Source organism: Lathyrus oleraceus, chromosome 1, assembly GCF_024323335.1.
Source record: "Lathyrus oleraceus cultivar Zhongwan6 chromosome 1, CAAS_Psat_ZW6_1.0, whole genome shotgun sequence".
NCBI lineage: Eukaryota > Viridiplantae > Streptophyta > Magnoliopsida > Fabales > Fabaceae > Lathyrus > Lathyrus oleraceus.
Window position 1 is genome coordinate 392,115,922 of NC_066579.1, and position 72,089 is coordinate 392,188,010.

The 72,089-nt window shown below is 39.2% G+C and overlaps 1 protein-coding gene and 1 pseudogene across 1 annotated transcript; both read left to right on the forward strand.

The window, feature by feature from the left end:
* Nucleotides 1-23,079: 23,079 nt before the first annotated feature.
* Nucleotides 23,080-25,358, forward strand: LOC127073991 (protein MAIN-LIKE 2-like). The gene is made up of 3 exons (XM_051015248.1): nt 23,080-23,972; nt 24,057-24,147; nt 24,232-25,358. Exons 1-3 carry the CDS (start codon nt 23,305-23,307, stop codon nt 25,303-25,305), a joined length of 1,833 nt encoding a protein of 610 aa, XP_050871205.1. The 5' UTR covers nt 23,080-23,304; the 3' UTR covers nt 25,306-25,358.
* A 22,397-nt stretch (nt 25,359-47,755) lies between these two features.
* On the forward strand, nt 47,756-48,511 carry LOC127109854 (VAMP-like protein YKT61; annotated as a pseudogene).
* The last annotated feature ends 23,578 nt before the right edge of the window (nt 48,512-72,089 follow it).

A 72,089-nucleotide genomic window follows, 5' to 3' on the forward strand; every position in this document is an offset into this window, starting at 1 on the left:
CACCTAATAAAATTGATATCTATTTTCTTGGGATTTTTATTAATTAGTGTTTTTGGTATTTTGTAATTTTAGTTTTTTTTTATAGATTTTTGTGACAAATTAGCTACCCTAATAAAAGGTAAAAGAGACAATCTTGTATTTTTATTTTGATAATAATCTAAAATAATTAATCCAAGCTAAATAAAATGAAAATGGAAAAAAATATAACAACCTTAAATTAATTAACTAAACAAATTAAATAAAACATATTTTTGTACTTTTTGCAATTATATAAATATGCTAAAGAAAATAAATTAAATATTAATCTAAAATAAACCTAATGGAAAACTAAATAAAATAAACAACCTTAAATTAAATAAGTAAACCAATTAAATAAAACCTATTTTTGTACTTTTTGAAATTATATGAATATGCTAAAGAAAATAAAGTAAACACTAATCTAAAATAAACCTAATGGAAAACTAAATTAAATAGAGATTTAAAAAAAAAACTATTTTTGAGTATTTTATTTAAATCCTATTGTTAATCTAAATTTACTTAGAAAACAAATATATACGACCTTATAACAAATACATACTAAAACAAATACTGCATATTAGACCCACCTTATAATAATAGAGAAAATGAAGATAATAAAATGAATATTAGATTGAACTTGACGAACTTTAACAATATCTGTGTCTCTCTTTTCTAATCCATTTAATATGATATTGAGGTCATTTGTTTTGACTTTTTTTTAAATTGATTTTTATAATATTATATATTTTAATGTAAAAAAAATATAAAAAAACTTTTCACAAAATCTTTAAATAAAATTTTTATTTGAATAGTTATTTTTAAAATATTATTTTAGGTATTTTATCAGGTTATTTCAAATAATTTTTTTTAAAAATCATTTTTAAGATATAGTTTTTTAGAAATTATGATTTTGATTATGTTTTTATATTCAATAATATATATTTATGTTATATAATGAATAATTTAATCTTTTAATTTATAAAAAATAAATTAAAAAAATTTATAATATTTTAAAAAGTATTTTTATAAAATTCATTTTTAAAAATATAAAGAAAAAATTTATTTTTTAAAAGCTAAAATAGAATTTTTTTTTTAAATATCCAGAAATTTAAAAAAAAATTCAAAAATACACCATTTTTCAAAAAAATTACACAAATGGCCATTTTTGGCCCTAAATTACACTAAGGCGCCACCCTAGTTGGCGCCTACCCTTAATGGGTAGGGCAAGTCGCCACTAGGAGTGACGCCTACATCCATTCCCTTTTTTTTTATTTTTAATATGTTATATTTTTTTTTTAATTTTTTTTAATTTATAAATTTATATTTTTTATTAATTATATTAATTTATATTAACACATATATATGAATAAAATTATTTACAAGATATATATATATATATATATATATATATATATATATATATATATATATTAATTTATATATATATATATTAATTTATATATATATATATTAATTTAATTTATAAGTAATTAATATTATTTGTAAATTTTTGGAAAAAAAATTAATTTATATACGTGTAAATAAATATTTATACCCATGTAAATTAATATATATATATATATATATATATATATATATATATATATATATATATATATATATATATATATTATATATATATATATATATATATATATATTATATATATATATATATATATATATATATATATATATATATATGATAGACAATATCTTTAAAGATAAAGATAAAGATATAAAGATAATAAACAGAAAATATTTTTATTTAAATAATAGACAAGACAAATATTACAAAGATATGATTAATCACATATGATGCGGTCCCTGGTACGATCCGCACGGGGGAGGTCTAATTACTCGCCTAGACGGTTCACGTGGTGGTGGTGCTTCCCTATTACCACCCCTTGCCCTAACGCGTCCCCTTGCCGTTTGCCGTTGTGGTTGGGTCGAAGTCCCTTCAGTGCTGTAGGAAAGACGGGTCCCCTCTGCGCCCTCAAAGCTTTGTCTCGGTGGGACAAACTGACTACTGCTGGGTGCGCCCTCGAATTGTGGTCTTTGGTAGTTTAGGGTTGAATCGGTTTGGCCAAAGTACAATGTTTGTTGTGGTGTGTAGTCGTCCTGTTGGTAGTCCTCTTGTATACCCGTGTCGGGGCTAGGTGAAGGACTGGAAGAGCTCGGGACATTGTCGTGATGGAAGTGTTGGGATTGGTGGAAGTAGGGGGATTGATATTGTGGTAGGTGTTGGGACTGTTGATGGTGGTGGAAATGTTGAGTTTGGTGTTGGTAGTCTTCATTGTATTGGGGTTGAGTTTGTGGTATGTATTGTTGATTTGGTTGGGGGGTGGACATGTGTTGTGGTGGTTGTTGTTGGTAATATGGTGGTGGTGGTTGTTGTTGGTAATAAGGTGGTGGTGGTTGTTGTTGGTAAAATGGTGGTGGTGGTTGTTGTTGGTAATAAGGTGGTGGTTGTTGTTGTTGGGAATACTGTGGTGGTTGTTGTTGTTGGAAATATGGCTGTTGCATCCGGGGATCGTCCAAATAGAACGGGTCAGACACAATCATTTCTAGATTTGTATTTGCTCTATACCAATCCACATATTCCCTTGTCGGCTTCATTTCGTTGGGCGCCACCGGAAATTGTAGAACATAGTGGGCACGGTCTTTCCACATTTTACGAAACTCCTTAGCAAATTCCTTCCAATTTTGGGCATACCACTGGTGACTGACTTTTTTTAGATGCCAAGGTTCCATAGACATTGGGGGGCCTGGGATTTCTTGATGCATTCCGAATTGCAGCTTGACACGGTCACTTTGGTGCATCTCCACAGTGGTGAACCGCATTATGGCCGTTTTTGCTGTCCAAACAGCTGCATCTTCGGGGTTGGGTTGATGTTCCAATCCCAAATATGGCCTCCAAATAAACTGCAAAGAAAAAAGCAAATATGTTATTTATCGAGAATGCATGATATTAATAAATCAGTTAGAAGCTGAGTGATTTAGTGGTAATACATCTTGTGCTCGGAGACGATCCAAGAGTTGACGATAAAATATAATTTTATTTTTGGGGGTAAGACTGTAATCCAGTCCGGTTGTAATGAACCTAAACAAAAAAAGATAAATAATATTATTTACAAATATTTATAGAATAAATATACAAAATGAAATAACATCATAAATTTACCTAGTTGCGTATGGGAAGGAGTAGTCATTAGGATTTTCTGGGGCTAGCCTCGGCAATCTCCACCACCCCCATGTTTGGAGCAAAAAAGCACATCCAGAAAATGTACAGTGCTCATTTTGTGCATTTTTACACAAAGAGCTATATAGGAATGCTAATACTGCAGAACCCCAACTATATGTGCTTATTCTATCAATGTCCCCGAGCAAACTCAAGTACATAAAGTTTATGCTATTTCCCGTCCCTTCGGGAAATAGCAAGTTCCCAAACAATAGCATAATGTAAACCCGGGTTTTTATGACTTTTTCTTGTTCGGAGGATTCCTCAGTCAAAGTTATGGAGTCGTGGTACAATTGTAGGCTAGATAATTTAATACCCTGACCCCTTGCTTTGGCAGACCCCTCACCCTCGACCAGATCTACCCCCAACATTTGAACACATATTTGGTTAGGCTGTTGAACATTTCCGGTCACAGACTTACCATCTATTCTAAGACCCAAAAGCATGTACACGTCCTCTAATGTGACGGTACATTCACCAGTTGGTAGGTGAAAAGTGTGTGTCTCAGGTCTCCAACGTTCACACAGAGCCAAAATGAATTTGACATCAATTGTGGCATTTACGACATGCATAACATGACCGAAACCCGCACACTCTATGTAAGGTACGCACCATGGGTCTGGATAAGGCATAGGGTGTGAACGTTGACGAAATTTCTTGGGATCCTTTAAAAACAAACAATATAAACAATCATTAGATTGGACTTTTAAAAAACAAATTACAAACATACGAAACAGGCAATGTTCAAGAAAAACTTACGAATGAGGCAATTTTTGCCCTAGTGCCTCTGTGTTCTTGGCCCATGGTAAGAAGAGACATGACTGCAATGTAGAACGAAGCTTGGTGGATGAGAAGTTTCGTCGGAGTTCTCTGAATAAAAGTGTTAGTGGTTGATGAAAACTTGCAAGAATGACCCTCTATTTATACTCGTTTTCAAGTAGACTGAATATGCAAAGGTGTGACAAGTGAAAGGCATGCGTGGGAATCTTGCAGAATAGGTGTAGGCTAGGTGGTAGTGTTGGCATGCATTGGTGCAGACTAGGTGGGAGTTGTCTTGTCATGGGGAAGACTTGGTGGAATCTGATGATGCAAAGGTGTGACACGTGGAAGGCATGTGTGGGAATCTTGCAGAATAGGTGCAGGCTAGGTGGTAGTGTTGGCATGCATTGGTGCAGACTAGGTTGCACTTGTCTTGTCATGGGGAAGACTTGGTGGAATCTGATGATGCAAAGGTGTGACACGTGGAAGGCATGCGTGGGAATCTTGCAGAATAGGTGCAGGCTAGGTGGTAGTGTTGGCATGCATTGGTGCAGACTAGGTGGGAGTTGTCTTGTCATGGGGAAGACTTGGTGGAATCTGATGATGCAAAGGTGTGACAAGTGGAAGGCATGCGTGGGAATCTTGCAGAATAGGTACAGGCTAGGTGGTAGTGTTGGCATGCATTGGTGCAGACTAGGTGGGAGTTGTCTTGTCATGGGGAAGACTTGGTGGAATCTGATGATGCAAAGGTGTGACACGTGGAAGGCATGCGTGGGAATCTTGCAGAATAGGTGTAGGCTAGGTGGTAGTGTTGGCATGCATTGGTGCAGACTAGGTTGCACTTGTCTTGTCATGGGGAAGACTTGGTGGAATCTGATGATGCAAAGGTGTGACACGTGGAAGGCATGCGTGGGAATCTTGCAGAATAGGTGCAAGCTAGGTGGTAGTGTTGGCATGCATTGGTGCAGACTAGGTGGGAGTTGTCTTGTCATGGGGAAGACTTGGTGGAATCTGATGATGCAAAGGTCTGACAAGTGGAAGGCATGCGTGGGAATCTTGCAGAATAGTTGCAGGCTAGGTGGTAGTGTTGGCATGCATTGGTGCAGACTAGGTGGGAGTTGTCTTGTCATGGGGAAGACTTGGTGGAATCTGATGATGCAAAGGTGTGACACGTGGAAGGCATGCGTGGGAATCTTGTAGAATAGGTGCAGGCTAGGTGGTAGTGTTGGCACGCATTGGTGCAGACTAGGTGGGAGTTGTCTTGTCATGGGGAAGACATGGTGGAATCTGATGATGCAAAGGTGTGACAAGTGGAAGGCATCCGTGGGAATCTTGCAGAATAGGTGCAGGCTAGGTGGTAGTGTTGGCATGCATTGGTGCAGACTAGGTGGGAGTTGTCTTGTCATGGGGAAGACTTGGTGGAATCTGATGATGCAAAGGTGTGACACGTGGAAGGCATGCGTGGGAATCTTGCAGAATAGGTGTAGGCTAGGTGGTATGTTGGCATGCATTGGTGCAGACTAGGTTGCACTTGTCTTGTCATGGGGAAGACTTGGTGGAATCTGATGATGCAAAGGTGTGACACGTGGAAGGCATGTGTGGGAATCTTGCAGAATAGGTGCAAGCTAGGTGGTAGTGTTGGCATGCATTGGTGCAGACTAGGTGGGAGTTGTCTTGTCATGGGGAAGACTTGGTGGAATCTAATGATGCAAAGGTGTGACAAGTGGAAGGCATGCGTGGGAATCTTGCAGAATAGGTGCAAGCTAGGTGGTAGTGTTGGCATGCATTGGTGCAGACTAGGTGGGAGTTGTCTTGTCATGGGGAAGACTTGGTGGAATCTGATGATGCAAAGGTGTGACACGTGGAAGGCATGCGTGGGAATCTTGCAGAATAGGTGCAGGCTAGGTGGTAGTGTTGGCATGCATTGGTGCAGACTAGGTTGCACTTGTCTTGTCATGGGGAAGACTTGGTGGAATCTGATGATGCAAAGGTGTGACACGTGGAAGACATGCGTGGGAATCTTGCAGAATAGGTGCAAGCTAGGTGGTAGTGTTGGCATGCATTGGTGCAGACTAGGTGGGAGTTGTCTTGTCATGGGGAAGACTTGGTGGAATCTGTTGATGCAAAGGTGTGACACGTGGAAGGCATGCGTAGGAATCTTGCAGAATAGGTGCAGGCTAGGTGGTAGTGTTGGCATGCATTGGTGCAGGCTAGGTGGGAGTTGTCTTGTCATGGGGAAGACTTGGTGGAATCTGATGATGCAAAGGTGTGACAAGTGGTAGGCATGCGTGGGAATCTTGCAGAATAGGTGCAGGCTAGGTGGTAGTGTTGGCATGCATTGGTGCAGACTAGGTGGGAGTTGTCTTGTCATGGGGAAGACTTGGTGGAATCTGATGATGCAAAGGTGTGACACGTGGAAGGCATGCGTGGGAATCTTGCAGAATAGGTGCAGGCTAGGTGGTAGTGTTGGCATGCATTGGTGCAGACTAGGTGGGAGTTGTCTTGTCATGGGGAAGACTTGGTGGAATCTGATGATGCAAAGGTGTGACAAGTGGAAGGCATGCGTGGGAATCTTGCAGAATAGGTGCAGGCTAGGTGGTAGTGTTGGCATGCATTGGTGCAGACTAGGTGGGAGTTGTCTTGTCATGGGGAAGACTTGGTGGAATCTGATGATGCAAAGGTGTGACACATGGAAGGCATGCGTGGGAATCTTGCAGAATAGGTGCAGGCAAGGTGGTAGTGTTGACATGCATTGGTGCAGACTAGGTTGCACTTGTCTTGTCATGGGGAAGACTTGGTGGAATCTGATGATGCAAAGGTGTGACACGTGGAAGGCATGCGTGGGAATCTTGCAGAATAGGTGCAGGCTAGGTGGTAGTGTTGGCATGCATTGGTGCAAACTAGGTTGCACTTGTCTTGTCATGGGGAAGACTTGGTGGAATCTGATGATGCAAAGGTGTGACACGTGGAAGGCATGCGTGGGAATCTTGCAGAATAGGTGCAGGCTAGGTGGTAGTGTTGGCATGCATTGGTGCAGACTAGGTTGCACTTGTCTTGTCATGGGGAAGACTTGGTGGAATCTGATGATGCAAAGGTGTGACACGTGGAAGACATGCGTGGGAATCTTGCAGAATAGGTGCAAGCTAGGTGGTAGTGTTGGCATGCATTGGTGCAGACTAGGTGGGAGTTGTCTTGTCATGGGGAAGACTTGGTGGAATCTGTTGATGCAAAGGTGTGACACGTGGAAGGCATGCGTGGAATCTTGCAGAATAGGTGCAGGCTAGGTGGTAGTGTTGGCATGCATTGGTGCAGACTAGGTGGGAGTTGTCTTGTCATGGGGAAGACTTGGTGGAATCTGATGATGCAAAGGTGTGACAAGTGGAAGGCATGCGTGGGAATGTTGCAGAATAGGTGCAGGCTAGGTGGTAGTGTTGGCATGCATTGGTGCAGACTAGGTGGGAGTTGTCTTGTCATGGGGAAGACTTGGTGGAATCTGATGATGCAAAGGTGTGACACGTGGAAGGCATGCGTGGGAATCTTGCAGAATAGGTGCAGGCTAGGTGGTAGTGTTGGCATGCATTGGTGCAGACTAGGTGGGAGTTGTCTTGTCATGGGGAAGACTTGGTGGAATCTGATGATGCAAAGGTGTGACACGTGGAAGGCATGCGTGGGAATCTTGCAGAATAGGTGCAGGCTAGGTGGTAGTGTTGGCATGCATTGGTGCAGACTAGGTGGGAGTTGTCTTGTCATGGGGAAGACTTGGTGGAATCTGATGATGCAAAGGTGTGACAAGTGGAAGGCATGCGTGGGAATCTTGCAGAATAGGTGCAGGCTAGGTGGTAGTGTTGGCATGCATTGGTGCAGACTAGGTGGGAGTTGTCTTGTCATGGGGAAGACTTGGTGGAATCTGATGATGCAAAGGTGTGACACGTGGAAGGCATGCGTGGGAATCTTGCAGAATAGGTGTAGGCAAGGTGGTAGTGTTGGCATGCATTGGTGCAGACTAGGTTGCACTTGTCTTGTCATGGGGAAGACTTGGTGGAATCTAATGATGCAAAGGTGTGACACGTGGAAGGCATGCGTGGGAATCTTGCAGAATAGGTGCAGGCTAGGTGGTAGTGTTGGCATGCATTGGTGCAGACTAGGTTGCACTTGTCTTGTCATGGGGAAGACTTGGTGGAATCTGATGATGCAAAGGTGTGACACGTGGAAGACATGCGTGGGAATCTTGCAGAATAGGTGCAAGCTAGGTGGTAGTGTTGGCATGCATTGGTGCAGACTAGGTGGGAGTTGTCTTGTCATGGGGAAGACTTGGTGGAATCTGTTGATGCAAAGGTGTGACACGTGGAAGGCATGCGTGGGAATCTTGCAGAATAGGTGCAGGCTAGGTGGTAGTGTTGGCATGCATTGGTGCAGACTAGGTTGCACTTGTCTTGTCATGGGGAAGACTTGGTGGAATCTGATGATGCAAAGGTGTGACACGTGGAAGACATGCGTGGGAATCTTGCAGAATAGGTGCAGGCTAGGTGGTAGTGTTGGCATGCATTGGTGCAGACTAGGTGGGAGTTGTCTTGTCATGGGGACGACTTGGTGGAATCTAATGATGCAAAGGTGTGACACGTGGAAGGCATGCGTGGGAATCTTGCATAATAGGTGCAGGCTAGGTGGTAGTGTTGGCATGCATTGGTGCAGACTAGGTGGGAGTTGTCTTATCATGGGGAAGACTTGGTGGAATCTGATGATGCAAAGGTGTGACAAGTGGAAGGCATGCGTGGGAATCTTGCAGAATAGGTGCAGGCTAGGTGGTAGTGTTGGCATGCATTGGTGCAGACTAGGTGGGAGTTGTCTTGATATGGGGAAGACTTGGTGGAATCTGATGATGCAAAGGTGTGACACGTGGAAGGCATGCGTGGGAATCTTGCAGAATAGGTGCAGGTTAGGTGGTAGTGTTGGCATGCATTGATGCAGACTAGGTTGCACTTGTCTTGTCATGGGGAAGACTTGGTGGAATCTGATGATGCAAAGGTGTGACACGTGGAAGGCATGCGTGGGAATCTTGCAGAATAGGTGCAGGCTAGGTGGTAGTGTTGGCATGCATTGGTGCAGACTAGGTGGGAGTTGTCTTGTCATGGGGAAGACTTGGTGGAATCTGATGATGCAAAGGTGTGACACGTGGAAGGCATGCGTGGGAATCTTGCAGAATAGGTGCAGGCTAGGTGGTAGTGTTGGCATGCATTGGTGCAGACTAGGTTGCACTTGTCTTGTCATGGGGAAGACTTGGGGGAATCTGATGATGCAAAGGTGTGACACGTAGAAGGCATGCGTGGGAATCTTGCAGAATAGGTGCAGGCTAGGTGGTAGTGTTGGCATGCATTGGTGCAGACTAGGTGGGAGTTGTCTTGTCATGGGGAAGACTTGGTGGAATCTGATGATGCAAAGGTGTGACACGTGGAAGGCATGCGTGAGAATATTATTTAAAATAAATAATCAGTTTGTTTAAAATAAATAATTAAGCTTAAATAAAATTGAATAAAAGAGGTTGTTTAAAATAATCAGGCATGCGTGGGAGTATTATTTAAAATAATTAATCAGGTTGTTTAAACACATAATGGAAAAAAGAGGTAGTTTAGTATTGAAAGTGTGATATTCAGTATTGGAAGTTCAAGAAGTTTAAGTTTTTGGTGGAAGCAAAGCTAAAGCTGAGACTAAGTTCAGACTATGTGGAGAATACATTTGATGGATAGGCAGTAGACGTGTCAAAATTATTACATGCATGCAGCTCCACGTTGCCTGCAAGTTCTTGCATGCTTTACACGTGTCCAAGTTTTGCATGCGTTGCTCTTGGGGAAGGCTTGGTTGAAGACATGCATGCAAAGATGTGTCGGAATCTTGCAGTATAAATATTCACACACATTTTCACAAAGGTATTCACAATATCTTCACAGCAATATTCACAAAACCTTCACAATATCATCACAAAACCTTCACAAAACCTTCACAATATCATCACAAAACCTTCACAAAACCTTCACAATATCTTCACAAAACCATCACAATATCTTCACAAAACCTTCACAAAACATGGCATCTTCATCACAATACAAAATCAAAGCTCACGTCAATGGTGAGACTTATGAATGTGATATGTCTGGCTTCCTATTTAGAAACACCAAATGCACTCGTTTTTGTCTAAATAGAGGAGCTGACTTCTCTTATCTGAAGAAAAAGATTGAGTCCAAACTAAGACAACCCGTGTCCCAAATTTTTTATCAACAACCTTTTTTTTCAGAAAACAACTCTGTCAAGTTTTATAAGTCATTGATTCAAAATGACATGGAGACAAAATACATGTTTCGTAACCATGAGTATTCTGGTTACGAATACATAGTGTTGTACATTGTGTTGGAACAATTTCAACCAACTCAGAATATTCAGTCACAGGTTATTGATCCTGTGATTGATGACGAACAAGATGTTGAGCACCACGTTGAAGACGATGTGGTTGATGATGCTGAAGACGTGGTTGATGACTTGGTGAACCGTGATTCTGAAGACGAAGACCAAGTTCAAATACCTATAGCGCAACGCTACTCACCGCCTGCGCACTTCACAACACTTAACTTGGGCGAGGATGAGCCCTCATCAGATATGTTCTACAACCCATATATGAGGTCTGATGAGGACTTAAAGAAGGGTGACCAATTTCGGACCAAGGAAGAGTGTCTGTTAGCAATAAAGAACTGGCACTTGAAAAACTGTGTTGACTACGATGTTATCAAATCAAATCCGGAAAGATACGTTATTGTATGCAAAAATACGGAGTGTGGGTATAGGTTGATGGCATCGTACAAGAAGAAACATAATGCGTGGGTGATAGGGTCCATTTCTCAAGCTCACATTTGCGTCAACACCAACATGGCACAGGATCATCGCAAACTTAGCCATGATATGATCTGCCATTCCATATTACCTCTAGTTGAGGCTGACCCGTCACTGAAGGTCAAAACAATTATCTCTCATTGCGTGGCTGTTTTCAAATATACACCGTCATACAGAAAGGCTTGGTTAGCGAAAACCAAGGCAATTGAACTGGTATACGGTAACTGGGAGGAGTCATACAAACAACTACCACGCTACCTGGCTGCACTACGATTGTATTCACCTGGGACGGTTTCTATAATGGAGACCTTGCCGGCACAATCCCCTGACGGAACTCGTCTAGAAGGTAATGGAATATTCCATAGACTTTTCTGGGCATTCCGTCCCTGCATCATCGGTTTTACATTCTGCAAACCACTTGTTCAAGTCGATGGAACTTGGCTGTATGGGAAATACAAAGGATCGTTACTGATGGCGGTCGCACAAGATGGAAATTCTAATATTTTCCCAATAGCCTTTGCATTGGTAGAAGGAGAAACGGCTGCTGCTTGGAGTTTCTTCCTTAAGAATCTCCGAACGCACGTGACTCCACAAGCCGGCATCTGTGTGATTTCTGACAGGCACGCTTCAATAGACAGTGCATATAATAATCCAGCAAATGGTTGGCATGACCCCCCGTCTACCCATGTCTACTGCATCAGGCATATTGCTCAAAATTTTATGCGGGAGTTCAAGGATAACTTCTTGAAGCAACATTTAATAAACGCGGGGTATGCATTAAACCAACCTGGATTCCAATACTACCGCCGGGAAATAGTGTTGGCAAATTCTGATGCAGGGAGGTGGATCGATAATATCGACAGAGCGAAGTGGACTAGATCATACGACGATGGGGTGAGGTGGGGCCACATGACAACAAATCTTGTGGAATCAATGAATGGCGTCTTTAAGGGCATACGTAACCTCCCGGTAACCGCATTGGTGAGTGCGACCTATTTTCGGATGGCAACGTTGTTCGCAACAAGAGGCAGGCGCTGGCATGAAGTGTTGCAGACGAGTCAGGTATATAGTGATGCCTGCATGAAGTTTATGAGGCAGGAATCTGCCAAAGCCAGCAGCCATCGGGTTACGGAATTCGACCGCCATGGCCACACTTTTAGTGTCAAGGAAACAATTGACCACAACCAAGGGCTGCCCAGACAAGAGTATAGGGTCCTAATACCAGACCGTTGGTGCGACTGTGGTCAATTTCAGGCCTATCGTATGCCTTGTTCCCATGTCATTGCAGCGTGTTCACACAGCCACTTCGATGCATTATCGCTAGTGTCTCTCATCTACAAAGTTGCAACATTGCTCAATGTATACGACAATCCCTTTCCGGTGGTAGCATTGGAGGCGTATTGGACAGAGTATGACGGGGAAATTGTTTGGCACAACGAATCAATGCGGCGGAATAAAAGTGGTCGCCCAAATAGCAGGCGCATTAGAACTGAAATGGACGTCGCAGAGAAAATGCAGAGGAAGTGTAGCATATGTAGACAACTAGGGCATAATAAGAACAAATGTCCATATCGTGGATCTAGTTCCACAACTTAGTTTTCATATTCATAAATTTGTGTACCAATGCTATTTATCATTAAAGTTTACTTTTTATTCCAAATAGAAGATGACACTTGAACAACAAACACAAACATCTAACATTACAACACCAATTACTAAAACAAAAACAAATACTGGAACAAAAACAAGTACTAAAACAAGAACAAGTACTAGAACAATAACAAATACAACAACAACATGACAAACAACCATTAAAATCTAAGAAATTACAACAGTTAACACTATGTCGTCTGATCCATGCATCATTTGGATGCAATCAATGTCGCTTTCAACTTCAACCCACCAACGTATCGTTTCTCCAGTTTCAAATGAGAACCTTGTTCTAAGCCTCTGAATCCTTCTGATGACTTCACCAGGTTGGTAATCTCCCTCTAACCAAGACATCAAGGACCTTTTTAGTTGGTCCAACGAACGGATGTTCCAAAATTTCATCTCCATTGGGGGTTTCAAAGGCGAGAAAATAACATGCCCATCCCTTTTTAAGATTACTTGTTCAGGATCCGGGCGCCTTGATGATGTTCGCTGCCATGACGACGGTCTTAGGGATGCCATGAACTCAACTTGATAGAGAAAGTGATAGGAAACAGTGGTGAAGAAAATGCAAGGAAATAACACTTTATTTATAGGAAAAGATCTGGGTTGTACACCAATCTACTTAACCCTAATTAGTGTCGCACTTGATAAATTAACCTTAACATGATTAACCTTAATTTTCCCAAAAATTTATAAATAATATTAATTACTTATAAATTTAATTAATATATATATATATATAAATAATTATATATATATATATATATATATATATATATATATATATATATATATATATTAATCTTGTAAATAATTTTATTTATATATATATATATATGTATTAATATAAATTATATAATTTATAATAAATCTAAATTCATAAATTAAAAAAAAAAAATTAAAAAAAAAACATATTAAAAAAAAAAAAAAAAGAAATTGAGTGTAGGCGCCACTCCTAGTGGCGACTTGCCCTACCCTTTAAGGGTAGGCGCCAACTAGGGTGGCGCCCATGTACAAAATTAGGGCAAAAATTGTCCAATTTTATAATTTTTTTGAAAAAATATTTATTTTTGAATTTTTTTTTTAAAAAAACTGAATATTTAAAAAAAAAATTCGCTAAAGTAAGCTGCCCCGATAAGTATCAAGTGGCATATTTTTCTTTTTAAACTGAGCTGAACACCACACACACCTTCTGGCTGACTGGAAGAAGAGGCACACGTCAAATCAAGCGGTGGTTCGCGGGCGGAGAAACGGTGTCTGGGAGGTGATTTGCGGCGGTGAACCCGAAGTTGCATGGTGGTGGTGGTTTCGTGGTTGTGCGGCGATTTAAGACGGTGTGTTTATGGATTCAAGTTATATGGCCGGAAACGGTTTTGGCGATTTTCTATCGTTTTCTCATTTAGCAAAAGGCCTCCGTCGGTAGAGAGCGGTGAGAAGATTGAGTGTGTTTCTCTAAGCCAAACAGCACGTATTAGAGAAGGGATCCTCTACGCCTATACCAACTCGTGACCATTGAATTTTAATCCCTACCCGTTCAGCCCTGCCTGAACCCTCCTTGCTAAGTGCAGAACCAGGAGTGTAACCCATGTTTTGGAGAAGCTTAAACCCAATGTTGGATTGTTGTTATTTTGGTATTGTTCTGATGTATGAACATTGATGTTGGTAATGAAATTTATAAGTTTGAGTGGTTGTTTATGGAAGTGTTTAGTGAAAGAAGATGATTGGTGAATTTGTGTGTGGAAGTGTGTATGAAGATGTTAGTGTGAAAATTAGTCTGGTGAGTGTAATTGTGGTCAACTGGCTTTGTTGTTATTTTGTGTAAAAGAAAAACTTGTATATGTGTAACAAAAGGGGGTGATAGTGGTGAACTTGTTGTGTAAGTGATAATATTTGTGATTGTATGAATTGTTGATTGGGTGTGTGAATTGGTGTGTGTTTGATCTTGTGAAGGTTTAATATTTAGAAATTGATAGCATTGAGTTTTTGCAGGTGAAATATGTACGTCTAGTGGAGTTTCTTTTAGAGTGTTACAACTAATGTGTGTATTATTTACAAAAATGTGTGAGAATTGGTCACTTGTGGATCGTGTAGAATGGGTGTTAGTGTGGATTATGATTAGTTTTTGGTGAATTCCCTTAGTTTTAGAAATTGGTCCCTATTTATATTGAAGTAATTAGGGTTTTCACTTTAAATGAAATTTAAAAACAAAATCAAGAAAAAGGGAAAGAATATAATGTGATTATTTTTGTATTAAATAGATCAGATTTTTTATTTATTGAAATAGAAAGGAAACATTTTTTTTTTTATTTTTTGGCATTTTTAGTTTTTTTAGTAAAATGAGCATAAAATAAATGAATAAAAATTATTTTAAAAAATATTTGAAAATTAAAATTAAAACTATTTTTTTAAAACTAAAAATAATGAAAATTAGTTATTTTAAAGAATAAATATTTAAATAAAACGAAAATTACATAAAAATAAATAAAAAATACTTTTTTTAGATTAAAAATGCATTAAAAATAAATAATAAAATAATTATTGAAAATAATATAGTAAAAAATTATAAAATAATAGTAAAAAAATAAAAAGTATAAATTTTAATTATCAAATAAAACATAAAAAAGGGAAAAAAAAACACTCTAAAATTGAGAAAAGTGAGATTTGAACTCAAGATATATGTCTTGAAACTCCTTACACATGCTCTTCTATCAAGTGTATCATTTTATTTATTCAAAATAAAGTGGCATTATAAAACATATGAATGGTGGACAAAATTTGGTGTACGATAATGTTTTATAGAATCAAATATAAATTGGTTCCAATTTTTAATTAACACAATTCAACCCCTTCTCTTATGTTTAAAGTCACTTTGCCAACATATATTTCTACTAAAATAATCTGTGAATATTATGAAATACATGCTTCCACCATTTGACTCATGTTTGATAGGTCCACCCGCATCCGAGTCAATGAGTTCAAGATTCATCGTGGCTCTACATGATAATTTGTTTTTTGGAGAATGACTTCTCTTTGTTATTTTTCCATCATAAAATGTGTGAAATTTTCCTTAACTTACTTCAATTTTGGTGTTCCTTTCACCATATCCTTCTTGATCAATGTATTTATGCCTTTGAAACTGAAATGGCCATATATGTAAAACCATAATTAAGTATCATTCTTTGTTTTAGTATTAAAGCACATGTGGATGATCACAGGGGAAACAAGGACAAGCATTTTATTAGATGACATTTGAGTGGGCATGAGTGAGTTAAGAAATCGTACCTCATCTTTGAATTGTGTGCTTGATTCATGATGAACCATGAGAAGTAGTTTCTCATTTCATCAAATTTATCATATTTAGCACCATGCTCACCCTAAATTAGAAACTCACTTTGATAGAGTCTTAAATTGTGACACTTAAAGCATTCAGTGTGATCACTACTTTTCCATCCTCTTCCACAACCTTGTGCTCCAATACGTCCCCCTAAAGGGACCATAACACCCCCATAATTAGAGATCTTCAAGGCTTGTTCCTCCTCCTTCTCTTGGAAGACCTTCATTATTTATACATGCGCAAGAAGACCATTCTACAGTTCATCAATGGTGAGTGTGTAACATCATTAGATTCTTCAATAAAGAATACCACATAATTGAATTTTGAAGTCATTGATTATGACACCGTCTCAACAAACATGGCCTACTCTAGTATTTCACCATGAGCACTCATCTTATTGGAAATCGCCAAAGTTCCTGCGAAGTAGCCAGTGACAGATTCACTCTCTTTCGTGACAAATATCTCAATTCTCTAGGCAAGGCTTGAAACTGAGCATGTTTGGCCTTCGTAGAGCCATGATACTTTCTTCTCTTGAAGTCCCAAATATCCTTTGCAAGCATACATTATTTTCGTGTCGCATGCGCAAAGAAATTGTCTTTCCATGTTCAATGAGACCCCAATCACTACTACAAAAAAATACCTTTTACCTCAGTTAGAAATGACGTCTAACATATGTTTCTTAAGCAATGTAACAAAGGGCGTCATGAAAAGTGTGCCACTTTTCCAATCGATTATTCTTACACTTAAGGGAAAGTCGTAATGGTCATGGGTTTGATCTTTAGAGATGACATGTTTTTGTATTTTCGTAACTGGGTAGTGTGTCCCTCTTTTCCTCTCTATTATACTGATTACAAAGGTAATAAACTTAGTCTTCCTAGCTAGATTTAGTAACATAATCGAGGGAAAAAACTTTTTATTAATTTTATTTTTTTAGTTTTCTTTACTTTTCGTTTTAACTTGTATTATTTTAAACATAACCTAATTGCCCATTTACGAAACATATACTTCTTATGTACCCAAAATCTTTATTGGTTACACAAATTGCAAAGGAAAAATATCATACACATTCTCTTTTTAAAACAAAAATAAAACAAATGATTAGTCAACAAAAGTTAAAACCAAAATGTAAATTCCTAAATGACCGTCCAAAAGTTTTCTTTTGTGAATATTGTAACCGGTCGTTAAACACTTATAACTTGAACCACATTTGAAACCAAATAGTATAATCAACAAAAATAACAACATTAAATCTACAAACCATTAATCTCAACAACAACAACAACAACAACAACAACATCAAATCTTCAAATCATTGATCTTAACAATAAATTTTACTAAAAAAATGAGATTAATGGAAGAAAAGGAGAAAATGGTGTTTTAGGAGCCTCTTATGTGCTTAAGCCATTAAAGATAATGTGATCCACTGCACACCCCCAACAACTATGATTTCATCGAAAAATATTCAAAATACTTAAGTACTCTAAAGAAGGGGAAACAACATCATCAGCTAGCTTGGGGACATATGTCATCTATTTTAAGCAAAATGTTACCTATTACTGAAAATGTATTCAATGTGTGTGTTCCCAATGACAATGACACCCATCATAGCTCTCCGTCTCCATAGATCAAACAACTGACTTGAAGCATACGCGAGAAATCCTCATTCTACAAAGTAGATATAAGGGTTTGAGGAAAAATTGTTTTGGGCCAACCATAAGGCCCAAAACTAAAAGCCCAATGATAAAGGAAATGTAGCACGCGCAAAGAATGGGTGGACCTCCATTCCCTCTTAAGAACATTATTATTTCTTCAAGAGTTCTATTGACCGTCCAAATCAATCTCTGGTCGCGATTCACGCCTCACTTCAAGCTTACCTTTCTAATTGTTCTCTCTATTTAAGAGGAAAAGCGTGTCATTCTCTTGTACTCAAATTCATTCTCACTCTAAAATCATTTTTTATTCTCTTTCTAACTTAGGTGTAATAGTACTAACCTTACAAATTAACTTACTCTCCATTGTATCAGAAGTTCAAATCCATCACAAGAACACTGATTCTCCAACAGAACACTACTCCTTATTAATGGATCTACATACTATTGGACTAGACCCACTTAGAAAGAATTCAAACAACAGTTGCAAACTACTTTAAATGAAAATTCAATTATTGTAACACATTGTTTTTTCCGTCATAAAGGTTTTCTAGTTATTATTTTAGGCCTATCCAATATGCTAACAACTTTGGTGGATAGACATAAATGACTAACGATCAATAAACATTAACCTTAAAAGTTTAATTGAATAGAAATCATGTTTGGATTTGAGTTAGATACCCGACAACTAAAAAGACTAGGTAAATTATCAAATTGATGTAAAAGCTACTATTTACCAATTCTGAATTTTGCGAGAGTTAGAAACTCCAATGTGGCTTTAGTCACACCACAACTTTATATATATATATATATATATATATAGGATTTTTTACTAATATAACCCAAGTTTTTAAATTATTTCCCAAAATAACCCAAGTTTCAAAAAATTTCCCAATCTACCCCACCTTTACTAGGGAGGCGCCAATTGGATTGGCGCCCCCTCTTAAAAATTACAAGGAGGCGCCAATTGGATTGGCTAGGGCACCTGCCCTAGCCAATCCAATTGGCGCCTGTGTGTATTTTTTAAGAGGGGGCGCCAATCCAATTGGCGCCTCCCTTAAAAAAGCCTCAAATGAAAAAACTTCCAACATGAAAGTTGTAGATCTTTTCAAAACAATGAATTTGGATATAAATTTTGCAACATTTGGATTTTTTTTGAGAAAGTTATGGGCAGTTGAAGTTGGACTTCTGAGTTTTTCAACTGTTGTCTGACCTATAATGTCTTGTATTATTTCATGTGTTTCTTTTAGAGTTATGAAATTTTGTCCAACATAACATTTGAAGTAGACATCTTAAATTTTGCAATGCACTTGGTCCCACCTCAAAATAAATAAAAATGAGTGAGTTAGGTATCTGCGAACTTGACCCAAAATTAGGGTTTCTGTCAGAATGACCTATAATGTTCTGAAATGAATGATGAGCTTCCAAGTTTCAAATGGATTTTTGATGAAAATGAAAGTTGTTCATATGGCGACTGTTGTTAAAACTTGAATGGAGGCGCCAATTGGATTGGCTAGGGCAGGTGCCCTAGCTTAGGGTAGGTGCCCTAGCCAATCAAATTGGCGCCTATGTGTATGTTTTAAAAGGAGGCGCCAACTCAATTGCCGAGTCCATCATAAAATGCCTTTTTTGTATTATAAATAGATGCGTTGTGTGACCTATTGTTCCACAACTCAAATAATCATTTGGCTATCATGTTTGGTGTTCGTCGCCGATACGGTAAGGTGATTTATGCGAGAGACAAACCTCAATTGGTGATGCTGTTTTGGAACATCACCACGTTAGATCAACTGAAGAGGGAGCTGGTTCGATGGTTAGACGGGAAGATACCAGAAGGGGAAAAAATCAGAAGTATTGAGAGACTTGACAGTATCTTTGGTTGGGTGCGAATGAGGACTGATAAGGATGCTAGGGAAATGATGTTCGGTCGAGACGACATTAATTTGATTGTTGTAATCAGTTAGAATTATTTATGTTTTCAGATATTTTGTACTGATGTTGGTTATGAAACTCGTTGTAACAAGAACTTAATGATATATAATTATTGATTGTTACAGAAATACAATGTTACAAAAAGCATAAGATGTAGATACAATGTTACAAATAGCTTAAGATCTAGATATCATATTACAATAAGCTTAAGATCTAGATGATGCTCCTAGATTGGGACAGTTGTTTTTGTTGTGTCCTGGTTGACGACAGATACTACATAATCTTATCATTTTATCTGTGGAATCCATCTCTGTTCTTATACGTGTGCTGTTTGGCCTTCCTTTCTTCTTTCTACGCATCTCTTCATTGTGCCAAACAATATCTCCTTCATATGGAGGCCAGTAATCCTCCATGGGTAGTACTGAAAAGCCTCGACTATATACATTCATGATGGTGTTGGCCTTGTACACATCAGATAAATAGGTGTTAGCGTCTTGACGAGTATAAGCGCATGCTGCAATGACATGGGAGCAAGGTATGCGGAAGGCCTGAAATTTTCCACAATCGCACCAACTTGTGTTTAGTCTAACAGCGTAGGCTAAATTTGGTCTCCCCTCGCTGTTGCCCATTGTTTCCTGGACGCTGAAATTTTGTCTATGACGGTCAAACACGGTTACAGCGTGTGTCGTAGCTTTGATGCTCTCCTCTTTCATGACCTTCATGCAACATTCACTGAATACTTGTCCAGACATTAACACTGCACTCCATCTTTCGCCTCTGGTTGCGAACATAGAAGCCAACCTATAATAGGTTGATCTTACCAAGGCGGTTATCGGCAGGTTTCGAATTCCTTTGAAAACCCCGTTCATGCATTCCACAATGTTTGTTGTCATGTGGCCCCATCGACAACCACCGTCAAATGCTCTTGTCCACTGCTCTACTGGGATGTTATTTATCCATCTCCCCGCATCTTCATTAGACAGTCGAATCTCATCACGATAATATTGAAAAGACGGTTGAGTTAAAGCATACCCAGCATTCACCACCTTCTTGCGAAGATTCTTATCTTTTATAGCACGCATGAAGTTTTGTGCTATGTGTCTGATACAGTAGACATGTGTAGAAGGAGGATCATGCCATCCGTTTTCATGGTTGTTGTAGGCACTTTCGATGGCAGCATGTCTATCAGAAATCAGACATAGATTGGCTTGTGGTGCGACATGCGTTCTGAGATGTCGAAGAAAGAAACCCCATCCAGCAGCTGTTTCACCTTCAACAAGAGCAAAGGCAACGGGAAATACATTGTTGTTACCGTCTTGTGCAACTGCCATGAGCAACGTACCCTTGTATTTTCCGTATAACCAAGTGCCATCAATTTGCAGGAGAGGTTTGCAGAATGCGAAACCTTTGATGCAAGGGTCAAATGCCCAAAAGAGACGGTGGAATATTCTATTACCTATAGCACAGGTTCCGTCTGGCATCATTGCTGGCACTGTCTCCAGAATTGCCACGGTTCCTGGGACATAAGTTTTTAGTGCCCATAAAAATCGTGGTAATTCTTTGAATGAGTCCTCCCAGTTGCCGAAAACCTGCTCAACAGCCTTTGTCCTCGCAATCCATGCTTTCTTGTAAGATGGAGTATAATTATATGTTGTTCGGATATGTGATATAATTATACTCACCTTCACTGATGGGTCTTTGTTTACCAATGGCAGAATGTCTCGACAAATCAATGCTGTGCTCAGTTGACGGTGATCTTGTGCAACGGTTGTTGCGACGCAACTGTGTGGTGGGTCTATTGAAGCGATCTCCCAAGAGTCATTTCTCTTCTTGTAAGATGCAGCCAAACGAAACTTACATAGCATGTTACAACATTCAATAACATACCTTCTTGAATCAGTGCGTTTAACCGTAAAGTCAACAAAGTTGTTCATGTGATATTTTTTGATTGCCAAGACACATTCCTCTTTGGTACGAAACATGTCTCCCACCTTTAATTCTCCTACTGGTCTCGGATACGGATTGTAGAAGACACTGTCGGACATTTCATCATCGTGAAGATCCATATTTGTCATATGTTGAGGAGGAATATAGACATGAGTAGGAGGTATTGGTGGTGGTTGAGCCTCATCTTCATCGTCGTTATTCAGGATGTGATCAACCTGTATCTCAGTCTCCTCTTCTTCTTCATCAACAACGTCGACCTCTACTTCTGCTTCTGGGTTGAGTTCATCTGAGCATTGTGCATCATCTGCATCATCTCCACCAGCTGGATCCTGATATGTTACTTGAGACTGTTGAGACGGTATACATGGTTGTAGAGTAATGTACAACTCGATAGAATCCATGCCTGAATGTTCATGACTAAGAAACATGCTTTGCACATCTTCATCGTCTCGTATCTTTAGGGGGAAAAACTTGCATTGACCATTCTCAAAAAATATAGGATTCTGATATGTCATCCTTGACACAATACCTCCCTGTATAAAGGATTGTATTCTTTTTTTGAAATGCAAAAAGGTTGCATTTCTCTTCATCGAAACTCTAATGGTATCAGTGTTTCTAAAACAAAAACCATGAAGCTCAGACTCAAAAGTTTCACCGTTGCAGTGAACGTTGATACTGTATAATGATGAAGATGACATTTTGGAGATGAAAAGTATTTTGCAAGTGCAGATGAAAGTGAGTGAAGATGAAAAGTATTTTGGAGATGAAAAGTATTTTGCAAGTGCAGATGAATGTGATAGTAAGACACTTAAATAGATGGTATTAATGTCTCACATTGAAGCTAGTCTGAGATACCGTGTCAAGCATGCAAGTAATTTCAGAGATGATGTGTCTGTCATGTAAGACAGTGTGACTTGATGTGTCAAGCATGCTAGCTAGTTCAGAGATGAGGTGTCTGTCATGCAAGACAGTGTGAGTTGATGTGTCAAGCATGCTAGGTAGTCAAGAGTTGATGTGTCTGTCATGCAAGCTATCAAGTAGGTAGTCATCAGCATACAGGAGACAAGACAGACACGTGTCGGACACCTAAGACGGTCAGAGATGATGTGTCAATCCTGCAAGACAGTGTGAGTTGATGTGTCAGCCAGGCAAGCTATCAAGAAGGTAGTCATCAGCATACAGGAGACAAGACAGACACGTGTCGGACACCTAAGATGGTCAGAGATGATGTGTCAATCAAGCAAGCCATCCATAAGTGAATTGTTCAGCATGCAGGAGACAGCAATGCCACGTGTTGAGCATGCAAAGGGTGGCGCCAATTGGATTGGCGCCTACCTTTAGGACTTGCACATGGTCGCCAATTTGAATGGCGCCCCCCTTAGTCAGTCCTTGAAACCAAGCATTCAGAACTAGGCTTGCATGCATGTGCCCTAGGGTGTCGCCAATTTGAATGGCGCCCCCTCCTAAATAATGTACATGGTCGCCAAATGAGGTGGAGACACCATGCAAACACAATTTTTCATGCACTCTTCCATTTGCCTATAAATTGATTCACTCCTTCACCAATTCTTTCACACCAACATTCTCACTACTTCATCTACATTTCTCACTACTTCATCTACATTACTTCTGTTACAATTTCATCTTCTACAAAATCTTCCGTTTTCATCTACACTAACTCCCCAACAATATGTCTTTACTCACAATGGGCGAAGCACACAGAGGAACAGTTGCAAACATCGCAACATACGTAAGTTTTTTCTTATACTTCTTTTTTATGTTTCATCTCCACCAACCCCATTTTATTTTGAAATACCGACTTAGTCATGTGTTTCATTATTTCTATTATAGGAGGTCTCAAGGTTTCGCACTAGAGTCCACGAATTTGTCCACATGGACCCGATGATTCAACCTTATGTTGAACTCGCCGGTTTTGGTCACCTTAGCAAAATTATGTCTTGGTCTATAGATAACAAATTCATTCTAGCCTTATGCGAAAGATGGAGGCCAGAGACACACACATTTTGGTTTCCAACCGGTGAGTGTACCGTGACGTTAGAAGACGTCTACATGCTTTTAGGACTACGAATAGAAGGCAAAGCCGTTAATGGTAAGACCAACTTTCCTAATTCAATTTGCATGGAGCTTTTAAACGTTGATTTGTTAGATGATAATGCTAGGGGACAAGGTATACTACTATCTCGCCTAAAGTCATATTATAATAGTTTTTATTTAGATGAGCATTCTACCGAAGAGGCTCGAATCATCAAAACTAGGTGTTACATTATGTTGTTACTAGGATCCTTTTTATTTCCCGAAGGTAGTGGTTCTAGCATGCATATTATGTACTTACCTTTACTTAGAGATATAGATAGAATAGGTAGTTATAGTTGGGGATCCGCATGTCTAGCCTATCTCTATAGTTCTTTGTGCAAAAACTGCCACAAAGATACTTCTACATTTTCTGGATGTGCTGTTTTGCTACAAGCATGGGGATGGTCAAGACTACCGTCTCTAGCACCGGTCAATAGCAACCCCTTCACTTTTCCATATGCAAAAAAGTAAGTTGTTTAAATTGCTATGTCTTTACTTCCTTCCTTACAGTTTATTACCCATAACTAATTTTTTTAAACTTTTTGGTGTAGATGGTCGGCACGCGGTATGAATTACAGCAGATGTCCGAGACACTGTATTACTCAATATCGCAACCTGTTGGATCACCTTCGACCGACAGACGTAAGCAAAATAATTACATTATTTCTTCATATTATATTGACTTTTTCTACATTCATTTAAATCCTATTGTCTTTAACATTTCAGTTCATTTGGCGTCCATACCTTAATATGGAACATGAGCATCAGATCAACCCTGAAGACGCAGCCGTATGGACAACATGCGCACCGATAATACGGTTCACAACAGTGGAGCTGCACAACACCGATCGTGTGAAGCTGCAGTTTGGTATGGTCCAGAATATCCCAGATCCCCCAGCTAGCCTAGGAGAATGGCATATGCGCAAAGTGAACGACCAATGGAACTACAACCCTTGGCAAACCTTCGCAAGATCAGAGTGTCGCAAGTGGAAGCACCGTCATGACCATGTCTTAACTGACGCAGTCATGCCAAATGAGGTAAAACCAAGTCGTACTTATATGGCTTGGTATAGATCAGTTGGATTTCAATTCATCGCCGATGATATGTACCTCTACGACCCACGCCAGACAACTTACACACAAGAAGCCTCAACATCTAACCCCCAGCAACATTCTCAGCCCGGTTACTCACAACCACCTATCCAACAAACTTTCCGTTCCACAAACACACAAACATACAACCAAAACATGCCATTCACCCAACCCCAAAACCAAGAACATCCCCCATACCACCACCAACAAATGGACCATCAACCTTCGACCGAACATCGCTTCGCACCCACACCATCACCCTACCAAAGTCGCCTTACCCAAAACACTAACCGCCCCATCACCTACCGTAGCCAACAACCCCAAACATCACAATACCAAAACATCCCACAACCATATCTCTTCCAAACACCCCAACAACCTTTCCAACCTTTCCTAGACCCATCATTGTCACCCATGTCCCCCTTCAACCGTCCTGGTCGCCCATCCATGAGTCAACCACACCCCAACTTCTCTGGCATGGGTCATGAGCTCAGCTACGCCGGTACACCATCATTGAATACTGAAGACTATGCTGAGTTGGCTGCATACCTCAACGGATCTTCTCCTGTAGGCGGTAATGACGCTCCTGGACCATCAGATGAACAAACACCGGTTCAGAATCGTCAACGTGGGTTAGGGCCAAGGGTTAGGATAGCTAGGGGATGTGGGACCGGAGGTCGGTTAGGTGATCCCGGTCATCACCATTAGGATTCATTGTGTAAAATCCAAATTTTATTAATATCAATTCGTATTATGTCAAATTTATCTTTGTGTATTCTCCAAACATTAAGTTTCTTTCATAATTCTAAAATAAACACATATCATAAAACAAAAATTTATAGGTCAAAAACCCTAATTCAAGGACTTGTTATTGTTATGTTGAAGGGCTTGAAGTTGGTCCCTTTTGGCAAAGTTCACATACACTTGTTTTGACAGAAACCCTAATTTTGGGTCAAGTTCGCAGGGACATAACTCACTCATTTTTAATTATTTTGACGTGGGACCAAGTGCATTGGAAAATTTAAGATGTCTACTTCAAATGTTATGTTGGACAAAAATTCATATTCCTAAAAGAAACACATGCAATAATACAAAACATTACGACTCAGATAACAATTATAATGTCAAATAGTCCAAGTTCAGGTGCCCATACCTTTCTCATAATCATCAAATGATGCAAACCTTTACTCCAAATTCATTATCTTGAAAAGATATACAACTTTTATGTTGAAGGTTTTGTCATTTGAGGCTTTTATCATTCATACTAAAGGGCTTGAAGTTGGTCCCTTTTGGCAAAGTTCACATACACTTGTTTTGACAGAAACCCTAATTTTGGGTCAAGTTCGCAGGGACATAACTCACTCATTTTTAATTATTTTGAGGTGGGACCAAGTGCATTGGAAAATTTAAGATGTCTACTTCAAATGTTATGTTGGACAAAATTTCATAACTCTAAAAGAAACACATCAAATAATACAAGACATTATAGGTCATACAACAGTTGAAAAACTCAGAAGTCCAACTTCAACTGCCCATAACTTTCTCAAAAAAAATCCAAATGTTGCAAAATTTATATCCAAATTCATTGTTTTGAAAAGATCTACAACTTTCATGTTGGAAGTTTTTTCATTTGAGGCTTTTTTAAGGGAGGCGCCAATTGGATTGGCGCCCCCTCTTAAAAAATACACACAGGCGCCAATTGGATTGGCTAGGGCAGGTGCCCTAGCCAATCCAATTGGCGCCTCCTTGTAATTTTTAAGAGGGGGCGCCAATCCAATTGGCGCCTCCCTAGTAAAGGTGGGGTAGATTGGGAAATTTTTTGAAACTTGGGTTATTTTGGGAAATAATTTAAAAACTTGGGTTATATTAGTAAAAAATCCATATATATATATATATATATATATATATATATATATATATATATATATATATATATATATATATATATATATATATATATATATATATATATATATATATATATATATATATATATATATATATATATATATATATATATATATATATACACACTTTCGGACCGTTCATAATAGTTATCGGACAATCACTTAGACGAAATTATAATTTCGTCTAGAATATTCGTAGTGCAAGAGAACTACCATATAGAAGAATATTAGCGATTCAAATTCAAGATAAATCCAACGGCTCCCCGCACCGCAAATCTAACAATTAGCGGGTTGTTATAACCACGTCATTATATAAAGAGAATGCGAGCCAATTTAAGGTACACAATTTCAAATTCAAATTTCATTCACTCTTCTCCTTCCAATATTTACTTGAGTGTTGGAGTGTGTCGCATCCTGCGAAAAATCAACCGGCGAGCCTAAAAATAAAAACACACAGAGCCGCCACTAAACGTTATTTATCCCAAGATAGGGAAAGGAAACGCTCAGAGAAACCTGGAAAGACATGGTCTCGCGACCAGAGAGAAAAGGTTCGGGAGTCGGTTACGCGAGGGGAAGGTATTAGCACCCCTCACGTCCGTCGTACTCGACGGGATCCACGTCCTAGAATAAAGAAAAGGTTGCTAAACATCACACACACACACGGGGAACGCAGGTGGGGTTAGGAGAAACGGGCTCGATAAGGTATCGCACCTTATGCCTACATATCTTGTCTGGAACAAGAATCAGAGCCACTGTAGTTCGGCTTACGCACGCCAAACAACACAAAACATACAAACAAGCAAGGGTGGCAAACATGGAGCCCGACAACCACTGGATGGAATTATGTCGGCATCCGAACCAAAACACACTCAAAAGGGCAAACGTGGAGCCCGACTGCCAATCCTGGGCTTACGTCGGCATCCGAACCCAAACACACAGTCAGATAATAAGTAAACACACGCAAAAAAGAAAAAGGTTGCCCGGAGTGGTCTCGCACGACCACCTGCCTACATACCTTGTCTGGAACAAGGATCAGGGCGATGTAGTTCCCCTGAAAGGGACTAAATTGCTAACCAGAAACCGGGGAAAGATACACAACTAGGGAGCTGAGACTCGAGCCTAATGTTGTCATGCATCGTTAACCCTAAGTTCGGTTTTCTATCCTACTTGCATAAGCAAACTAACCTAACCAGGGAAGAAGCTAGCACACAAGCATACAATCATATATCAGCATTAAATGAGAACAGGCATCTCAAACAAACATGTCAATCAGATATCCACATATCACGCACTATAGCCAAACAAGGGGGCTCAATCAATCAGGTTTGACTGCCTAAGCAAGTCGTCTGTACGGGCTGCGTTTGCTCTTAACCTTGCCATTACGAGGCTAAGGTGAAGCAGATGAAAGGATGAAGTGAGGATGAGACCTCACAGCTCTTATCCCTAACCAGGGAGAGCTGACAAATGAGCATGGGTCCAGAATAGGGGAACCCTTCTATACTCGATGACTCTGACTCAATGTGCACTGCACAGGATCTTGGGCTTTTGATCTCACTGCTACAACCATGTAATGGGAGCAAGGAGAAGACTCACTGAATAGTGGGGGACAGGTTGCTTGTCCCTACCTTCCACCAATTGCCTTACTTGAAGGGCTTTTCCTGCTTGGCTTAAAAATAAACATACACAAGCATTGCCTCTTAAGGAGGACTTCAGACAATTTGCCCGGCCCGGTAACAGCCGGGTCTCCAGACTACATGAAGATTAGTAGGTTACCTCAATGCAAATTGCTTATGCAAAGCAAAGCAAAGCAATAGTTCACAAGGAACTGAGCAACTAAAGTACCTGGAAACAATCAAACTCAGTCAGTATTCAATCAGACAAATTGTACAGCAAACAATCAAACAGTTTAAACAATACAACACAAAACAAGCCCAAGGCTTAAGCCCAAGCTCCAACACCTACAAAACAATGTTATGTTAGTGTACAAACATCCACAACATCAATCAAAATTGGATTTGGATCATTCTCCATGTACATTGCTTTTTTGATCCTGAAAAATCAAGCAAATATTAGCAACTAGACCACTAGGCCAAGCCTAGGGTCCAAAAGCAAGAAAAAAGTTAAAACAGCAAGGTATTCATTAACCAACATCAAATTAACATCAAACACAAGCAAACATCATTGGTCTCATGTTTATATCATCCACCAAGCTCATGTTATGCACAAAACAATCCATATTGGTTCAAATGAAGCACCAAACATACAAACAGAATTATTGCATTCAAATCCATACCAAAACACATCCAAAAATTCTCAAATTAAATACACCTAAACAGGGGTCAATCAAGGTCTACCATGTCAAATTTGAGCTCAATTGGGAAAATGGAACCATGTCAATGAAAATCAACAAAAACAGACACCATTTCATGCTTCAATTCATACCATCAATGCATACATCCACTTCAAAAATTCATATCTCATTGAAAACAAAAAAGAAATGGATGAGACCAAAACAAGGAGGTCCTAAAATGTGTCTAGTTCATGCATATCAAATTTCATGGCCATACAATACAATGTGAGCATTTCCCAATCATTCTACCAACCTATGTTATATGAGCTTGCACAAATGATCTCCAGAAATGAAAAATCATGATCAAATAGAAAATGCAGTGAAAAATTCTACAAAAATTCATACAACATCACGACATGCCAACCAATCATCATGCAAAATTTCATTCAATTCTAACATGTATAGGTCACTCAAAAAAATCCTGCAAGTTGACATAATGAGGTGTGACACAAATTGTCACACCTAAGTTCCAGAATTTGCTGCTCTCTAACCAGGTATCCAAAATTCATGAAATTTACATATAAATAATCCTCAATGAGTCAAGAACCACCACAAAAATTTTCAGCCATTTATTTTATGATATGAGTATTTCATGATCAAATTGCCAAAATGTATCAAAAATGGACATACAATGGAAAACCCTAGGTCAATTGAAATATTTGCCAAGCACAACTTTGACCAATAGGTCAAAAAAATTCTACACTCATCAACAAAGTCATAGAAAAAAATTCCATATTTTTAGGAATTTTTTTACTATTTTTTATGAATTTTTTTAATGTGTTAAAATATTTTTTAGAAATTAAATGAAATAATTAATTAAACCAATAGCACTTTTGTAATTATTTTGAGCGGGAGCGGGAAACTCCCTATTTGAATTTTCAAACCACTTTTTTGGATCAAACAGCCTTTCTATCATCACTTTCAACTCAGAATTTTCCAGAAAATGAAAAAAATGAAGAACAACAAACTGGCACGAAAATGGACATGGCTATAGTCGTTGAACTCGTATGAACATGTAGATCTCAAATATACATTCCAAACAAACTAACAATTCCTAAAACTCAAGAATCGATCGATCTAGGGTTTGTGTTCATAATTTCAATTCAAGATTTCTCCCTACTCAGTTCACTATTTCATAAACCACAAGCATATTCGTGACCTACACAGCATGCACTACCAAACGCACATGAACTTGCAGCAAATTATGAGATTCAAAAAAACCTCAAACCTGGAAATGGCAGCAATCGTGTTGGTGTTTTCCACGTGTTTTGAACTCAAACAGCTGTTGAATAATGATGAGGAAGCAAGATATGAAGCTCAGGTCCAATTGATTCCACTCCTAAAGCTTGCAATTCGAATTCACCATGGAAGCACCTTCATATGACAGCCACGATGCAAGCTTCTTCCACCTTTTAATTCCAAAAACAGTCCGTGGTAATGATGAATGGAGTTCAGATCAAAAGGAATTTTGAAGTTTGGTTGAGGAATGATGAAGAAATGTCAATTTCAAGTTCAATGTTCTTGATGAAATTTTGAGAGAATTGGAATGGTTTTGAGATCCAATCTTGGTAAAAGTGATTTTCTGTTATGATTAGCAAGAGATTATGAATATATAGGTTGCACTAATCCAAGCTTAATCCACTTAATTAACCAAATGCAATGTTAAGTGAAAGTGGTAAATTGCAAAGAGAGGGCAAAATGGGAATTTCCACATGACAGCACATTGACACCTGTTGACAGCTCATGCAAACTCTAAATATCATATGTGAACCATTGCAACTTGTTTCAACTTCATTGGTTGTGTATTTCTCAAATTCACTATGTGTATGTAAAGTATCCATTTTTAACCATTTCATTTTTCATGCCAAAACTCAAACCATGTGCATTAACCATGAAATGAATATTCAAACACACTTAAAATGCCATTCCTGAGGTGTTGGAAAAAGTCCCATTCAAAAATTCCCAATATTTTGACTTTTGGACAATTTTGCCCCTGGTCCAATTCAGCTGTCCAGTTGAAAAGTGACTTTTTGCCTTGGCCATTTTTGAACAAATACAATGATGCACCCTCAAAGTACATGTCAAATGGAGTTTGTGCATATAAAGAACTTGCAATTTGGACAAACCATGTGGAAGTTATGGCCTCCTGATTACGGTCTTTTCTGAAATTCACTGAGCCATATCTTGCAAACCGTACATTGGATTTTCAAGTTCTTGGACTTTTTGGAAAGGTGAGAACAAGATCTACATCTGTCATGTTGAACAATTTTTCATTTGAAGCTTCCTTGGACTTCTGTTTTTGAGGTCAAAAACTTTCCACTTTGGGAAACTTCAATTACAAGTCACTTGCTATTCTTGGCAGTTTTTGTCCTGACTTGATTTTCTTCATTTTTAGGCTTTGCAATGTCATTTAACACTTGTTCCAACATGAATGAAGTGTGTCTAACTCATTTCCACCTCCAAATTCACCAGATCATGTACAGTTGACCACAGTTGACTTTTCATCTGATAGATGAATTTGGCAATGCATTGATCAATCTGAGCCCCAATCTTCAACTGAAATGGCTCAAGGGTGAAACCCTAGCCTCAATAAGCACAATATAATCATAAAATGAACCTCATAACCATCATAAACCTCATCTCCTGATCCAGCCCTGATTGGCCCAATACAACTGATTAGGGTTGACCAGTGGTCAAACCCTAATCTCAAGGAATCTTCTCCAATCTTCTGATGACACCCAAACATGATGATGATGTATCAATTCAAACAAGATGAAGACCAATATCCCTTGAGAATCATGAAACCCTAATTTCAGCCCCATCCTCAGATGGCCATGATCAGTCAGTAAAACCCTGGCTTGCACCTTCTGACTTCCTATCTCCTGATCAAGACTTGGGCAGATAGCTTGCACACTGTAACCACATGATATGCAATATGAAATGCCTAAAGTCCTAAGATGATATGCAAATATGTTAATGCTAGTCCCAAGAGAGGAGGGCAAATTTTGAGGTGTTACAGCTGCCCCTATTCAATCCACTGTGAACCTGTCGATACGAATAGCCTCGGCGTTCGGATGATCAGGATGAAGAGTGATTGAATACCAAGAACAGACGAACAATTTGCACTCTGATGGGATAATAATTAACAACGCCTGTCAGCATCGGCGAAGAAACAAACTCTGAAACGTCGACCTGGATACCAAAATAAATGGTAACTCAGGGATAACCATGGCCTGAACACCACACATCCACTCGGGATTATTATTCTCTTCTCTTGTTTATGCTTTTCTTGAACCCCGAAAATTTCTCTATTTTTTTTCATTTTCTTGAACCCCGAAAATTTTTCTCTGCGCAAACGATCCTCGAATCTCTGCATTTGAACCCCGAAAAATGCCTCAGCGCTCCTTTTTTGCCAAAATAATGAACCCCATCTCCAGTTTGAACCCCAGTCGCCTGACGATAACTCTCGATCGCCAGAATGAACCCCGTTCTCCAGAAAATGTATCCACATTTCCTTTTCTCCATTTGAACCCCGTCTCCAGAAAATGTATCCACATTTCCTTTTCTCCATTTGAACCCCGTCTCCAGAAAATGTATCCACATTTCCTTTTCTCCAATCTCTCGTGATAATTCCGCTGGCAACGACGGAACTAACACCAAACCACTCTGAGGGCGACATATCAGAGGGTACACCTTCACAAAAGGAAGGTAACATGTGCATCTCTTCTTCCGAAGACACCCGTAACGACCTCCACTGGCATCCGCCAAAGTCTAAGGTGACACATGAACAGAAGATAATCCCAAGGACCTCATCCTGGATATAATCTTCAACTCTATCTCCATTTGAACCCCGCTCTCCAGAAATGTCGCAACATCTCCTTTTCTCCATTTGAACCCCGGAATCGCGCTGATCGCGTAACGTCTTCTGATATCATTTCCATCTCTGTCCGACGGAAACATTTCCTCCAATATCGCACTACTGGGGAACACTGTTGATCTGACATCATGGTACCACACTCCTCAGAGTAACACTTTCAACCAGACACTGACTGATGACTGGGAAGAAACTCGACGTTTTACTGGACATCGAACAATGATGTTTACAGGACATCGAACAATGATGTTGACAGACATCGAACAAGGATGTTGACAGACATCGAACAAGGATGTTGACAGGACATCAAACAAGGATGTTGACAGGACATCAAACAATGATGTTGACAGGACATCAAACAAGGATGTTGACGGGACATCAAACAATGATGTTGACAGGACATCAAACAATGATGTTGACAGGACATCAAACAATGATGTTGACAAGACATCAAACAATGATGTTGACAGGACATCAAACAAGGATGTTGACGGGACATCAAACAATGATGTTGACAGGACATCGAACAATGATGTTGACAGGACATCAAACAATGATGTTGACAGGACATCAAACAATGATGTTGACAGGACATCAAACAAGGATGTTGACAGGACATCGAACAAGGATGTTGACAGGACATCGAACAATGATGTTGACAGGACATCAAACAAGGATGTTGACGGGACATCAAACAATGATGTTGACAGGACATCAAACAATGATGTTGACAGGACATCAAACAATGATGTTGACAGGACATCAAACAATGATGTTGACAGACATCAAACAATGATGCGGACAGACATCAATCAATGATGCGGACAGACATCAAACAATGATGCGGACAGACATCAAACAATGATGCGGACAGACATCAAACAATGATGCGGACAGACATCAAACAATGATGCGGACAGACATCAAACAATGATGCGGACAGACATCAAACAATGATGCGGACAGACATCAAACAATGATCGACCAAACACTTACTGATGTCTGGGAAGAAACGGTGGTTCCAAATTCCCAATGCTGAACTCCTCGGAGCATCGTCTTCGCTGTCAGACAAAACCAAACCTCAAGCGGTAATCACGGCTTGAATCGCGCTGATCGCGTAACATTCTCCAATCTTCATTCCCATCTCGGCCCGACGGAAAAGCTTCCTCCAGTATCGCACTACTGGGGTACATCTCTGATCCAATCATGAGGCTAAACTCTTCGGAGTAACACCTTCACTGTCTGACACAACCACTTCTCAAACGGTAACCACGGCTTGAGACTAGCTCTATGCTTGCAACAATGATGCATGATCTTTTTCTGCGTAATGCTCCATAATTATGGAAATGCTACGCGATTTATTTTTCTATGCAATATGCTATGCTTATTTACATGATGAATGCATAAAAAGTATCCCCCTCAAGGGACTCTTCTGGGGAGTACGAGACACTCTGCTGAGGAACTCGTCAGTATTCCGATTTCCACCCTGCCGGGGATAGCACTGCTGCTAGGAAATAGACAACCCTTGCTGGGGATACAGATCTTTTGCACCCAACCCTCTCGAGGACATGCTGGGGAATACCTCCTTTGCACCCCACCCTCTCGAGGACCTGCTGGGGATACAGATCCTTCACTGCACTCTGTGGGAATACCACAGATACTCCCGCTGGGGAAAAGAGCAATCTTCAACCTGCTGGGGGAATACCATCCAGACCCTGCTAGGGGAACGACAACTACTCCGCTGGGGAGGACCCAATCAATCCACATGTAGGATACCCTCGGCTGGGGATGCAGATATTCGTCTACTACGGAAACTCGTTCAATCCACTGGTAGAATGAACACTGTTGGAGAGATATGTCATTGAAAAAACCCGCTCCACTCGGGGAACTGCTGGAGATATATTTCTTTGGAAAAGACCCGCTCCACTCGGGGAACTGCTGGAGATATATTTCTTTGAAAAAGACCCGCTCCACTCGGGGAACAGCAACCTTCTGGCCTGGCTGCTGAGGAAACACCATTTTGAACCTACCGGAGATAACCATCTTGACTCGGCCGGGGAAATCACAGACCTGGAATCTGCTGGGGAGCTAGTCCTCTGATTCTGCTTGGGGACTTAGCTGGGACATGAGAAAAGTAAGTACAGAACACCCGTCGACTCGTCGAACCACGGTATCCACCTCCAGTACTCATATCAGCTTTCCTCTTTTGAGAATTACCAGACTCGTCTGGACCTTTTCTGCTCCATCATCTCGTATTCCAAATCACCCCGCGCTCGACGAGAAACGTACTCCTGGGATTTATACATAAATTTCAATTTTCCGACTTTGAAGAGTCTTCTTGATTAATTTCAATGGTCGTCGGGCGTCTCTCGTCGTCTCTCCGTTCCTCCTTCGTCCCTGATCGAACTCTGCGGGGAATTACAAACTTTCCAGTCTTCCGACTTTGAAGAGTCTTCTTGATTATCATCAAGGCTCGTCATTTCCGTTCCTGAGCGAACTCTCCGGGGATCTATTACAAAGCTTCCACATCACAACCTGCAAGTGAGTGAAAATATCTAACAGTTCCTGCAAAACAGATCGTCAGATAAAACCGTGCCCCAGGCGTGTCAAGATTTCAACACTTGGGTCACTCAACCTTCCAAATAAGATTTCAAGCTCTCAATCTTATAAACATGCATCGGAAGGAACCTGTATGTGTTAAAATGCAAAGATTCTTTATCAAAAATAATTGGATGTTCTTGCAATCAAAACGGTAATGAAAAACAAAAACAAAATTATTTGACTGAATGTGCATTTTGTTGATTTGAAAAGTGTGGCTCAAATGAGCAATACAAAAGGAAGCAATTCCTGAAAAGAGGTAATTGCGCTCAAAAGGAAAAATCTATCCTAGTGGCAATGTGAAACCCGTAATCTCATCGAGTTCCAACTCGGTTACACCCCATATATCCTCAGACTCTCCATGCTTTCTGCCTTCTGAACAAGACGATTCCGACTGATCCCTACCGGGTATTATCCATGATGCTTTAACCAAAGCGCAAACGATCATGCTAGACGCAGTTGTTCGTTTCAATCCCTCTTTTGCCTGGACCGCCCCTTCGGGTTTTCAGTCCACCGGGATACCCTTTTTTGCCCAAGTCGCCTTTTCAGGTTTTCGACTTGCCGGGTGTACAATTTTCTCATTTTATCCCTAATTTTTGCCCGAACCTTTCTTTCTGTTTTTGGTTCGCCGGGATGCCCCTTTTTGCCTGGACTATTTTATTCTTTTCGTCCAGCGGGTCAATTATACGAAGTATTTTTTAACTGCGTCCGCATCCACAGGGGATGGAAAATCTTCACCATCCATGGTCGTTAACAACAAGGCTCCTCCAGAGAAAACCTTCTTGACCACGAACGGACCTTCATAATTCGGCGTCCATTTGCCCCTTCGATCGTTTTGAGGAGGAAGGATCCTTTTCAGCACCATATCACCCACGCGATATACCCGAGGTCGTACCTTCTTGTCAAAAGCACTTTTCATTCGCTGCTGGTACAACTGTCCATGACGGATGGCTGTTAGCCTCTTTTCCTCAATCAAGCTCAACTCTTCATACCGGGTCCTTACCCATTCAGCCTCTTGCAACTTCACGTCCATCAGGACTCTCAAAGAGGGAATCTGAACCTCAACAGGTAACACCGCCTCCATTCCATATACTAGTTTAGAAAGGTTTTGCCCCAGTAGGCGCACCGAGGTTCAATACCCAGGATACCAGTTTCCTACTCAATCACACCGTCGGTGCATTCAAACGTTATCCGGGCAACCAAAGCTTATTTACCTTAACCTCCCCATCAGACATCAAAATCCGTTCGGATTCAGGGTCAGGCCCCTCCTCCGGGATCGGTTACTCTCAATCTTTCGATTAGAGCACCTCGAGATGTCCTCATCAGGGAACTCAAACTTCATTGGTTGATAACCCACCATGGGTTGCGGAGCGATGTAATCAGACAATACACCCCTTGCTTGCTTCCTGGGAGTATCCCAAATTAGTCAATATTCTTTTGCTCTTCTCACAACCCATCCGGTCGCTGTTGGCTTATCAAACCCATACTCGATCGGATCCATCTCGGAAATCCTCAAAGTGGCATGAATCAGCATATACTGTCTCAGTCGGCGAGCAGCCTATGCCAAAGTACAGCAAGTTTTCTCGAACAGTGAATGTATTGTTTCACAGTCGATAAACTTTTTGCTAAGGTAAATTGCATGCTCTTTTCGACAAGACTCGTCATGCTGACCCAATACACCTCGTAGACCCCTCGAAGGCCGTCAAGTACAGATTAACAATTGCTCCTTCCACAGGAGGTATCAGAATCAGAGGTTCCTGCAACTTATTCTTTCAATGCCCCTTGGCAATCATTATTTCGCCTGACCGTTTGATCTTCCTTTTCAACATCTTGAATATGGGTTTACACGTGGCTGTTAGATAAGATGTGAACCATGACAGGTAGTCCAATCTTTCTAAGAAACCACGAACCTCTTTTTCTATTTTTCCTCGGTTCAGGCATTTTTTTTTTTTTTTTTTTTTTTTTTTTTTTTTTTTTTTTAAGCAGGATGAACCTCGATTCCTCTCTGACATTGAACCCCACCGATTTACCGGATCGCACTCTGATAGTGTACTTATTCAGACTCAACCTCAGCTTGAATAATCTCAACTAGTCAACCGACTTGTCCCGGTCTGCCAGATGCCCCCCTTCTGCTTGGGACTTTGCTATCATGTCATAGCATCTGATTCCATGATGAATCATATCATGAAACAAAGCCACCCTGATACGCGGCATCGGCGCCCTGCTTCTCAAGAGGACAGTCTTCTCTCCGTGGTAGCTTGTGAGCAACGATATCGGTGTTCGACCCTGGCGTATCCTGACACGACCAGGTGAAGGTATCCACGTGTTCCTTCAACCAGACTGCCATTCTGCTCTCGACTTGCCTCTGAAGCGGCCCTAATTTTACTTCCTTCCTGACCTCGGCGGTGCTTGGAATAACAATCTCAATCCGCTCTTCAGGCGGCTGAATCACCTTCTCCTCTTGTTTTCAGCAATCTGGCCAATCCCAACAGATCACAATCTTCTTCGTCTTCTTCTTCAGCAAGATAGATCGAATTGTCGAAGTCATATGAGGGCGTAACCAAATTGTTATCAATGAGATTCGGAGAATTGTTTTTGAAGTTGGGACGAGACAAATCAAAAAGGAAAAACAGAAAACAAACATTGCCATTTTTATTTGTTTTTAAACTTCAAAAATAAATGAAAAACAGGGAACACCGCTTTTTGACTGAAAAACATCCATTTATTAATGATGCAGAAAATGCAAATTTAAACATGAGGTGGCCCTTACAATGGACCATTACGTGTCGGGCAACACGTATGGCTTTCATGCAAATAAACTGAAAACAAGAAATATTACTCTTCCAGATGAGTGTCAGTGATGATCTTGTTTAGGCCTTCCAGCTTCCTGGTACGCACGATTTTATCCACTGATCAATTCCCCAGTCACTGTTAGTTTCTTTACCCACTGCCCGGGTGTAATCTGAATCTTCAGTAATTGCATTCCCCATCGCCTGACCATGCGCCGGTATGGGATTAGCATTAACATCTGTCAATAGTGAAAAATGGAGGGCCTTGGAATCCACCAGGTCTTGGACTACGTGCTTAAAAGCTTTGCAGTCCTCTACACTGTGCCCGGGAGCACCCGAATGGAATTCACATTTGACATTTTCATCAAAATTAGCCGGCCTTTGATCAGGTCCCATAGGTGCCAAAGTCCTCAACTGTACCAGCCCCATATCTTTCAACTTTTTCAATAGGACAGAGTACGTCACAGGCGGCCTGTCAAAATGCCGATCACTCATCCTCCTCCTGACTGGATATCCTACCCTCGGAGACTTCCGCTGAAATGGCTGACGCTGCTGTTGCTGTTGTGCAGGCTGATTGTCAGCAGGAATAGTTACCGCAGCGGTGTGCTTTTTGCAGGTGTGCTGGTAGTAACGACCCCTACCGTGTCCTCTCTGGGCGTACCCAGCACTCGATCCACCCTCATCCTTGCACTGGTCATTACCAAAGAATTTCTTCGGTCCAGACAACGAAGCGTTTCCTTGCATGTTCCCCATCTTCAGCTAGTCTCCAATCCTCCCCACCTTTTCGGCAATTACTTTCTGCCCCAAGGCAAACTCTTGCATGACGCTGATCAGCTCTCCCATCTTCTCTTTCAGCTCGAGAATGTCAGCGTTGGGAAGATCCATCAGTCGAGGAGTATTGCGTCTGGTGTAATATCTGTGAGGGCGTGTTGAGTGCAAAGGTACGGTTCTGCGAGCACGAGCAATGATTCCTGCAAAACAGCAAACAGGTTAATATGCATGAATGCAACGTCTATCCATATGAGGAAGATTCTGTCCTTTGATTCTGGTTTCATCGAGACAGATAAAAATTCATCAATAATATTCTGACATCCAGATGTCTCTCAACCAGATTCTCAATCCATAATATTCCCCATATGGCTAGACGTAGTTTGGTGTAGATGGATGCAAAATGAGGATGATGTATGAATGCAATGCACTGTGCCATCCTCCCAGTCATCTGATCATCTGCACTGAATCTGGCCTCTGGACTGATCATTACCATCTGAGGAGAAATGTAACCAATCTGACCCACGGGTTCCGAAATAAACGGAAGACAGATACATCATCATCATCACCAGCAGTCTCTGAGCAGACACCCACAATCATCTGAAACGGCCCGGGGAATCCTGAAATAAACGGATCCCCACTGATAAATATCTCGGCTCGGGGAATCCTGAAATAAACGGATCCCCACTGATAAATCACGGACAGCACTCCGGCGTCTCAAAAATAAACGGCCATAAATCCGACCTATAAATATGACTCTGATCAACGGAACCATTAGTCACCACCTGAGTCACCATCTGTACCTGAAATAAAGATCATTCCCTCCCCACTCACGGGTGTCATCTAGGCCAGGGTAAAGTCGAGAGAAACGCAGCATAAATAACCTTTCGCAGAATACCATCATATACACACCCGAAGTATGTAACGATAATATCCCACCAGGGTCTGAACTGCTCGTGATGTCAATGTTCCGCTAAGTGGCGCCATACCACCCGCTTCCCATGCATCACTCTATTCCTAGGTTTCCTAGATTTCACTCATAGCCTGGGTATTGGGCCTTTTACCTCAACTGACTCCCACCCCAAAACAGAGGAACCACCTGTACAGAGGATAGCGACATGATAGTATGATGCATGCAGACATTAATGCAAATATATACACACTGGTTAGAATAATAAATGCAATAAATAACACCACAAGCAACCTAAACTAATCCTAGGACGCTAGGAAGGACTCACTCAGGGACGATGGACCAGCACAGGTCTACATCATAAGTCCCCAGCAGAGTCGCCAAACAACACAAGACAATAAAACAGATGGCAAACAAGGAGCCCGACAACCACTGGATGGAATTACGTCGGCATCCAAACCAAAACACACTCAAATGGGCAAACATGGAGCCCGACAGCCAATCCTGGGCTTACGTCGGCATCCGAACCCAAAACATGCAATCAGATAACAAAGCAAACAAACCAACAAATAAATAAAAAGGCGCCCGGAGAGGTCTCGCACGACCCCCTGCCTACATACCTCGTCTGGAACGAGGATCAGGGCGATGTAGTTCCCCTGAAAGGGACTAAATTGCTAACCAGAAACCGGGGAAAGATACACAACTAGGGAGCTGAGACTCGAGCCTAATGTTGTCATGCATCGTTAACCCTAAGTTCGGTTTTCTATCCTACTTGCATAAGCAAACTAACCTAACCAGGGAAGAAGCTAGCACACAAGCATACAATCATATATCAGCATTAAATGAGAACAGGCATCTCAAACAAACATGTCAATCAGATATCCACATATCACGCACTATAGCCAAACAAGGGGGCTCAATCAATCAGGTTTGACTGCCTAAGCAAGTCGTCTGTACGGGCTGCGTTTGCTCTTAACCTTGCCATTACGAGGCTAAGGTGAAGCAGATGAAAGGATGAAGTGAGGATGAGACCTCACAGCTCTTATCCCTAACCAGGGAGAGCTGACAAATGAGCATGGGTCCAGAATAGGGGAACCCTTCTATACTCGATGACTCTGACTCAATGTGCACTGCACAGGATCTTGGGCTTTTGATCTCACTGCTACAACCATGTAATGGGAGCAAGGAGAAGACTCACTGAATAGTGGGGGACAGGTTGCTTGTCCCTACCTTCCACCAATTGCCTTACTTGAAGGGCTTTTCCTGCTTGGCTTAAAAATAAACATACACAAGCATTGCCTCTTAAGGAGGACTTCAGACAATTTGCCCGGCCCGGTAACAGCCGGGTCTCCAGACTACATGAAGATTAGTAGGTTACCTCAATGCAAATTGCTTATGCAAAGCAAAGCAAAGCAATAGTTCACAAGGAACTGAGCAACTAAAGTACCTGGAAACAATCAAACTCAGTCAGTATTCAATCAGACAAATTGTACAGCAAACAATCAAACAGTTTAAACAATACAACACAAAACAAGCCCAAGGCTTAAGCCCAAGCTCCAACACCTACAAAACAATGTTATGTTAGTGTACAAACATCCACAACATCAATCAAAATTGGATTTGGATCATTCTCCATGTACATTGCTTTTTTGATCCTGAAAAATCAAGCAAATATTAGCAACTAGACCACTAGGCCAAGCCTAGGGTCCAAAAGCAAGAAAAAAGTTAAAACAGCAAGGTATTCATTAACCAACATCAAATTAACATCAAACACAAGCAAACATCATTGGTCTCATGTTTATATCATCCACCAAGCTCATGTTATGCACAAAACAATCCATATTGGTTCAAATGAAGCACCAAACATACAAACAGAATTATTGCATTCAAATCCATACCAAAACACATCCAAAAATTCTCAAATTAAATACACCTAAACAGGGGTCAATCAAGGTCTACCATGTCAAATTTGAGCTCAATTGGGCAAATGGAACCATGTCAATGAAAATCAACAAAAACAGACACCATTTCATGCTTCAATTCATACCATCAATGCATACATCCACTTCAAAAATTCATATCTCATTGAAAACAAAAAAGAAATGGATGAGACCAAAACAAGGAGGTCCTAAAATGTGTCTAGTTCATGCATATCAAATTTCATGGCCATACAATACAATGTGAGCATTTCCCAATCATTCTACCAACCTATGTCATATGAGCTTGCACAAATGATCTCCAGAAATGAAAAATCATGATCAAATAGAAAATGCAGTGAAAAATTCTACAAAAATTCATACAACATCACGACATGCCAACCAATCATCATGCAAAATTTCATTCAATTCTAACATGTATAGGTCACTCAAAAAAATCCTGCAAGTTGACATAATGAGGTGTGACACAAATTGTCACACCTAAGTTCCAGAATTTGCTGCTCTCTAACCAGGTATCCAAAATTCATGAAATTTACATATAAATAATCCTCAATGAGTCAAGAACCACCACAAAAATTTTCAGCCATTTATTTTATGATATGAGTATTTCATGATCAAATTGCCAAAATGTATCAAAAATGGACATACAATGGAAAACCCTAGGTCAATTGAAATATTTGCCAAGCACAACTTTGACCAATAGGTCAAAAAAATTCTACACTCATCAACAAAGTCATAGAAAAAATTTCCATATTTTTAGGAATTTTTTTACTATTTTTTATGGATTTTTTTAATGTGTTAAAATATTTTTTAGAAATTAAATGAAATAATTAATTAAACCAATAGCACTTTTGTAATTATTTTGAGCGGGAGCGGGAAACTCCCTATTTGAATTTTCAAACCACTTTTTTGGATCAAACAGCCTTTCTATCATCACTTTCAACTCAGAATTTTCCAGAAAATGAAAAAAATGAAGAACAACAAACTGGCACGAAAATGGACATGGCTATAGTCGTTGAACTCGTATGAACATGTAGATCTCAAATATACATTCCAAACAAACTAACAATTCCTAAAACTCAAGAATCGATCGATCTAGGGTTTGTGTTCATAATTTCAATTCAAGATTTCTCCCTACTCAGTTCACTATTTCATAAACCACAAGCATATTCGTGACCTACACAGCATGCACTACCAAACGCACATGAACTTGCAGCAAATTATGAGATTCAAAAAAACCTCAAACCTGGAAATGGCAGCAATCGTGTTGGTGTTTTCCACGTGTTTTGAACTCAAACAGCTGTTGAATAATGATGAGGAAGCAAGATATGAAGCTCAGGTCCAATTGATTCCACTCCTAAAGCTTGCAATTCGAATTCACCATGGAAGCACCTTCATATGACAGCCACGATGCAAGCTTCTTCCACCTTTTAATTCCAAAAACAGTCCGTGGTAATGATGAATGGAGTTCAGATCAAAAGGAATTTTGAAGTTTGGTTGAGGAATGATGAAGAAATGTCAATTTCAAGTTCAATGTTCTTGATGAAATTTTGAGAGAATTGGAATGGTTTTGAGATCCAATCTTGGTAAAAGTGATTTTCTGTTATGATTAGCAAGAGATTATGAATATATAGGTTGCACTAATCCAAGCTTAATCCACTTAATTAACCAAATGCAATGTTAAGTGAAAGTGGTAAATTGCAAAGAGAGGGCAAAATGGGAATTTCCACATGACAGCACATTGACACCTGTTGACAGCTCATGCAAACTCTAAATATCATATGTGAACCATTGCAACTTGTTTCAACTTCATTGGTTGTGTATTTCTCAAATTCACTATGTGTATGTAAAGTATCCATTTTTAACCATTTCATTTTTCATGCCAAAACTCAAACCATGTGCATTAACCATGAAATGAATATTCAAACACACTTAAAATGCCATTCCTGAGGTGTTGGAAAAAGTCCCATTCAAAAATTCCCAATATTTTGACTTTTGGACAATTTTGCCCCTGGTCCAATTCAGCTGTCCAGTTGAAAAGTGACTTTTTGCCTTGGCCATTTTTGAACAAATACAATGATGCACCCTCAAAGTACATGTCAAATGGAGTTTGTGCATATAAAGAACTTGCAATTTGGACAAACCATGTGGAAGTTATGGCCTCCTGATTACGGTCTTTTCTGAAATTCACTGAGCCATATCTTGCAAACCGTACATTGGATTTTCAAGTTCTTGGACTTTTTGGAAAGGTGAGAACAAGATCTACATCTGTCATGTTGAACAATTTTTCATTTGAAGCTTCCTTGGACTTCTGTTTTTGAGGTCAAAAACTTTCCACTTTGGGAAACTTCAATTACAAGTCACTTGCTATTCTTGGCAGTTTTTGTCCTGACTTGATTTTCTTCATTTTTAGGCTTTGCAATGTCATTTAACACTTGTTCCAACATGAATGAAGTGTGTCTAACTCATTTCCACCTCCAAATTCACCAGATCATGTACAGTTGACCACAGTTGACTTTTCATCTGATAGATGAATTTGGCAATGCATTGATCAATCTGAGCCCCAATCTTCAACTGAAATGGCTCAAGGGTGAAACCCTAGCCTCAATAAGCACAATATAATCATAAAATGAACCTCATAACCATCATAAACCTCATCTCCTGATCCAGCCCTGATTGGCCCAATACAACTGATTAGGGTTGACCAGTGGTCAAAACCCTAATCTCAAGGAATCTTCTCCAATCTTCTGATGACACCCAAACATGATGATGATGTATCAATTCAAACAAGATGAAGACCAATATCCCTTGAGAATCATGAAACCCTAATTTCAGCCCCATCCTCAGATGGCCATGATCAGTCAGTAAAACCCTGGCTTGCACCTTCTGACTTCCTATCTCCTGATCAAGACTTGGGCAGATAGCTTGCACACTGTAACCACATGATATGCAATATGAAATGCCTAAAGTCCTAAGATGATATGCAAATATGTTAATGCTAGTCCCAAGAGAGGAGGGCAAATTTTGAGGTGTTACAGAGTGTTAATCTTACAGGCTAACCCCCTTCTCCACTGCATCGGAAGCTCATATCCACCGTTATCCATTGCAACAACCGAATCTATAACAATATCTGCTTCCATAGCGGAAGAGTGACACTGTCTGTGGGAAAAATACGTCATTTGAAAAAATATGATGAAACTATATTTTTGCTAGATATGCTTCAACCCTTTAATTTTATCTTCATGATATATATATATATATATATATATATATATATATATATATATATATATATATATATATCATGATGATTAGCGCTACAAAATCGTGATCAATATATTTTGAATTCTTTGTCCTTGTCAATGCCGCCAAACAAGAATGACTAGAAATGAAGAATGATTGACACGAATAAATTATATCTATGGTTAGGGAAATTTGCAATAAGCATGATCTTTTGAGATATTTTAATCATGCCGGTAGTAACCGCAAGCGTGAAACATGTTTTTCAGTTATGAAATTTGCCTTGTGACCTTTTCGGAAAGAGATGTTTTTGGAAGAATTAACAATGATGTTATTTTAAATCATTTAAAAAAATGGATGGTAGAGGATTTAGATCGTAAATTTATTGTATTAAACAATATTATTTATTATTTTAAGTATAACTTAGTTGATATTTTGTTTTTATGTTTAGGCATACCAATATATAATATTTGGACTAAAGGTTTTATGTGAATATGTGGTGTGTCTCTCACAAAGGTGTTGTTCCACAAGAAGAAGTCTCATAATATTCAATGCTCCCTAGTGAAAAACTCCCCCAACAAATGGTATCACCAGCTTTTGGTTTCAAAAAGGGACCGGGTTACTTGTATCGAAAGTCAACGCGGCAGGATGGTGAATAAGAAACGTTCCGTTGAAGAGTGTCAACGGCGCCAATGTGGTGAATAAGAAACGTTCCATACGGTACAAGAATTTATGGAAGTAAGAAGAGATTTCACTTGAGGGAGAGCATTGTGGACTCACACTTGAGGGAGAGTGTTGAGAATGTATCAAGTGTGAGTAGTGTGGATAATAGTCTCATATTGATTGCTAATGTGGAGACTTGAGATTTTATAAGTGAGAGAACCCACTCACCGATCACCTTAAGATTTTAGGTGAATATGTGATGTGTCTCTCACAAAGGTGTTGCTCCACAAGAAAAAGTCTCACAATGTTCAATGCTCCCTAGTGAAAAACTCACCCAACAAATTTGTAATTAGAATGAGTTAAACCTATTATAAAAATTTAATATGAAATTTTTCAGAAACGATAATCATGTAATTAATTTGAAAACTTCCATTATATTCCCCACTCTCTTATCTTCAAATAATTTTTATTCAAAAATTCACCCTACCTTTCATAAAGTTCATCTAGGTCACTAACCCTAGTCATATGCATGTCTTCATGTCATTCATATCATCTGCATAACCATGGTCCAGTACAAGGGGACAGGTATCTTGGATTCCTAGCTTTGTGCTTACATTTAGTGGAAGCTAAGGTTTCTCTGCAACTAAAGATGGCTCAATCAATCAAACCATAAGTGGAGGTAGCTCTTAAAGCTTGTGTCTTGTGCCTAACATTGATGATTCAACTTTGGCTTCTTGGTGATGCAAAACCCTAATCTTGGGATCCTCATTTGATCATGGTGTCTCTAAACCCTAATTCATGGCCATCACTCCTTGTATGTGTCCCTAACCCTATTTTATTGGTTCACCATCACTCCATGGTCTGCGTTTTCATCACTTGCTTGGTCAAGATCCATTCAAGGCCCACTTGTTCATGTGTTTCCTTTTGTTGGATTGGAATTCGTTTCATGGCCTCACATGCTTATCTCTTGCTTGTTGTTTGTTTCATTTGTTCAAGCTCAGTTCCATGGCATCATCACCTCCACTTGATTCAATTCATCCTTAGCAACTCATATGATATTGTCTTCATGCCTAGTCCAAGTTCATGTCTTGCTTAGGCCAAGCCCATGTCCATTTCAAAGGCCTAGTCTATGCTTTACTATTTCACATGGTCATTATATTTCAAGTCCATCTATGGTCATTGTCATGCCATTAGTGTTTGGTCCATGAATCTTTGTTTAAGTCATATTGCATGATACATCTAGGGTTTTTCTAAAGCTCTACTTCATGCTTGGTATTGTCCATCCAAGTAATTATCCATTGGTCCCCGCTAAGGCCTAAGTTGATCTATGCTTTGTACCATCCATTATTATCTTTGGTTTGGTTTTGGTCCACCCATAATTCATGTCTTCGGGGTCCATGCTAATGTTTCATTCAAGTCATAGCCTTGATGATAATCCATGTTCATTCATACAACGTCATTTCAATCTCGGTCATTTCAATCCATTGCAAGTATTTTTCATACAATGGCTCATGAACCGAATCCACCAATCCATTTCAAGAATCATGTTAATTAAAAATTCAATACAAATAATTCATTCCATATCAAGCCATTCATTCACAAAGTTCAAAACCCAGTATAAAGCATGGGAATCTTCATTACATAAAAAATACAAAAAAATGGAAATGTTGACTTTGGTCAACAGTTGACTTTTTGGTCAACCTTGACCAAAGTCAACCCAATCCTAAAAAACCCTAAAATCCCAAATCCTTAATCCTAAACTCCTTTCCTAATCATTCAAGGTCCATCATCAGGACTCAGGAATACCTTTAACATTACATACAGTCCAAAGCATCAACATCATACCATATAAAGCAATGCGAATCATGGCATGCTGCAGTACACAATACCACACCATACATCAAAGGAGCCAAATCCTAAACCTACCATGGAACTAAGCATAAGCACTTGCAAATAACCAAAACAATGATAAACCAACAACAGCAGTGGCAGCTATGGCAAGTAACCAAGCTACAAACATGCATACACGGGAAGGGAAATACAACTCAGGAGTCAAAAAAAGAACAAAACAAAGTCGCGAAAAAGTTTTCAGAAAGAGAGAGACAAATAATATAGAGAAAATATGAAGATCACGACTCTTCTGGTGCTTCAATCTACAGGTGACAGTTCCGAATCGGTGTTTCTAGCAAACCTTTTAGATGTGAGCCACTTCGGTTACTTTCAATGAGTTCATCATTTTCGTAGGTCGCACCGTAGCCAATCCTACCCCTCAAGGCCAACGTCAATCCATTCAGCACGAAGAGTATAAGGTGCATGCCTACAACAGAAATGGTCTTTGTGTAGTGGGATTTATGGATGATCATTATCCAGTCCGGAGTGCATTTTCTCTTCTCAACAAGGTGCTGGATGAATATCAACAAAGTTTTGGCGAATCATGGAGAACCGTTCAAGAAGACAGTACTCAGACATGGCCCTATTTGAATGATGCTCTCATGAAATTCCAGGATCCTACAGAGGCTGACAAGTTGATGAGAATCCATAGGGAGTTGGATGAAACAAAAATCATCCTTCACAAGATCATTGACAGTGTTCTTGCACGAGGGGAGAAGCTGGACAGTTTAGTTGAGAAAAGTTCTAATCTAGTGCATCGTCATAGATGTTCTACAAGCAAGCGAAAAAAACCAACCTGATGACCAACCTTGAGCCGAATGAGTGTGCTGCAATATGCCTTGATCAATGTTGCATGACCTACATCCAACCTACCTGCAATACATCATGCTATCAATCACTGCTGAAACACAAGCTAGAACAATATGAGCATAAACCAGAAGCAGACCTGCTACAACACCATTACAGCAGCCATGGTCATGCTACTTGAAACACTAGGTCAGAGCACCTGCTGCACAAGCACTACAATGGTGAACCGGGTCTGCTACCATGTCAAGCACAGCTTGCCCAGGCCTGAACCAAACCCATTGGGCAACAAGGTGGCAATAACCTGCAATAATAGACCACACCAGTCCACGGTTAAAGGATTAACACCACTGTAGCGGGGTATTCGTTCCCTTTAGATTTATTGACTAAATCAAAAGTAAATCATACAATTCGAGTCGCCACCAAAATTCTATTTATCCAAAGGAAAGGTTAGAAAGCGAACAAAAACCGAGAAGTTTTATCAAATCAAAAACTAATAAAAATGTCAGAGATCTGGGTAAGGGATTGGTTATGCAATGGGAAGGTTTTAAGCACCCAAAACATCCTTAGTACTCTAAGGGAGCCCTTTTTGCAAATGTGTATTGTAGGTTGGTATTTGTGAAAATATTTGTGCAAACATGATTGGGGGGATGAGAAAAGAATGTACAATTTATTTACAATTTTGTTGTTTGAATGGATAAACCCATTGCCTACGTACCATCATAAGGGTAGGATCAAAACCTCGTAGTTCGGGGTAAAAATCTCAAAATATGGGTGAATTGATTTTGACAAAAGCCTTAAGTGTTAGACGGTGTGGCTAGTGATCGAGAGGGGGGGTGAATAGATCACCTCTTTTAAAATAAACGGATTTAAATTTTTTATCAGAGTTATTGAAACTTGGCGGAAAATTACAGTCCCGAATCGACTTCCGTCTATTTTGAACCGCTACTAGAAAACCGGACACACGAATTTATTGTTGGATTTGAATTAGAACGATAGAGAATATTAACACCAGAATATTATCAAATCAAATGCACTTATCACTAAATCCTAATTCCAATGAATAAAACTCAGCTGACAGTTTTGTCAAACAATTGATGTGTATGTGATCAATGATGAACAATGGTGGAGTTTAGATGAAGAAGTTTTCTTGCCACTATTGTATCACGAAATGTACAACCATAATGCACCAACTGAAATCACAAAACTGTTGAAAACATAAAGAGAGATAAGGAAAGAATACGATACGCAAAGATTTGGTACGGAAGTTCCCCACTGTCGTCCTCGCGTGTGGGTACGTCTCCCTCTCAATTTCAAATGAAATTGAGAACTGTAATTATCAATAATGCCGAATTCGTTGATACAAGATTACAATACAAAGACAGAAATCTAAATCCCAAGATCTTCTTCTTGTATAAAACCTCCACTTGATCTGAGCTCAATCAAGAATTTCCTGCAAGAAATTGCAAACAATTCACCGGTTCCATGACCTGTTTGCGAAATTACCCAATTTCCAAACCCTACGCTACGGCTGAATCTATTCTGCAAACGTGACTAACAAAACCGCAAGAACACTCCAGTTCTTGAAGGACAAACCATTTGGTTTTTCCTCGAAACCCCCTTCAACCTTCAACTCAGCTAGATCCTCGATCGTTCCACTGAACATCTCAGCTAGATCCTTGATCGTTCCACTGAACGTTATCTCGTTGATCCTTTAATCCAAAGAACAAGAATGATTATGTGTTGATGTTCTTGAAGAAAAGAGATTGAGAAGATGAAGAAGATGAAGTCTCTTTCAGGTTTCTAACTGCTCAAACAATTGCTGTTACACACTCCTTTAATTTGTGTTACAACTATTTTTCACTTCTGAATTCGTGCTCCTTCACTTTGCTGTCAAAATATTTCTTATATGTGAAAGACAGAAGTTGTTAGTAGACAAAACAGAATTATGTATTGATACAAAAGATTATGCATCGATACATACTGTAGCTTTGATTAATTTTAGAGAATTAATACAAGCATGTATCGATACAAAGCTCGTATGTATCGATACATAGAACATTTTAACTAGGCATATATCGATACAAAGCTCGTATGTATCGATACATAGAACATTTTAACTAAGCATGCATCGATACAAGACTCGTATGGATCGATACATACTGAAGCAAAAACGTTTTGTGATTTAAAACAAATTTATGTATCGATGCTGATGAACATGTATCGATACATACTAACACAAAACAGTTTTTATGAGTTCTTTTAAGAAATGTATCAATGTGGATCTTTATGTATAGACACGAAACAATAGTATAGGCTAAAAACACAAATGAAACATGTAAAATAATGCACAACCAACAATTAGACAATGATCACACAATTTGCTATCATTCAAAACTTATTCAAAGTAAAGAATTTGCTCACAAACTCCCCCTTTTTGATGATGGCAAATTTTTAGCAAGATGTGTGATACTCCCCCTGAGTTTGTGCATATCTGTCAAGATATGCATTTCTCCCCCTTTGTCAACATCAAAAAGAAGAAAAGAACAGTTTTATCAAGGCAACATGTTGTAACAGAACACAACAAAAATGATAAAGAAGCTGACAATCACAAAGAAGGAAGCTTAAAAGTAAAGAATCACTCAAACAGAATGACAAATAAGGGCAATAACACCAGAAGTAAGCAGAAGGAAATAAGCATTTAACTAGTACAAAGTATTTAAGAATTACATAGGCCAAGACATATAATGTGCAACTTATCTGGAAAAAAAACTCAAGCAACATGCAATGAAATGCAGTGGAATGAAATGATGATGGTTTAATGTGGATTATAGCCACCACAGGACTCCTCATCATCTCTATCAGGATCTCTGAAGCTTGGCGGAGGCAGAGAAGGAGGCATTGCATCTGGATTGTGGCCCATGAAGGTGTAGTGCCTGAACCGGTCCTGAACTTCAACACTTCTGAATCTGTCCATAATACCAGGATTGGCACGACAGTCGTCCATAAAACCAGAAATTTCATTGTAGAAGACTTGGTGCCACTTAACCAAGTCCGTGTGCCAAGAGTGTTGGTTATGGTACATTCGTGTATGATCGTCATGCCACTCACGATGCTCCTTATGCCACTCACTTTGTTGTACATGCCAAGACCGTGCCTCTTCATGACGTTCTTGGTTGGCAAGCTCCATTTGTTGAAGCATTTGAGTTAGGTGCGCAGTAGGTGTTGAAGATGAAGCACCGCCGGAGAACGGAGGAACCGTTGGTTCAGGTACATAGTTGGTTGGAGACCACCTTTGTGGCACCCAATCACCCCAACCCGCATTGTCATCATCTGCAGGCACATCTGCTTCGTTTACATCATGCATTTCTTCATCAGGTTGGTCTTCAACTACATGAATTCGTTCAGAAGGCACATCAAAATTATAGATCCTTGTTTTGGATTTCCTTTCAAAGAAATAGAAACATTGACGTTCCTTGTCCCACCGATATCCCATATGAGATAAAGTGGAAGAGTCAAACTCTTGACCAGCAGATGGTGATATGAGAGGAACTAAAGGGATTGCAACATTCCAGAACGTAAGAATTTTCATGATTTGAGACGTATAACTAAGAGCAACATTCTTGGCACTGTTACGCACGAAAAAGAGATGCTTCACAAAGTAATTTGCCCAATTCAATGGAACCTTATTTTGAAGAATATACAAGAGATGAATGCTTGCCCTGTCTAACCTAGAATGTCCACTGTTTGCTGGACGCAGAATGTGCGAGATAATCCAATGAAGTATACGAGGAATTTTCTTAATCATACCAGACGTAACCTGTTCATCCTCACCCAGCGGTCTGTCCAATTTCAAGATAGATGGAGTAAACTCCTTCAGGTTAAAGTCAGTATCAAACTTCAAATCATGCCAAGTCTTGAAATTATGCGACGGAAGCGGAATTTGAAACACTGTTTCCCAATCACCAGCCTCAAAAGTATAGGTTCTGACACCAATAGAACACTTAAACATATATCCTTTACCAGATTGTAAGCCAGCATAAAAAGCACGGATAAAATCCTCATGGTAATCATCCTTTGTAGACAAAAATGAACCAAGTTTTTGTGCATTAAGGAGTTCAACCACATCATTGAGATGCAGATGAATAGCATCATGTTTATCGAAGACATGGGGTTTCATAACTAACCTTGTCTTGAAAGAATCCTCAAACTCAGTAGCAATTGCAGGATGAAGCAAATCTAAGGCATTAGGAGGAATTTCTGGTAACTGTTGAGAAGTGCCAACCGGTTCCTTTCCTTTTCCTTTTCCCCTTGCTCTAGCCGGAATGATTCTTGGAGGCATGGTGATGAAAAATTGAAGAAAAGTGAGATGAATTTAGGGTTTTGGAGAGAATGATGATGAAGGAGATTAGGGTTAGCCGCAGGTTTTGAGAGGTAGGGTTTTGTGAAAAGATGTGATAAGAATTGCTGATGTGTCGATCCATGAGTGAAATAAAATGCATTTAATCCAAAAACCAGTATGTGTCTATACATGTGGGAATTGATCGATCCATGTCACGAGTTTTTTTGTTTTTAAAAAGGTTTATGTATCGATACAAACGACGGATGGATCGATACATACTGAACCAATTTTGACAAATGTGAAATGAAGAAGACATGAATCGATACATACATCTTTGAATCGATACATACTGATGCCAAACCAAATTTTAATTAATTTTAATGCAGTATGGTTATGCATTATGAAGTATGTCATGATAATGATGCCCAAGTATAATTCACAAATCAGATATTAATGTTCAAACAATATATGCAAAGAAATTTACATAAACGAAAATGAGGAATTTTGTTCTAACATACACAATCACATAGTTCTAAAAGAGATATAGAAAGGAGTGATATTACCTCTGTTGATGTAACCTTGTGAGGTATAAATGAAATCTAAAACAAATCTCATCAACCAAGGTGAGGCATAATATAAATAAGAACAAACATGCTTAAGACAACAATGGAGAGAGATCTAAGATCCCTAATTCACGACGAATGTTGAAGAACGGTTCCGTTGCCAAAGGTTTAGTGAAAATGTCAGCAAGCTGATTTTTAGTATCAACATGCTCAAATACAACGTCTTCTTTTTCAACATGATCGCGAAGAAAGTGATGTCTAATCTCTATGTGTTTAGTGCGTGAGTGTAAAACAGGATTTTTAGTAAGGTTTATGGCACTAGTGTTGTCACATTTTATTGGAATACGTTTGAGTTTAATGTTAAAGTCTTGTAGTTGTTGCTTTAGCCACAAAATCTGAGCGCAACAACTATCGGCTGCAACGTACTCAGCCTCTGCAGTTGACAAAGCCACAGATACCTGCTTTTTGCTATGCCAACTTACCAAGGAGTTTGAAAACAAGTGACATGTACCACTCGTGCTTTTCCTATCTGATTTGCAGCCAGCAAAATCAGAATCGGAGTAACCTACTAAGCTAAAATCACTTCCTTTGGAATACCAAAGCCCATATTTAGATGTTCCATGAAGATATCTAAATATACACTTAACAGCTTTCAGGTGTGATTCCTTAGGATTTGATTGATATCGTGCACACATACAAACACTAAACATGATGTCAGGTCTAGAAGCAGAAAGATACAGAAGAGACCCAATCATACCTCTAAACTTTTTGACATCTACACTCTTACCATGCTCATCTTTATCTAGATTTCCGTTGGTAGGCATAGGGGTGTCAATTGATTTTGAGTCGTTCATTCCAAAGCGCTTGAGTAGTTCTCTGCAGTACTTTGTTTGACATACTGTTGTACCCTCATCAAGTTGCTTTATCTGAAGACCTAGGAAGTAATTCAGCTCCTCCATAAGACTCATCTCAAATTCACCCTGCATAACCTTAGAAAATTCTTCGACCAAGTGTGTGTTAGTTGAACCAAAAATTATATCGTCTACATAAACTTGAACTAAAAGAATGTGTTTTCCCTTGTGTTTAATAAAGAGAGTATTATCCACTTTACCTCTTGAATATCCATGATCAATTAGAAATTTGCTAAGCCTTTCATACCAAACCCGAGGGGCTTGTTTAAGACCATACAAAGCTCGTTTTAATTTGTAAACATAATCTGGATTTTCAGCATTCTCAAAACCAGGAGGTTGTGAGACATATACCTCTTCATTTATGACACCATTTAGAAACACACTCTTTACGTCCATTTGGTAAAGCTTAAAATTATTAGAACACGCATAGGCAAGCAAGAGACGTATAGCTTCAAGGCGAGCAACTGGAGCATAAGTTTCCTCATAGTCTATGCCCTCCTCTTGGTTATACCCTTGTGCTACTAAACGTGCCTTGTTCCTAGTTATCACTCCGTTTTCATCAAGCTTATTTCTAAAAACCCATTTAGTACCTATGATATGATGATCTCGCGGACGAGGGACAAGTTCCCAAACGTCATTTCTTTTAAATTGATTAAGCTCTTCTTGCATGGCCATTAGCCAAAATTCATCAATCAAGGCCTCTTTGGCATTTTTAGGTTCTACTTGGGAAACAAAAGCGAAGTGAGAACAAAAACTACTTATCTTAGAATGAGTCATTACTCCCTTTGAAATATCTCCCAAGATGTTGTCAATAGGGTGGTCTTTTGAAGATTTCCAAGCTGGTGGAAGGTCATTCACTTCAGCTGTCCTTTCTTCCTCATCTTCTTCATGACTAGTATCTTCCTCCTTCTCATGGGCAACTGTTCTGGACTGATCAGTTTCCGTAACAGCTTCCTTGAGCATGTCTTCTGTAGATACACCTGCGTCATCAAAAGAAATACCTTTTTCGACACTTTTCGGATAAGACTCATCAAAAGAAACATGGACACACTACGCCAAATAAGGGAAAAGAGGGCGCTTATTTTGGCCTATAACAGCGCTTTTAAGCACCCTCTAATCTGGCGCTGGCATAGGTAAAGACAGCGCTTTGTTTTCCTGGAGAAAGCGCTGTCTAAAGTGGCCACATTATAGTGCGCTTTAAGAAAAAAGCGCCCTCTGGAGTGGTCCATAAAGGGACACCTTAGAGGGCGCTTTCTGGAAAAAGCGCCCTCTAAAGTTGTCAATGTAAAGTGTTTAGAGGGCGCTTTCAGGAAAAAGCGCCCTCTAAAGTTGTCAATGTAAAGTGTTTAGAGGGCGCTTTCAGGAAGAAGCGCCCTCTAAAGTTGTCAATGTAAAGTGTTTAGAGGGCGCTTTCAGGAAAAAGCGCCCTCTAAAGTTGTCAATGTAAAGTGTTTAGAGGGCGCTTTCAGGAAAAAGCGCCCTCTAAAGTTGACAATGTAAAGTGTTTAGAGGGCGCTTTCAGGAAAAAGCGCCCTCTAAAGTTGTCAATGTAAAGTGTTTAGAGGGCGCTTTCTGGACAAAGCGCCCTCTAAAGTGTTAGTTATTTTAAAAAAAATTGTTTGAAAAACAGTGGATATTTAATTGGTAACCTGTTCGCATGCTGCAAAAGTGTAAAATTCATATTGATTTCATCCTTTAATCCAATGTTATACACCATTAATCCATTGATATATACAACATGAATCCATTTATATACAACATTAATCCATTTATATACAACATTAATCCTCCATATATACAACATTAATATATGATTCTTTGATCAACAATATACAACAACATATTCATGATTTAGTAAAATTACAACAACAATATACAACATATATACAACAACAGCATACAACAACAACATTCCATACATATATGTACAACAATATACAACCTAGCTATATGATTCTTTGATCAACAATGAATTGACACAATTCATCCTTGATTTCATCCAAATTTGCTCTTGAGTAAGTTTTGTATTCCTCAAAGTACTACAATTAAGAGAATAAAACATATTCATGATTTAGTAACAAATTAGATGAAATATTCGATAATATTAAAATAAACCCTAAGTTATTATTCCATACCATTTTTGGGATGTCTATACGATTCAACGCAATGATGTCTCTCATAAATCTCAATACAAAAAATCCGCAATCGACCGAATTATTTTGCTGAGGACACTACACAGAAAAACAAACAATATATATATAGTTAATTTCTTACAAACACTATTATAAGCAAAAAAACAAACACTATTATAAGCAAAAATAAGATACTTAATATATACCTGAACTCTGATCCAGGTAATGTCCTTCCTATTGCGGTATTTCTTTTTCAATCTAAATTTTATTATTGCCCTAACAAAATAAAAACGTATATTGAGATCAATCTGACAGACATAATTAAATATACAAATACACACGAATATTTAGGGGAATTTCACTTACGCGTCAACCGTCTTCTTCATATTCGGATATTTACTCCAATCACCCGATAAAGAATCGAGATAATACACTATTAGTCTCGAAAGATCCATAGCAACCAACACCCAGTGACCACTGTAAAATAAAACAAAAATTTAGATAATTGAAAATTTTCTACGTAAAAGATATACATAGATTAGAATGAAATTATTAGAAAGAAAATCTAACCCGTTGCCAGAATTAAACGGTAAAAAATACAAACTGGGTGTAGTATTATCGCCGGCCGCCATGAATCTATCGACTAGATCATTCTTTACGGATGTTGGATTATTCGTTATTAACGTTGCATTGATACGGGAAGCAGCAATAAAATTGAAACGGTTACACAATTCAGTTCCCCGCATCAATGTTACATACATATACCTTAAATAGAAACATAATAAACATTAGACTACTCATTGAAATGTGTAAATAAATTGTTCAACTAAGTAAATTATAGATTGATCGGAGTACCATATGTATGTATGAATGACAGCGATGCCCAATTCGGTGTGTTCAAAAAGTTGTTGGAAGTCCTCCTTTCCAATTATTTCGAAATGAGCAGCTCCGAAAACACCTTCATCAAAATCTATAGTACGAATGGCCCCATGCATAATATCGGACTCCTCCACCATTTTCTCAAGACGCATCATAATTTGAGATTTTGTCCCGGACGTCGTTGGAATATCCTTAGCAGCGCTTTTCAACTCTCGACCGGGAACCTAAAAATTCATATAAAATAAATCATGACTTTTTGTGATGCAACAGAATCGTTGCGTATATAATTCAATGGGTATATATATTTGTACCTCTTTTTGAGATGCAACCGACTCGATGCGTCTTGAAATCCCTTTACCAACTTTATGTGTGGGTCTTGTAGGAGTCTAACATTACCATATAATTGATTAAATATCATAATTGTAGCTGAATTGAAATGTGAATACTAAATATTCATAATCATTTAGAACATATATACCTCGGCATCAGGGAAAATTAGATCTGACGGCCAACCAACAAAGGATCCGACTGCATCTCGCATCAACGTTGCCTCTGAAACAACGTCAGGTAATGGTAGACGGGCGTTCGTATCTAATACGAGGTCAACCGAAACTTTCATAAATCCCACCGGGAGGGGATTATGGTGAAGTAATTCACCCGAAGTATTGTGCACTTTTCCCTTGCCAACCATGCGATAAGTTGGTGACGATAGATACAGCTGACAAGGTGAAATGCCCTAAACCAATAATAAATGTTATTGTTAACTTGTATATGTGTCAAGTAAAAAAGTGCTATTTTAATTTCATAATAACATATATAATTACCTCGGGAAATTTCGGTTGATGATTGATACTAGCTCGGTCACTAGTATCTTTTGCCTCGGAAGCGCACCTTTCCTCTCTATACCTTGCATTCTCGTTTTGCAGTTGGAGTACTTGTGCCCTTAACTCCGCCAAGGTCTCCATCACCTCTTTGTTGGTAGGATTTTTTGTTTTTGTTTTTTTATAAAATGACGACGGAGTCACACCAAAACCCTTACCCCTCACACGACCGGAATACTCAGGAACATTTAGTACTCGACTAAGTACGCTCCTGCAATCCTGGACCTCGGTTGAAGGTACGGTTTGGGATAAAGTCTCCTGAAATATTATTAGAGGAGATTAAAAATGAATTATATGTCTAACAAAATTTTCGATATAATTAAAGAAATAATGTTACATATACTTACACATTCGTCATAAACATTTTGGACCGCTTCAACGACAGCCCCATCCTTCCCAACCCGAGCAGCCTTCCATAATACGTGCTTCGGAAGAGATGTTGCGTCACTTTTCTCCTTGGCTAGCTACACATTGAATTAGATTATAAGATCATCAATTATAACATATTGTGACAATGTATAAGCTCATAGCATTTGAATATACTCACAATTCTTTGTTGTAACCGTGCATAACCCGTACGCCCTTTTTTGTACGGATACGCGGGTTTTGATGCCCTTTTCCTATTTTTGTCGCTTACTTCCTGGATAAAAAAGTTTAAGGCATATTAGAACCAAGTAACTTAACAATTGTATAATACCATAATTAATAGACATTACATGGAATTTTTCGTTTCTTCGTTTGGCGACAAAGTTATCCCATTCATCGGCTGAAATAATCTCGGCATACTTCATTGGCCGTTCTCCTTCAACAAATTTTCCTTCCTCATCCTTGAGAAATTTGTTGCACAAAAAGGATCGAAATCCTCGGAGTCTTTTTCCGGCCAATTGAATACAATATTTTTGCCGGCTTTCATCGATGTGAAAGGATCTCTAAAAAACATACAAATGGAGTGTGTTATTATAAAGTAATATTATAACAATATATGATTAACAAATAGTCAACAAAAAAAACATATAACAATATATGGTAAGTACCTGTATCTCCGACCATATTTTTTCCTTGCCAACCTTCAAGTCCGGACTTCTCCAATTATCACATATAATCGGAATATGTTGGCGAACAAGGAAACCAATGTAACTTGCCAACATTGAACCGTTAGGCTCAATTAGTTGGTCTTCAACACTCCAATGTACTTCAAATTTTACACCCTTGTCTCTTGCACGAATGATTGACTTCATAACAGTCAATCCTCGTTTGATTTCTTTTTCAACATTATTACGTGATTCATTTGCGGCATGGGTATCGTCTTGGTTAGCCATTTTATCTGTAATATAGAAATGATTCAATAAGACCCAAGTAAGACAATGATTCAATACGTGAACACATTCATATACCTTCCATTTCTCTCATGTTACAACAATCTAAACTCTTTTTTTTTTATCATTATTGAATACAAACTCACACACACCTACTGCATGCAAAAGACCAATGCAAACTTATGGTGTTTGGAACATGAACAAAGTTGCATCCATAATCATCAAACTTCCAAGCACAAGCTCAAACACACTTCAAATATATCAGTTTTCAATCAGAAATAAAAAACTCAGTTTGCCCTAAACAACATTAATCAACATAATGCACAAAATGAAAAACTAAGTTTAGAAAATGCCCTAATCAAACACATGAAGAAAGTGAACGGTAACGATGGAGAAGACAAATACCTTAAAGGTGACGGTAACGATGGAGAAGAAAGTGAACAGTGACGGTGGAAGAGGATAACGCAGTGAACGTGAACGGTGAGGGAGGGAGAACGAACGGCGACGATGACGGTGAGGGAGGGAGAACGAACGGAGGACGAGAGTAATCGCAGTAGAGAGTAATCGCAGTTGAGAGAAAACCCAGTTACGTAAACGAAATAGCTTATAGAGAGGGAAAATAAAGAGACATGCAGTATATGTTATAATTTTAATGTTTACTAAAGGGGACCTTAGAGGGCGCTTTTTTAAAAAAAGCGCCCTCTAAAGGGGGCCTAAGAGGGCGCTTCTGAAAGCGCTCTCTAAGGCTTTCCAAAAGCGCCTTCTAAACTGGAAATGTACATGGACTTAGAGAGCGCTTTTTCAAAAGCGCCCTCTAAGGGTAACCTTAGAGGGTGCTTTCACAAAAGCGCCCTCTATTGTTGTCCCTCCATTTTTTTTTGGCTTCACTTTAGAGGGCGCTTTGTTACAAAAGCGCCCTCTAAAGGGGGCCTAAGAGGGCGCTTCTAAAAGCACTCTCTAAGGCTTTCCAAAAGCGCCTTATAAACTGGAAATGTACATGGATATAGAGAGCGCTTTTTTAGAAGCGCCCTCTAAGGTTACCCTTAGAGGGCGCTTTCAATAAAGCGTCCTCTATTGGTGTCCCTCCATTTCCTCATTATTTTTTCGCTTCACTTTAGAGTGCGCTTTGTTACAAAAGCGCCCTCTAAAGTGCGCTGTCTATTCTAATAGTATGCTCCTTATTTTTTCTCTTCACTTTAGAGTGCGCTTTTGTAATAAAGCGCCCTCTAAGGGGCGCTGTCTATTCCAGTTTTTGGCGTAGTGACAGATTCTTCAACAGTAAGTAAACGCTTATTATATACTCTATATGCTTTACTTGATTGTGAGTATCCAAGAAAGATACCTTCATCCACTTTTGCATCAAACTTCCCAATATTTTCTTTACCATTATTCAAAACAAAACACTTACAACCGAATACGTGAAGATGTGACAAGTTTGGCTTTCTTCCTTTTAAAAGCTCATAAGGAGTTTTATTTAAAATAGGACGAATTAAGATCCTGTTTAAAACATAACAAGTTGTGCTAACTGCATCAGCCCAAAAATATTTTGGTAATCCACCCTCATTTAGCATTGTTCTTGCCAACTCCTCTAAAACACGATTTTTACGCTCCACAACGCCATTTTGTTGTGGAGTTCGAGGAGCTGAAAAGTTATGCTCAATACCATACTTGTCACAAAACTTATCAAAGTGATAGTTTTGAAATTCACCACCATGATCGCTACGAATTGTAACTATTTTGGAATTCATTTTGTTTTGGGACGGATTTGCAAAATTCTTAAAAGCAGAAAAAGTTTCATCTTTGCTATTGTAAGACCCCAATTTTGGCCCTAAGATCCCTCCTGGCCCATAACATATCATATCATGGCCTCAAGGATCATTGCATACCCTAGCTTCCCTCTTAGTGGGTGGGATACCTTGTGAGTGTGGTTCTTGATCACCAAGCATGTATTTCCTTGGTATATCATTGCTTTTCATATGTTTACTAACCAAAAGTACAAAAATATTGTCATCTAACCTTGTTTCTTGCAGCTGAAGCAATCATCAGTCAATCAGTCAAAGGCAAGTCATTGAGCAATAGATGGTGGCCATTCTTGAAGAATTTGGGCACCATGATCATTCATCAAGAGTTCATATGACTTGTGATATCATTTGGAATCAAGATCTCATGTGAAAGAGGCTTGGAATTCATCAGAACATGGCCCAGTCATCCAAAACCCTAGAAAAGTCAACAAAAGTCAACTGTGGTCAACTGTGCATTTAATCAAGGATTTGAAGGTGTGAGATGGTTAGAAAGACCTCATTCATGTCCATATGAGCCTCATTTGGCATTTCAAAGATCAAAGTTGAAGGATTTGAAGTCAGACAAAAAGTTTCCCAAAATGGAAATGACCTGTAATTCTCACCTGCCAAAAATGAAAAGTTTTTCTCCCCAAAATTACTTCATCATACAAGCTTCAAATGGAATTTTGTCCAACATGAAAGTTGAAGATCTTGATCTCACCATTCCAAAAAGTCCAAGAACACTCAATTCCCATGTGTGGTTGACAAGATATGGTCTAATTTGAGAAATACTTGGAATTTTGGCATGAGGCTTTTTGCAACACTTTCTAAATGTCATTTGTGACCTGTTGGAACCAAGTTTGGACAGAAAAATCAGCTGGTTTGAGAAAGGGAATTTTGGCCAAAAGTGGTGAAATTGCACATTACACTAATTCTCCAATTTTGCTAATCTTAATTAATTTTGTGATTAAGCCTTGGTATAAATAGATAATTGCAACTGTATTCACTAACTACTAATCATTTTTTCAGATCCATAACAGAAAACTCAAGAAATTTCTCTCACTTTTCTCCATTTTCACATAAACACTTTTCACCAAATTCATCAAGATTTCGCCCATACTTGTGGATTTTCTGTGTCAATTCTTCATTTGCAGGTAGTTTGCAAGTTCTGTTCGTGGAGATTGAAGGAAGAATCGAGCAAGAACTCCAACTGTCCAAGCTTCACTCTTCCATGGCAGCTGAAAATTTCTACTTCCTCGTGCACCTTTGAGCTAAGATTTCTTCACCGATCATCTCTATAAGCAACATACACGATCTGTTTCATTGAATCAATGCCAAAAACACACGGATTTCGCAGCTGTTCATCAAGAAGGTTGGAATTCAACCTCTTTAATTCTTGTAATTACCATATGGATTTGATAGTGCCTGGAATGTAGGTTAATTTGACGTTTGAATCGCGCGATTCCGTTAAGTATTGAGCTAGATATGTTGATCCGAATATTTGTGTGTGAATCTTCTTTCGATCGGTTCTTCGCGTATGTTAACCTATAGACATTCTCGTTGCCATAATCATGACCTACATGGAGAGACGGTCACGGCGGTATATTGTTTATGCATTTTGGTGAAGGATCGCTCAAAACCGCAGCTGGAGTTGACGAAGAAGATGAACACGCGGATGAAGCTTTGGAATTCTGGAAATATCCCGCGTTCAATCCGCTTTCAGTGCCTGGCGTTTTCGAAACCTGTTTACCGCCCTAATCCGCCCAATCACCACGCGCCAGCAAATTACTGAAGCTGCTGCGTTTTGGACCGGCCTGGCGTAATTACAGAAATGCCACCCACTGTAGATTAATTAATTAATTCACATTACCACTTAAATAAATATTTCAATAAAATTAACAAATCTTAAAAAATTCATATTAAATCCAATATTAATCCAAATTAAGTGGGACTTTTTTTGTTAGATCCCAATTTTTATCTACTTTTTTTTAGGCATAGCAGTGTAAATTGTGCCTGGTAGAATTTTTAATTGGCTTAATGATTTTTGACATGTGTGCTATTTTCATATGTTTTACCATTTTGATCACCAAATATTCATGCTAGCTCCAAATTAATTGAAAATTCATATGATGATTCTTGACACATTCTTGGAGATTTTGATATATGATTTGTAATTTTTGGACCTCTGGTTTGTTAGATATGATTAATTCTTTTTGAGTGTGACAATATGTGTCACACTATGCTATGCTGAGTTCATGAATTATTTTTCCATGCTTCCCCTAGGCCTATGGCCCTGATTTTTTGCATGAGATACAATGTATATGTTAGGTTTCACCCTGAATTTTTGTGGATTTAATTGATCCATTTTCTAATTGATTTGGATTTTTGATTGCTGCTTAGCATTTTTGGATTGCTTCTTGTGTGACAGTTTTACATATGTTGCTAAATCCTCACCCCTTATCCTATGAATGTGAAAATTGATGGAGTGCTTCCTAACATATTAAACTTTGATTTGGCTTTGGTACCACTCATTTCTAATTTGATTTCACTGTTTCACCATTGATTGAAGTTGGTGTACATGTTGTGACCTAGTTTTGATTGTGTTTTTGCATGCCTTAACATGTTGATTTAATTGACATAGCTCCTCTAGTCCAAATTGCATGAAAATTGATGTGCAGCTTATTGGATGCCTTCGGATTAGGATATAATTTTTGTGGGATTTATTGAGCTGTTTTGATATTTTTTTGATTGAAATCATTCTGGTTGTCCATATGTGATTCAACTTTGCTCACTTTGCCTTAATTGGTGCATGAAATAAAATTGGTGCATAGTTTGGATATGAGATCAATTGGGATCTCTTCTTATTTGAATTATCTTGACTTTGTTCATGATTTACTTGCTGTTTTAAGTTTTTTTCCCTCTTTTGGACCCTAGGCTTGTCCTAGTGGTCTTGTTACTTATGTTTGAGCTTGACTTTGACTTTTCAGGTTAAAAAGCCAATGCCTTAAGGAGGTTGATTCATATTTGAGTGGAATTCATTTGACTAACTCTTTGTTTTGTAGGATGCTTAGCTCATTTGAGCTTCGAGCCTTGTGCTTTGCACATGTTTGATTGTGATTGACCATTGGTTTATTACCTTGTCTGTTTGATTATGTTGGGATGCTGATTATATTTGATTGATTTCAGGTACCCTTAGTTGCTCAGTTCTCTTAAGAACTTGCATTGCTTTTCTTTAATAGCAATTTGCATTGAGGTATAATCCCTTTTCTTCATGTAGTCTGGAAGACCTGGCTTGTTATTTAGCCAGGCAACTGTCTGAAGTCCTCCTTAAGAGGCAATGTTTGTGATTGTTTATGTTTGTCCCAAGCAGGAAAAGTCCTCATTTGAGGCAATTGGTGGATATAAGAGATATGTAGCCTATCTCCCACTATTCTGTGAGTCTTCTCCTTGCTCCCATTACATGGTTGTAGCATTGAGATCCAAACCCAAGATCTATCGAGTCTAATTTGTGGAGAGAGTTCCATCTTTCTGAACTCCCACACCTTCTGATACTCAATACTCTCTCTGACCAGAGATAAGAGTGATGAGGCACACCCCTCATATCCTTTCATCTGCTTCACCTTAGCCCCTCAATGGCAAGGTTAAGAGCAACTTGAACCCTATTCCAGTTGGCTTTAATGCCTCACCCTTTTGCTTGAGCCTCATTGAATGGTTATAGTGTGTGCTACTTGAATTTATGTGATTGATTACTTGATTCATTCATACATGATTACTTGATTTGCCATTGTGCATTTATCATCTTTGTTTGCCATTAGTGCATGATCATTTCTTTTGTCCTTGTGACATTGATGTTTTCCCATTGAGGACAATTGTAAGTCCATATTGATTGGCTTTTGTTCCTATGACATGGAAGGGATAGAGTGTAAGACCACTTCATTGGTCACTCATATCTTCTTTGCTCTTTGATTGAGTTTGTTGTTGTATGTGAGGATTCATTGTAAGCCCATGTAATTTGGCATCTGTTTTCCTATGATCATATGTGGAGGTTAATCTAAGTCCAGATAGATTGGCAATTGACTTCCATGTTTTGTTCTTTGTTTTGCTTTATGAGATTGGAGTAAGACCATTTATTGGCATCCGGTATCATCGTTTATTTTAGGAGATTGGTGTAAATCCATTTATTGGTATCCGGTATCCGCTTTTGTGTGAGATTGGAGTAAGACCATTGAGTGGCATCCGGTATCACCTTGTCTTTTAATTACTAACTTGCTTTGTCGCTTTATTCCAAAGGACACACTTGAATCATTTTCTATATGATTTCAAGAGGTGAACCTCTAGGAAGTTTTACACTCCACCATCCATCCACTTTTGTTTCAAATCCTTTTCACATTGTTGACTTTTCAAACTTGTATATACATGTTGTGCAAACATTCTCACCTTCTTTCCAAATTAGAAACTTGGACCTTAAGTCCATGATTTTCCAAACTTCATTTTGTAAATACTTCATTTTGAATTGACTTTAATCATACTTTGACCATTTTGTAGATAATCCAAATCAATTAACTTCACCCATTCAAATGATTTTGTGGCTTTGTCCATGTTTGTTAAGTTTTCATACATTAGCTATAGGTTTGATTTACCCTAGTTGGTTGATATTAATCTCACCTATTCGTCCTTAGTTGATTGAATTGTAAGTCTTCCTTGCTTATTATAGGGTTAACCCCTCTCTAGCAAGTTGAAGCTTTTCTCACATGGTGGACTTGTTGTTTCTTAAGGTTGAGTTTTCTCCCGTGGGTAACGTAAGACCTTTGAGCTTGTGTTTTAAAATTGAATCCACTAACTTTTGGAAGTTTTTAGCCGAACTACGGCGTTTTGATCCTTACCTTTGATGGAAGGTACGTAGGCAACGGGTTCATCCGTTCGAACACAAAAATAATTAACATGTACATTCTTTTCTCATCATCCCACTCATGTTTGCACAATATGTCAAAAACAAATAAATATTTTTCTTATACAACAAGTGTGAAAAAGGTTCCCTAGGAGTACCTAGGACGTGATGGGTGCCTAACACCTTCCCATTGCGTAATTTACCCCTTACCCGATCTCTGATCTTTTCATTGGTTTTCTACGTGTAAAACTTCTTAGGCTTTTGTTCGCTTTTAGCCAGTCCTTTGGATAAATAAAAGTGCGGTGGCGACTCTATGTTTATTGTATACTTTGCTTATGATTTAATCAATAGATCATATAGCGACGAATACACCGCTACAGAAAAGTGGCGACTCTGCTGGGGATTCATAATCCTTGGTGGTATTGCCTACTTTTCACCATTGTTGTGTGATATATTATTATTTGTTATTTGACATATTTTTGTACAATTTGGGATAACTGTATTGATTGTAATGTGTGAATTGCTTGATATACATTTGCTGCTTGCTTTGGTGATCTCTGTGAGATGAGTTCTATACCCGAACTCGAGTGCACTCTAGGATAGGAGAATGGCATAGTCTCGTCGATTGGTGTGGAGTATTCCTTAGCCAGTTGAATTGCGAGTCCATTCACTTGGTGGAGGTCATGTTGGATTAATAATGTTACACAAGTTATTTGTGGTTAGGCATTATTCTTTCAATCATGTGCCTTAGAAGCCAAGGACCTTAGTTTACCAAACCCATCTTGGCCTATTTTTAGGACGTAGTGCGGAAGTCGTTCAGATGTCAGATCTGATGCGATTGTTACGCGATACTACACTCATAAGAGTCTCTCTCGAGAATATTTTTGGAATACGAGTATTCGTTCCTCCGATAATATCCGAGGGATGGGACGATGATTATGGGAACCTCTGATAGAACATGTCTGGTAGGTTTAAACCCTAGTACACTCCCTTTGGGTGGTTCTTAACCAAGACTCCATGCTCGTGACTCTCAGCAAACCCGTGATTCATGGTTGAGTCGTTCAGACATCGTTAATATCAATGGAACCTGGGTGTTGATAAGGTGTAAAACCTAAATCCACCAAGAAGGATGGTTGATATTAATGATGTCAGAGCCGGTTCCTGTACCGTTAATATCAATGGAACTTGGGTGTCGATAAGGTGAAAACCTAAATCCACCAAAATGGATGATTGATATTAGGGATACAATGAGCTTTCCCATGACCTTTGTCTGGTGTGCTTTGCTTGATCCTTGAGTGTGATTGTTGCATTCATACATTCATGCATTCATCTGCATTTCATGTCATCAGAAAAAGAGAAAATTTTCAAGGAACTTAAAAAGGTTTATTTGCAAAATTTTCAAACATGGAAAAAACCGGGAAAATTTTTTCACCTGATCTATCTGATGAGATATTCTCATATATGATCAAAATGTTGATATTTCAAAGTTTGCAAACAAAACCTTCGAGTTCCTTTGAAATAATAAACAAGCATATGCATAAACACTTCATGCATCATTTGCACAAGCAGGTGTTTTGTTCCGGTCTCCCGTCCTCTGGTCTGACCCTGCGATCTTCATTTATTTTGAAGACGCACTTCGCCGGTACTATACCAGAGCCTATCTCTGCCAGATTGATGGATCATCTTGAGCAAGAGAATTGTGAATTCAGAGAGGAATTTGCCAGACTATGTACTGTTGATGGATTTATTCCTGGTTAACCGATCCCGGGATGACATTGGCTACTGTTCTGGGGCATATAATGAGCAAGGTCTGTTCATGATGGAGGATTCATCCATGATGATCAACCTGAAGAAGCTGCTGCTATCATTGAAGAGGATGCAGAAGATCTGAACAATTTCATCATACCTGGTGGTATCTGCCACAATTGGGTCGCTGTGGATGTTCCTACGGTCATTCATAAGTCAGTGTGATTTGTTCACTTTGTTCAAAACCCTTCTCCCATGCCAAAAGGGGAAGTGATGACATTGTTGGCAGCATTTAATACAATGATGTTTTCATTCAATTAATGCATTGTTAGACATTTGTTTTTCCATTTGTTTTCACTTTTTGCTTTTTTGCATGAAATCAGTGATCACAAAAAACCCTGAAAAACAAAAACACCTTTTTCATCTGCATAAATGATTTGCTTGTTTAAATTCAAAAGCTTTTCATTATCCAAAATCATTATGCAGGGATTTCTAAACCCATTGAACATAATGATCCAACGCCATCTCCCAATCTTGAATTCCTTGTATTCGAAGCAGAGGAAGGTGATGTTGAAGGGGATTCCTGACGAGATTACCCGACTTCTTGAGCACGAAAGAAGCTCATTCAGCTGTATCATGAGAATCAGCAAGACAGTTAAACTGGGGCATTACAAATGTAATGTAAATAAAAAAAAACAAAAAAAGAGAGGGTGAAAAAATGAAAAAAATTAAAAAATCGGGAAAATTTTTTCAAATAGAAGAAAAAGAAAGAGTATACCCTCAAGTCCCTAGTTGACTGATGCTGAATGGATTCAGAGTCGTTATGACCAGCTGAATTTGATTGAAGAGAAGCGATTAACCGCCATGTGTCATGGTCAGTTATATCAGCAGAGAATGAAGAAAGCATTCGACAAGAAGGTCAAGCCTCGTGTGTTCCGAGAAGGTGACCTTGTGCTCAAGAAAGTTTTGTCTTTCGTGCCCGATTCCAGGGGCAAGTGGACTCCAAACTACGAGGGTCCATATGTTGTTAAGAGAGCCTTTTCAGGCGGAGCTTTGATGCTTACAACAATGGATGGGGAGGATTTCACTCGTCCTATGAATTCAGATGCAGTTAAGAAATACTTTGCCTAAAAAAAAGTATATGCAAATGAAAAACAGAATAGCTCGCTAAGTTGAAAACCCGAAAGGGAGGCTTAGGCAAAAATGAGTGTCTCGGTGGAGAACCCGCAAGGTTAATCCAGGCAAAAGTTAGAGACTTTGAAAAAAGCATATTTGCATCCCGCTAGATTGAGTACCTCACCCTGGGGCAATCTAGGCAAAAAAAAAATTAGGGATTTGGCAAGTAACTGCATCCTGACAAGACTTTCTGTTCACCAGCTGTCTCTCCGTCAGAAGATTCTCGATTCGTCGTCAACTGAAGCTTCGAATACATCGAGATTCAAATTGGTAGAGAAAGGATCATTATGTTCAATGTAGCCCTCTTCCAATATATATCACTGATTTCAAATTTGTACAGATCTATGGAGTCTTGCCATTTGCAGGCTACCATTCCATCAAATAAATTTGAGCTTTTTATCCGATTATTTGCACTCTTATTTGTTTCAATTCAACAAATGTTTTGCATGTTTTAATTGATAAAATATCATTGTTTTAAACAAATCAAATTTTTCAAAATTGTTGTTTTAAACAAAGTGAATATTCACGAGATTGAAAGGATACCTGAGGATGTCTCAGTTGCTCTCCCGAGGGTGGTATGATTCCCAACAGGTAAGACGTTTGTTCATATTCCTGGTTTGGTTGTATCCCTTTCTCCAGATCTTCGTTGGGGTTGTTCCTCAAGTAAAGTTGTTGGTGGGGTGGTTCCCCAGCATAATCGCAAGCAGAATGTTGTTGAAGACTTAATTTTCTCCAGCAGCAGTTTCTCTCCAGCATAGATGTTATTTTTGGAAGATTCAGTCAGTGGGTTGACATCCCCGTGCTCCATCTATCCCCTCAGCGCAATCGCGAGTAGATCAGGTATTGACATCCCCATCGTAGTCGCGAGCAGAGTTGTTATTACTCTCTCCAGTGCAGTTGCCAGTAGAGTTGTTGATTTCTCTCCATCAGAGTGTTGTTTCTCCTCAGAAGAGCAGGATTTATTTTCCTACTCAGCAGTTGATTGGGTTGATATCCCAGTATTTTTCATCCATATCTCCTCAGCATTGTCTGCAGAACGGTTGTTGTGGCAATATTGCCTGTTGAACCTCCTTCAAATCCCCAGTATGGTCGGTTGACGGCTCTGTCATCCAGAGATTGGATTGATTTCCTGATTGTTCTTGACCCTCAGTAGAGTGGCTTATATTGCAGAGTCTACTGATATGATCCTTCAGATGTATTTTCTCCCCAAGTAGAGTGGTTTGTTGCAGAATCTACTTGCGTGATGTTTTCTCCTTCAGTGGGTTGTTCCCCAAGTGAGTAGCCGGCGGTTTTCCCCAGTAGAGTTGCTTATGCGGTTATATTCTACTTGGATGGTGTTGTCCTCCTGCAGTGGGTTGTTCCCCGGATTTGTTTGGAGTTGCCGTGAATTTTGTTTCTCAGTTGATACTGGGACCCCCTGCAGATATTTTTGAGATTTTCTCTTGTTCCCAACAGATTCGTATTGGTGGCTGTCTCGCCCGTTGTGACTTTCTGTGCCCCAAAGGGGACTTTCGCTGGTTCATTACTCAGAGATTTGGTGTATCCTGATATCTCCGATCCGCTGCTCCCCAGCAGTACCCGCAGATCTTTGCTTTATAGCATGTTAGATCTCCGCAGATTGGCTTTCCAGTTGGTTTTTCCCCTGGAAGTATAGTACCGGACGTTTGATTCCTGGACTGTTGTGTTAGGTATGTCTGTTTTGTCAGCATTCATCAAACATAGAGACACATATTCATGCATATTCATGAAACATTCAGATATTCATGTTGCATTGTTTGCCATATATCTATTGTTCGTTGTCTCCTGCTATGGGTTTCATGGATCTCTCTAAAAGATCTTCCCAAGCGGATGTCGGGTTTTAAATCTCTCAATATAGAGTCAGCCCCGTAAGCAGAAAAAGTCTGTCTTTCCTTCTGAAGTTCCCCACTGAGATACTTCCTCGTGGATGACGGTCTCTTCCGTTTCCTCCCAACATATATATTGGGATGGATGTTCCTATTGAGTTATACCCTCGTAGGACGTGTATTGATTCAGTCTGTCTTTTCGGAATATTCCCGAATTGGCATTTTGTCAAATATCTTGTGCTTCCCAGTGGGTTGTTCCCCAGCGGAATTTTCGGGCCTCTACCCTGATGCCGGTAGTTGTAAGTCCTATTGTTCCCTTTCCTCTTGGCGGGATTTGTGATTATATACCTTGTATTCCTCAGCAAGAGTCGATCGGCTTCTACCCTGATACCGGTAGTTGTAAGTCCTATTGTTCCTCCTTTCCTCTTGGCGGAATTTGTGGTTATATACCTTGTATTCCTTAGCAGGAGTCGATTGGCTTCTACCCTTATACCGGTAGTTGTAAGTCCTAGGTTTCCTTGCCCTTTTGATGGATTTGTGGTTATATACCTGGTATTCCTCGGCAAGAGTTGTTGGTTTTCTGCCTAGTTGTGGGTAGTCGTAAATCCTATTTTCTTACTCTCCAACAGAGTTTGTGGTTTGTTATAAACATCATTTTGGTTTCTCGTGCGGATTCGTGATTTATTCTATCCCCACGCAGAGTTTTTGGTTTTCTACCCCGTATTCGGTAGATGTAAACCCTAATTTGTGGTTATTCCCCACCAGAGTATGGCTTCTACCCCGTATTCGGTAGTTGTGAGTCCTATCTCTTTTACCCTAGCAGAGGTAACCCTTTGTGGTTCGATCTGACTATTGGTGAATTTTCTGTTGTTGTGGTTTCATCCCTAACAGAGTTGGTATCTCCCTGTGGTGATTTTTATCCCCAGTTGAGTGTGTAGTCTTCTACCCCGTATTCGGTAGCTGTAAATCCCATGTTGTGGTTTTGTTCTCCCCATCGGAGTTTTGTATCTTATGATACAGGTGGATAATTGCCGGTTGCTTGCAATTTTATCCCAGCTGAGTCTTTGGTTCTACCCAGTAGTCGGTAGTGTTAACCTCTTGTTTCCTCAGCCAGATTTTCGGTCTTCTACCCCGTATTCGGTAGATATAAACCCTAATCTCTTTGTGGTTATCTTCATTCAATATTCGATGTTGATATTCCTCCTTTCTTCTGGGTAGTTGCTCTTGAGTAAGCACTTGTATCCCCAGTAAGTCTTCTGGATCATTGCCGTATGCTTGCAATGTTATCCTTTTGAAGTCGCCA

Coding starts and splice junctions, on each gene's coding strand:
- LOC127073991 (XM_051015248.1), top strand. CDS start 23,305: ATGGACCCGATGATTCAACCTTATGTTGAACTCGCCGGTTTTGGTCAC. Junction 23,973..24,056: donor ACTTTTCCATATGCAAAAAA/GTAAGTTGTTTA, acceptor TTTTTGGTGTAG/ATGGTCGGCACGCGGTATGA. Junction 24,148..24,231: donor ATCACCTTCGACCGACAGAC/GTAAGCAAAATA, acceptor TTAACATTTCAG/TTCATTTGGCGTCCATACCT.